This window comes from Muscardinus avellanarius (assembly GCF_963383645.1).
Source record: "Muscardinus avellanarius genome assembly, chromosome: 15".
Classification (NCBI taxonomy): domain Eukaryota; kingdom Metazoa; phylum Chordata; class Mammalia; order Rodentia; family Gliridae; genus Muscardinus; species Muscardinus avellanarius.
In genome coordinates, this window is record NC_137801.1 from 21,550,538 (window position 1) to 21,620,735 (window position 70,198).

Here is a 70,198-nt window from a genome sequence, read left to right on the forward strand (position 1 = left end):
GGCTCAGAGGCCCTGGGATCGGGAAGGGACACACTGTCTCCACAGTGACCGGTGACAGGAAGGCAGCAGGGCAGAGCCCAGCCAAGCAGGACACAGCTTTGTGCGCGCTCTCTTGCGCACGCGCGCTCTCTCCTCCTCCTCCTCCTCCTCCTCCTCCTCCTCCTCCTCCTCCTCCTCCTTCTTCTTCTTCTTCTTCTTTTTTCTTTTCTTTCTCTCTCTCTCTCTCTCTCTCTCTCTCTCTCTCTCTCTCTCTCTCTCGTCCCAAAACCAGGGAGCATTCTACTACCCCTCCATTCTATTCTATTCTATTCTACTCTACTCTATTTTTTTATACTGGGGATGGAACCCTTCTACCTCTGGGCTGCACTCCCAGACCTATTTTATATTTTTTATTTGAAAACAGGGTCTCTTAAGCCAGAGAGGCTGGCTTCGAACCTGTGCGATCCTCCTGTCTCCACCTCCCAAGTGTGGGAATTACAAGCGTGTGCCACCACGCCCGGTGCTACCCCTCCAATATGTGTGTGTGTGTGTGTGTGTGTGTGTGTGTGTGTGTGTAGGTAGATAGATATTTTTTATTTCTGTGGTACAGAGGGTGGAACCTAGGGGTTTTTGTACCTCCGGGCTATACTCCCAGACCTATTTTATACTTTCTTTGAAAACAGGGTCTCACTAAGTTGCTGAAAGCCTCACCAAGTAGCTGAGGCTGGCTTTGAACCTGTGCGATCCTCCTGTTTCAGCCTCCCAAGCGCTATGATTATAAGCGTGCGCCACCATGCCCAGCTGATATAGATATATTATTTTAATTTTGAAATAAGGTCTTGCTAAGTTACCACTTGCTGGCCTCAACCCTGAGATCCTCCTATCTCAGCCTCCCAAGTACTGGGATTATAGGCATGTGCCACTGTGCCCAGCTAAGGGCACTACACTTCTCTCCCTTCTTCCTTTTCTTTTTGTGTGGAACTTGGTATTAAACCCAAGGGCATTCTACCTCTGAGCTCCATCTCTGAGCTACACCCCCTGCCCTATTTTTTATTCTTTTATTCACTGAGTTGCAGAGGGCCTCACTAAGTAGCTAGACTGTCCTTGAACCATGATCCACCGGTCTCAGCCTCCCGAATGCTGCGATTACAAGTGTGCGCCACCACGCCAGGCCCCAGCCTATTTTTTATTCTTTATTTTGAAACAGGGTCTCACTGAGTTGCAAAGGGCCTCACTAAGTAGCTGAGGCTGTTCGAGAACCTGGATCCTCCTGTCTCAGCCTCCCAAATGCTGGGATTACAAGCGTGTGCCACCACAGCCTATATTAATATATATATATATATATATATATATATATATATATATATATATATATATATGGTGTGTGTGTGTGTGATACTGGGGATGGAACCCAGGGGTCTTCTGCCTCTGGGCTACAGCCTCAACCTATTTTATATTTTATTTGGAAACAGGGTTTCATTAATTTACTGAGAGCCTCACTAAGTGGCTGAGGCTGGCTTTGAATCTGTGCGATCCTCCTGTCTCAGCCTTCTAAGCACTGGGATTACAATCATGAGCCACCACACCTGGCTATTTTATAAAATATATATAAAATAAATATATATAATATATATAAAATATAATAAATATAAAAATTATATATAATATAATAAATATATATAATATAAGACTCAGAACAGAGCTCAGAACCGGAGAGGAGATACGCCAGCTTCACGGCCTGGATGCGGCAGCAGTGCCATACTGCCGCTGGCAGTGGAAAATTTACCGGACGGCTCCAGACCAGCGCACTGAACCAGCCACCAGGCCCCAGAGAGAATCAGTGGACAGTGAGCTGAGGTGAGCAGCTGCGGAACACCGGGTGTAATCCAGCAGTTTTTTCGGTGCAAGGAGAGTCTAAAGCTCACAGAGGCCGGGCTCAGCACCCCCTCCAGGGACTCAGAGTAGAGCTCAAAACCAGAAAAGAAATACACCAGCCTCACGGCCGAGGGTGTGACAGTGGCGCCATATTGCCTTCAGTGGCGGCAGCGAGTTACTGTTTATTGTCATTTTGTGAAGCAGAGAAACAAAATTTTGGTGTTCATGGTTCCTGACTTCTGACCCCTGCTACTCCACCATCACCCAACCCTCACCACTCGAAAAAGTACTCTTTACCTGTTAACTCCTCTAAACCCATACTACTAAGACTGGACTATACACAATACCCACAATCAATGGGAAGATAACAGAAGAACAGGCCTGAAAACTTTGAAAATATGAGAACCAGGAATAGTGGAGAAATGACAGAAGTCACGAATACTGACCTACAAGAAATGCAAGAAGGAGAGTTCCGAATCTTGATTTACAGTATGATGAAAGGATTTAAAACAAGTCTAGAGGAGATGAAAGATGAGTTGGAAACACTAAGAAATAATCAGAAAGAGATCTGGAATGAAATGAAAGAGTCAGTAAGTGAAATGAAGACAGCAATAGAAATTCTGGGAGATTAGATGAAAAGGAAAACAGAACATCAATGTTAGAAGACAGTACATCCAAAACCGAAAACACGGTCAGCGATATACAGAAATCTTTACAGCAACAAAACCTAAACATCCAGCAAATATGGGATAATATGAAGCGTCCTAATTTACGGATAATAGGCATTGAAGAAGGGATAGAGGTACAGACCAAGGGCATCCGTAATCTCTTCAAAGAAATAATTTCAGAGAATTTTCCAAACATGGAAAGAGACTTGGATCTTCATGTCCAGGAGGCATACAGAACACCATTAGACAGGACCAAAAAAGGACCTCCCCACGCCACATAATAACCAAAATGACCAACATAGAGGCCAAGGAAGGAATCTTAAAAGCAGTGAGAACAAAAGGACAGGTGACATATAGAGGAAAAACAATAAGAATCACCCCAGACTATACAACCCAGGTCATGAATGCTAGGAGAGACTGGTACGACGTGATTCAGACCCTGGAAGAAAATAACTTCCAACCAAAACTACTCTATCCAGCAAAACTACTATTCAAAATCAATGGGGAAACAAAAGTATTTCAGGATAAACAGAATCTTAAAAAATTCATGAATTCAAAGCCAACACTAGAGAAAATTCTTAAAGAAATAAACCATAAAGAAGAAAAAAAGAAGCAGACTTCAGAACCAGAGAAGAGAGGAAGTTCATAAGTGGGCCATTTAAGTAAAGAAGAAAGACCAAACCACCCAATAGTAGACAAAACACAAAATGGCAGAAAACAAAAATCATATTTCAATAATATCTCTTAACGTCAAAGGACTTAACTCACCAATCAAAAGGCATAGTTTAATTTTTTATATTTGTTAGTTATAGCTATGTTTAAAACGTCGAACAACTGTTTTACATGTCATATATATGTGCAATTATGTTCAATTTCAGTGTATTGTAAGAGTTTCACATAGGTTTAGAATTAGGATTACAGTTAGCGTTAGGACTAATATAACATTTAGTTTAATTTCTTAAATGTGTTAGTTACAGCTATGTTTAAAAGCTCAGAAAAGTGTTTTACATGTCATATATATTTGCAATTATGTTTAAAAAATAAAATATATATTAAAATATATAATATATAATAATATATAATATATAATATAATATATAATATAATAAAATATAATTAAAATATATAGCCGGGCGTGGTGGCACATGCTTGTAATCCCCGCGCTTGGGAGGCAGAGACAGGAGGATCGCGAAGGTTCGAAGCCAGCCGCACGCTGGCTTAGGAGACCCTGTTTCCAAATAAAAAATATAAAAATAGGTCTGGGGGTGTAGCCCGGAGGTAGAAGGGCTTCCAGGAACCCCAGTACCACCAAAAAAAAAAAAAAAATATATATATATATATATATATATATATATATATATATATATATATATATTTTTTTTTTTTTTTTTGGGGGGGTGGGTCTGAGGATGATGGAACCCAGGGGCATTTGACCTCCAAGCTATACCCCCTGCCCTATTTTTCATTCTTTATTTTGAAACCGGGTCTCACTAAGTTGCAGAGGGCCTCACTCAGTACCTGAGGCTGTCCGCGAACCGCCATCCTCCGGGTCTCAGCCTCCTGAATGCTGGGATTACAAGTGTGCACCACCACGCCCAGCTTTATTATATTTTGAAACAGGAATTTTCACTAAATTGCTGAAACTGGCCTCGAACTTGCAAATCCTCCTGTGTCAGCCTCCCAAGTACAAATGACTTGTGCCACCATGTTGTTTCAAAATACCTTTTTTTAGCCGGGCGTGGTGGCCACGCTTGTAATCCCCGCACTTGGGAGACTGAGACAGGAGGATCACACGTGTTCGAAGCCAGCCTCAGCTCTTACTGAGGCTCTCAGCAACTTAGTGAGACCCTGTTTCCAAATAAAATATTAAAAAGGTCTGGAAGTATAGCCCAGAGGTAGAAAGCCTCTGGGTTCCACCCCCAGTACCACCAAAAAAAAAAAAAAACCACCTTTTTTTTTCTTTTTTTTTGCAGATCTGGGGATGGAACTCAAAGACATTAGACCTCCGAGCTACACCCCCTGCCCTATTTTTTATTCTTTATTTTGAAACAAGGGCTCACTAAATTATGGAGGGCCTCACTAAGTAGCTGAGGCTGTCCGCGAACTGCAAGCCTCCCAAATGCTGGGATTACAAGCGTGGGCCACCACACCCGGCTTTCAAGAAACCATTTTAAAGGGATAGGCCAGTGAACTGCTACCATAGAATAGGATAAATGCTTTGACAGATGACAAGGTGAGAAGGGAGGGTGTCTCAGGAGCCCTGAGTCTCAGGGGCTGTGAAGGACTTTCCAGGTTGAAGGGAAAGAAAGGACCAAGTGGAGACCCCTTCATCCTAAAGAAGACTGGGAACATAATTCACCTCTTGAGAAGGCTTGCGACAGCCATACATCTCATCTTCCGCCCGGGCAAGCCGGTTGTCCTTCCCAACTGTAAGTGAGTTGGGAAGCCATGACGATGACAAGGATGGCCAATGCCCTATCACTGGAGAAGACAGCGGGCTGTGAGGCCCCGGGGCTCCAGCAACGCTCCGACCTGCGCCTGCGACTCAGGCTTCCCACGAGTGAAATAAGTCTCTGGGCCAACGTAGCCTCCCTACCTATTCCTTCCGGTGGCGCCAAAAATGACACGCAGCGGCTCCGACGCAGAGCGCATGCGCAGTCGGCTGCTGCTGAACCGGCGGTGTGAAGTTTCACACCCGGAGGATGAAGGATGTGTGAGGCCTACCTGGCTTAAGAGAGCAACTGGGAGGTAAAGGACCAGGCTGGGGTAGGCACTCGGCACTGGGCGGGGGTCTTACCTGAGTTTGGTCTGAATTGTTCCTCCTCCAGCAGTTGGATCTTCTTGATTCCTGATCCAACCTGTTCCGGGATTGGGGCCCACGCTGGTCCCTCAAACCCAGCCAAGAGGTTGGACAAGAGTTAGAGCTGTTTACCGAGGAAGAAAATCAGCACAAAATCGAGCTCTTCTATGGCTTAGACCTTTCCTTGCATACACCTCTCTAGGCTGTGGGATGAATGAAGGTCTGGGTAGCTGGAGGATCCTGGGAAATGTAAGGAGATGCCTTCGTTTTAAAGTTTGAATTTGGAGCTGAGCATAGTGGCACATGCCTATAATCCTAGTACTTGGGAGGCTGGGATAGAGGATCGAAGGTTTGAGGACAGCTTCAGCAATTTAGCAAGGCCTTCGGCATCTTAGCCCCTGTTTCTAAATAAATAAATAAATAAATAAATAAATAAATAAAATAAGAATTGGTCCGGGAGCCGGGCATGGTGGTGCATGCTTGAAATCCCAACATTCAGGAGGTGGAGACAGGAGGATTGTGGTTCACAGACAGTCTCAGCTACTTTAGTGAGGCCCTTTGCAACTCAGTGAGACTCTGTTTCAAAATAAAGAATAAAAAATAGGGCTGGGGGTGTAGCTAAGTGGTAGAATGCCCCTGGGTTCCATTCCCAGTACCACAAAAAAAAAAAAAAAAAAAAGGTTGGGGATGGAGGTAGGAGGTAGAACACCCCTGGGGTCAATCCCTAGTACCACAAAATTAAATAAATAAAGTTTGAAATTTTTTTGTGTGTGTATGGGTCTGGGGATGGAACCCAGGGGCATTCAACCTTCAAGCTATACCCCCTGCCCTAGTTTTTATTCTTTATTTTGAAACCGGGTCTCACTCAGTTGGCTGAGGCTGCCCACGAACCAGAATCCTCTGGTGAACCACAATCCTCTGGTCTCAGCCTCCCGAATGCTTGGATTATAAGCATGCGCCACCATGCCCGGCTTTGAATTTCTTTCTGGTTACCTACACTCTCCTGGTAGTCACAGTACCCTCTCACTGCTGTCTTATTCTTGTCTTTTTGGCCCAGAATATGTCTCATGTGGATGAAGCAGCCCGCCGGCTGTCCAGAAGTGGGACAAACCTCTATGCAGTACTGGAGCTTAAGAAGGGTGCTTCTCCTGAAGATGTCAAAAAGGCCTACAGGTTCAGACCCCAGCCTTGTATTGAACCCTGGGATTTCCCCCATTAATCCCTTTTCTTTTTACCTTGGCTTTCTGACTCATTTCTAAAGCCCAAAAACTGGGCACAGTGACACACGCCTGTAATCCCAGTACTTGGGAGGCTGAGACAGGAGGATTGAAAGTTCAAGGCCAGCCCGGGCAACATAGTGAGACCCTGTCTTTTTTTTTTTTTTGGTGGTGGTATTGGGGTTCCTGGAAGCCCTTCTACTTCCGGGCTACACTCCCAGACCTATTTCTTAATATTTTTTTTATTTGGAAACAGGGTCTCTTAAGCCAGAGAGTCTGGCTCCAAACCTGCACGATCCTCCTGTCTCTGCTTCCCAAGCACGGGGGATTACAAGCGTGCGCCACCATGCCCGGCAAGACCCTGTCTTAAAATAAAAATAAAGCTAAGTGTGGTGGTGCACGCTTGTAATCCCAGCATACGGGAGGCTGAGACCCATAGGATCATGGTTCACGGACAACCTCAGCTACTTAGTAAGGCCCTCTGCAACTCAGTGAGACCCGGTTTCAAAATAAAGAATAAAAAATAGGGCAAGGGGTGTAACTCGCAGGTCAAATGCCTCTGGGTTCCATTCCTAGACCCACAAAAAAAAATTATATATATATATACACACACACATACATACATACACACACACAGGGCTTGCTGGGCACGGTGGCACACTCCTGTAATCCCAGTATCTGGGAGGGTAGGCTGAGACAGGAAGATTGAAGGTTCAAGGACAGCCTCAGCAACTGAACGAGGCCCTTAGCAACATAGTGAGATCCTGTTTCAAAATAAAAAAGGTGAGAGGTATAGCTCAGAGGTAGAGTTCCCATGGGTTCAATCCCTTGTATCACATACACACAAAAAAATTTAAATGAATCCCAAGAATCCTTTATTTGGGGGCTAAAGGAGGCCATCCCCCTTTTCAGCACGGCATGGAAAGAAAATTAGACCTTGGTTGCTTGCCGCCACCCTCTGTACCACATCTCACGCGTTGTCTGCATTATCTAGAGACCTACCCCTGCATTCACCCCAACCCCCTCCCCAGCCACCTCCACCCCGCCCCACCCCGCCCCACCTTCCTTTTGGGTATTGCCTGGGTAGGAAACTGGCCTTGAAGTATCATCCAGACAAAAACTCAGGGAACCCTGAGGCAGCAGAAATCTTCAAAGAGATCAACACAGCCCACTCTGTACTGAGTGACCCTAAGAAGCGGAAAATCTACGACCAGCACGGCTCCTTTGGAATCTACCTGTACGATCACTATGGCGAAGAAGGTGTCAGATACTATTATACAGTGAATAGTTGTTGGTTCAAGGTACACAATTCTTCCTAGTCCCTTAAGAATAGGGAAGGAGCGGGTGATGCCGGCCGCTAGGACACGTGCTCTGGGGCCTGTTCTCTGGGTGCGAGGATGCCAGGAGGGGCGCTGGAGCGGAAGCACAGCAGAACTGCTGGAACTCGCCTCTCTCCTGCCCCTCAGACGCTCGTCATCCTCTGTACGCTGCTCACCTGTTGCTGCTTTTGCTGCTGCTGCTGTTTTTGCTGTGGGGCACTTAAACCACCACCTGAGGACATCAATAGGAGACACCAACAGGATGTCCAGACTCGGCCTCCGAGATCCGGTGAGTGCCATTGACGGGCTGAGGTCAGATTGGGATTAGGAATGATAAAAAAGTTGGAAATACGAAAGACCTGTGAGGACCACAGGTTAACCGCCAAATGTGGCAGTTTCGAGTCTGGCATTGGGGAAAAGTAAAGAAAGCAAAGGCAAGGGGTCAAGATGGTCTCTGCTTTGAGCCCAAGGAGATTCTATCTCTGAGCTAAACAAGGTCTTGCTAAATTGCTAAGACTGGCCTTGAACCTGTGTCCTCCTGTATCAGCTTACTAAGTACTAAGATTTACAGGGGTGCATGCACCACAGCACACCCAGCTTGACAATTGCAATGAACTGACAGTTTGTTTTTCTTTCTTTGATGCTAGGGATGGAACCTAGGGCACATGCCAAGCAGGTGCCCTACACACTGAGCTACATGCCCAGCCCCTAAATTGACAGTTTAAATGTAGTGTTGGCCTTTTCTGACTATTAAGGAATGGAGTGGGAGAAGAGACAGGAGTTGAATGCAGTTTATTGCATCTGCTCAAAGGAATGATGAGCTGGGGATATAGCTCAGTAGTGGAGTGTTGCTTAGCTAGCGCAAGGTAAAAAGAAAAATTAAGCCGGGCTTGGTGGCACACCCTTGTAATCTCAGCATGTGGGAGGCTGAGACAGGAGGATCGCAGTTCACGGACAGCCTCAGCTATATAGTGGGGCCCTTTGCAATTCAGTGAGATCCTGTTTCCAAATCAAATATAAAATAGGTCTGGGAGTATAGCCCGGAGGTAGAAAGCCCCTGGGTTCCATCCCCAGTACCACAAAAATAAATAAATAAAATAGAACCAGGGTATAGCACGGAGGTAGAATGCCCCTGGGTTCCATCCCCAGTACTGCAAAAAAATTTTTTTAATAAATAAATAAATAAATAGAAAAGTCAGCCTCCTGAGATATGCCCACCACAAATGGCTAAAGCTTTAAGATGGTGGCTGAGGTTTACATCAGTGCCACCTTGTGATGGTAGTGGGTAAATGCATGGAAACAGTTTTATCTGTAGACTAAAGATTTGTTACTAAATATTTATATATGTAAACGTGTACAATTCCATCACAGGAGCAAGAACTGTTTATAGAAGAGATGATGATAGCGACGATTACTAGTAAAATATGAAGAAGAGTGAGGTATGCAAACAGAGGGGGCAGCGATTAAAGGACCAGGGAAGCTTCCCGGCTAGCCAGACGCGTCCCTGGCGGGTGGTTGTCCTTCCAGCAGGGACTCCAGCTCTTATGTCCTTACATAGAGGGGGACAGCATGACTCTTTCTGTTTAATAAGGAGCCAGCTTCTTCTGCCTTAGGTGCTGGCCCAGTGAGGGTGCCTGCTGCTGCTGCCCAGCCCGCTGGGCGTGTTGAAGAAAGGTCAAGCAGTCCTGTCCTGACAGCGACCCCGGTCTGACTCCTCTTCTTATAAGAATCCTCACTTCAGAAGCATTGATTATGTCCATTCCAGTAAGGACTCTGTCTCTGCCCTTGCTGGTACCGCTTTCCTGGTCCATGAGGGGGTCTCCCAGCTACTCTTCTTTTTAGCCCCAGTCCCACTCTTAATCTGTCAGAAAGCAGCCATCCCATCCCTACCTGGATGAGGTGTCAGGCAGCGATGGCAGAATTTTCCTGTGGATTCTTTTTCCTGTGCCTACCTTGGCATTTGACCCCAAGTCAGGTCAGTCTGAGCCACTTGCAATATCTCCACTAAGATCCCGATCAACCAAGACCCTGATAACTGAGCAGGGTGGATCCTCCTTTGTTGCAGCTCTGCACTGAGGACTCCTGGCATCAGCCTCATTCCAAAGCCAACACACTTTTCCAAGGCCGGTCTTGCCTTCTACTGGCGCCCATGCCACGGGCATTGCAGCTGCAGCCGTGCCACCAAGAACCAGTTTGGGAGGCGCACGAGTGCACGGGAGCTTGGGGAAGCCCTTCCATCTTGGATTCTCCCTGGACTCCCTCGCGCAGCACAGTACACTTTAGTAGCCTGGTGCGATGGGTTGACTGCAGCTCCTCCGCACCGCCATCCTTTACCGCATCTTCTCGGGCTGATCACTGTGTGTTTCATTCCCAGAGCAGGGCATGAAGCGTGTGCCGGGGGAAGATTGCGCTTGTACCTTCCCCACCTCGCCTCTTGGTGCTTCCTGTGTGGCATCCTCTCCACACCATTTTATCACTTGTCCACGCAGGGTCAGGGCCCAGGGATTCCGCAGACTTCTCTCTCCTCACTGAGAGAAAGGCTAAGGGAATGTCAGTAAATAAAAGAGCTTTGTCCAGTCTCAGTACATGTGTTGGGCCCCAAACAAACAAGTTGTGCCTGGGATAGAGAAAAAGACACAAGATCTCAGATGAGTGTTTATATCTGGGAGGAACCCGGCATGGAGAGGAGAGTCGCAGACGCCTCTGAGGCTGGAGTCAAAGCCTCCCAGAGCCTGGTTATTGTGATTTTGTTGAAGCTCGAAGATTTTCCTGGAGACTGATTCCCTGGTGCCCAAAATAGATCCCTAGCATTCAGTGCCTTTCTTCCCAGCTCAGCTTCCCCCCAATTTCCATACAATTTTAAAGTACTTGGAGTGGCCCCAGTGACGAGTGTGGACTGAATGGCACCTTCCTTAGGGGCATGCTCACAGACGGGTCCTCAGACTGCTTTCCTGGGGTGATAGAAGACAGGGCTGGGTAGGAGCAAGCTCAGGTCTGAAGTGTGGGACGAGAGGCAGTCCCTCTAGTCTCTAGCCCTTCTTCTGAATCACACGGTCTTGATGAGGAGGGCCAGGGTCACTGGCTAAGCCTGTGGAGGAGGAGACTGTCACCGACTGTAGGTCTGGCCAGCTCTTTCCTCCCACCACGAGACGTGTGTGATACCTCTCCACAGGCTGCTTTAGAGACGGTGTTACTGTCTACAAGAAGGGGCCAGGCCATAGCTCAAGGAAGCCTTCCGAGGTCTGGGCTCAGGGAAGCCTTCCGAGGGAGCCAGGGTCAGCCCCACACTTTTGCTGGCCCACCTTTCACCCCTGACACTCGCCCCTGCTGTTGCTCAAGGGAGTCACCTACTCCTGAGTGAGTCAGGGTCACTCAGTCGATGACAGCTGTGGCTCGCCTTACATGAGCTAAATTGGGAGTCGGAATGTCACACAGATGCCCCTTGTCTCCCCGCCCCACCCCCTCGGTAATATTAATCTCCTCTCTGGAGAGTACGGGACAAGCAGTGCTGTCCACAGAGGGAACCAGAAAGTGGCCCGGGGAATAGAAGAATTTCACAGAGAGGGAGAGATAAAGTTCCATGTGCCTGGTGAGGGTACCAAGCAAAAATAGAGACGTAGAAGGGTCTGGAGACAGCAGGACAAGACTAATTGTTAGCAGGAGGGACAGGAGACGGAGCCGCTATTTCAAGAGGGCGCAACAGAAGGGAAACTAGAGTCCGCAGACGTCTGAGGTGAGCGAGGGAGGGTCCAGAGGCGGTGAGAGAGGCTGGGACCAGGGCATAGCCAGGCAGGCACGAGCCGAGCGCCGAGGGGATGAACTTCACCGTGGGCTTCAAGCCGCTGCTTGGGGATGCGCAGAGCATGGACAGCCTGGAGAAGCAGCTCATCTGCCCCATCTGCCTGGAGATGTTCTCCAAGCCCGTGGTGATCCTGCCCTGCCAGCACAACTTGTGCCGCAAGTGCGCCAACGACATCTTCCAGGTGGGCCGGGCAGGGCCAGGCGGGACCACTGCAAGGTGGGGGACCCCAGCGAGTGACAGGCAGGGGGAGCATGATGGCTGAGGTGCAGGAGAGCCAGGTCCTAGGATCCCCAAGTAAGCATGAGTCAGCAGCTGCCCCGGCTAGTGTGCGCAGCAGCTGAAGGCTGGGCCCCTCAGGGACCAAGGACCTGCGGGAAGTGGGAGGGGTGACCCCACACCAGGCTCTGTCGCATTCAGCTAAGAGTGTCAGACTTTGAGATCCTTATGGAAACTCTGGAAAAGAGATCAGTGAAATACTGAAACATTTAAAAATAATAACCCCAGTGAGAAAGCACATAATGAAAATAGAACTCTGTGGTGGGGGGTACTGGGGGTGAAACCCGGGGGCTTTTCTACCTCCGGGCCATACTGCCAGACCTATTTTATACTTTATTTGGAAACAGGGTCTCACTAAGTTGCTGAGAGCTTCACTGAGTAGCTGAGGCTGGCTTCAAACCTGTGCGATCCTCCTGTCTCAGCCTCCCAAGCGCGGGGATTACAAGCGTGCGCCACCACGCCCGGCGAAAATAGAACTATTTATAAAGCCCAAGGCATCTGCTTTGGAAGACAAAATTTGAAATAGTCGGCAGAGGACTGAGAATTCTCCCCAACTTCAGTTCACACCTGTGACCCCTCCACACTGTGCAGAAAAGAGCCCTCAGGCAAACACCTATGAGGACACCTAGCAATCAGAGGGCAGGGAAGAAATTTTCCCAGAAAGCGCAGCCAGTTTTGGTTTATCTGTGGTCATGGGGCAAAGCATTGCTAAGCCAGGCACAGATAGCATTGTAGCCTCTTATTCCAAAATGAAAGCAGCATAGACCTGAATGGTTTGCAAACAAGGCCTTGAACCTGCAGTCCTCCTATCTCAGCCTCTCATTTGCTGGGATTACAAGCGTGCACCACCATACCTGGCAGCATACGTAATTTTTAACTTAACCAGGAAAACCTATCTTTCTTCTTTCCTTCCTTCCTTCCTTCCTTTCTTTCTTTCTTTCTTTCTTCTGTCTGTCTTTCTGTCTTTCTGTCTTTCTTTATTGTGGTATTGGGAGTTGAACTCAGGGGCAGTCTACCTTCAAGCTACACCCCCAGCACCCCAGCCACTTATTTATTTTGATACTGGGGATTAAACCTAGGGAAATTCTATCTCCAGCTACACCCCAGCTTTTTTAAATTTTTTATGTTGAAACAGGTTCTCACTAAGTTTTGAAGTATCAAATCTACAACCCTCCTGTCTCAGCCCCCAAGTACTGGGATTACGGCATGCGCTGCCATGTCTGGCTGAGAATACTTTTGGGTTCTTTGGGGGCAGTATGTTTAGAAAAGAATGGTCTAGCTAAGCCAGGCCGTTTTACAATGTGCCCTTGACCCAGCCCTTTGCTAGTCTTCTGTTTGCCCGAATGCCGGGTTCCCTGAAGTCTCCCCCATCTCCTTTTATTCTGAGTGTCCAAACCTGCCACTGCTTAGCTCCAGAGCCCTGGATTCCCTCTCCGGAGGCCTGGAATGAAGATTATTTTCTTTCTTTCTTTCTTTCTTTCTTTCTTTCTTTCTTTCTTTCTTCCTTCCTTCCTTCCTTCCTTCCTTTTTTTTTTTTTGTGGTACTGGGGGTGGAACCAGGGGATTTCTACCTCTAGGCTATACTCCCAGACCTATTTTATACTTTATTTGGAAAACAGGGTCTCACTAAATTGCTGAGAGCTTCACTCAGTGGCTGTGCGATCCTCCTGGCTCAGCCTCCCAAGCGCTGGGATTATAAGTGTGCACTACCACGCCCAGCTTGGAATGAGCATTATGCCAGCTCATCCCAGGCTTCAAGTCTTGTACAAGAGTCTAATACCTTGCCCACCTCAGTATGTACGTATGTATATATGTACGTATGTATGTATGTATTTGTAGTGCCGGAGTTTGAACCCAGGGGCCTTTCTACCTTCAAGCTACAGCCTCAGCCCTATTTTTTATTCTTTATTTTGAAACAGGGTCTCACTGAGTTGCAAAGAGCTTCACTAAGCAGCTGAGGCTGGTGGTGAACCCAGATCCTCCTGTCTCAGCCTCCCAAATGTTGGGATGACAAGCATGAGGCATTGATTTTTTAATTCTTTATTTTGTAACAGGGTCTCAGTAAGTTGCAGAGGGGCTCACTAAGTAACTGAGGCTGGCCACGAACCTGGTCCCTCCTGTCTAGCCTCCCAAATGCTAGGATTACAAGTGTGTGCCACCACACTGGGCTCCACCTTGGTATTTTTTTTTGGGGGGTGGGGGGTGTAAGTGACTCTGAACATTGACTGAGATGCCTAGGAGGGAAAAGCAGAAAGAGTTTGCCACCTTCTCTCATGAATTTATAGTGAAACATCCTCTCATTAGAACTGAAATATGTGTGTCTAAGGGAAGTTTGGAAAGCAAAGGTAACATGCCCTATAAAAACTGGCCAGAGCCGGGCATGGTGGCGCGTGCTTGTAATCCCAGTACTTGGGAGGCTGAGCCAGGAGGATCGCAGGTACAAGGCCAGCCTCAGTAATTTAGTGAAGTGAGGCCTTCAGCAACTTAGTGAAGTTATTTTTGTTGTTGTTTTGAAACAAAAAATAAAACAGGGTTGGTGGCGGGGTAACTCAGAGGTAGAATGCCCCTGGGTTATATCCTCAGTACCCAAAACAAACCAGCAAACAAACTCTCAGGTGCAGACGACTTGGGAGGTAGCATGATTCCCAGGACTCTGCATGCCTGAGGTATGCATCTTTTAAAGTTCAGAGCGCTCCTGGGCCGTCCAAGAGAGTAGTGTGAACGGCTCCTTTCTTACTGCTTTATTTGGGAGAACCTGGGGGAGGCTGACCCAGTTACCCAGCTGCGAGCCTGCCTCTACATCTCAGCACATCTCCGTCCGAAAGATGAGCATATTTAGTTTTTTCACACGTTGCCTCCACATTTTGACAACTCTCGGCATAATCAGATTGTTTTCTAAGTATGGCGACGGGAATAGGACTTTCGGTTCCTCTAGCTTCTAAACGACTTAAGAAGAAAAACCTTTAGAACACTGCCTAGAAAGTTAACAGTTATGAAAGTGACACCAGTATGCCGTGCTTACATTTTTACATGTACTTTTTTTTCAAGCACTATAGAAGTTTATATCATGAAAGATGAATCTGCCACTCACCTCAGACGGCCCGTTCCCTTCACAGACGGAAGCAACAGTCACCAAAGTTTCCTGGGAATCCTTCCAGGCAGTGTCCATGTTATAAACATACGTTAGAATCCGTGCCTTTGCTCACTTTCTCCTGCTTGTGATGGGCCTGTATACGCACACTCAGCCATATGTCTTTTTGCAAATTGCTGTAGTGTTCCATCGTTAGAGCTGGACCTCTGTCTTTCTTATTCATCCTCTGAAATGTTGAGATGCTTTGCAGTGTTTGCTGTGAAGAGACAACAAACAAGAATTTTGGGGGAGTCGTGATTCAGATTAACTAGACATCCAGGAAGCAAACTGTGAAGAGGGAAGGATTAAGAGTTTGGGAGCAGCCGGGCGTGGTGGCGCACGCTTGTAATCCCCGCCCTTGGGAGGCCGAGACAGGAGGATCACACAGGTTCGAAGCCAGCCTCAGCTACTTAGTGAGGCTCTCAGCAACTTAGTGAGACCCTGCTTCCAAATAAAGTATAAAATAGGTCTGGGAGTATAGCCTGGAGGTAGAAAGCCTCTGGGTTCCACCTCCAGTACCACAAAAAAAAAAAAAAAAAAGAGTTTGGGAGGAGATCAGCCATAGTCCTTCCTCACCCAAGCCAATATTTCCATTCTTGCACATTACTCTCAAGCCCTGGTCCGGGTGCATATTTTTACATAGTTGCCATTATAATCTAACTGCATCTCTTTAGAACCATAACACGTTTCTTTCTCCCTCTCTCCAAACTGAAACAGAAAACAGTAAAATATGACATTAACCCTCTCTAATTTCTCCCTCCTTCTCTCCCCACACTCGCGCCCACTCAGCTACCAAGAATTTTGACTTGAGCAAAGCTGTTGGAAATTCGACACAAACATCTTCCCATGTGTTTCTGTATTTGTAAACTCTATTCACGTCCGAACTACTTTAGAGCTAGCCCTCGGTTTATTTTCGTACCTGCCCCCACTGCGCCGTGGGCACTTGTTTGAGTTGCAACCTGTTGTAGCTCAGCTCACGGCCAGAAGGTCTCGGAAGAAAGTGGCTCGGGAGCAGCTTTTCTGGGGGAAATTCAGCCAGGGAGGGACTCACGCAGCGGGACAGTAAGAAAGAGGCGTCTTCCCCAACGGAAGGCTCGGGTTTCATGCCACCCCAATCTGGCTCTTTACTGGTTAGTGGTTAGGACCTGGCGTCACCAGGTGCAGACCTCCAGTGCAGATCCCACCACCTGCCTCCTCCTCCATGGCTTGCACCTGCTGCCCAGGGACCAGGACTTCTCTGGCCCTGCCTTGGGCAGGTCTCCCTTACGAGGAAATGGTGCACTGACCTCATAGCAGGTTCTGGATCCTGCGTGCGTGCGTGCGTGCATGTGTGCGTGTGTGCGTGTGTGTGTGTGTGTGTGTGTGTGTGTGTGTGTGTGTGATGCTGGGAAGTGAACCCAGAGCCTCATGCTTGCCATGGAGCTGCACCCCCAACACTGTTCCATTTCATTTTATTCTTTTGTGTGTGGGGGGGGGGATTAGGGGTGAAATCCAGGAGCTTTCTACCTCCGGGTTACACTCTCAGACCTATTTTATATTTTATTTGGAAACAGGATCTCACTAAGTTGCTGAGAGCCTCACTAAGTAGCTGAGGCTGGCTTCGAACCTGTGCGATCCTCCTGTCTCAGCCTCCCAAGCGCGGGGATTACAAGCGTGCACCACCACGCCCAGATCATTTTATTCTTTATAGAGAAGAAAGAACAATTGTTCACGCCCTCACTAAGTTGCAGAGGGCACTTGCTTGCTCGTGTACTCGCCTCTCTCTCTTCTTTGCTTTTGTTTTCTGGTTTTTTTTTTTTTTTATGGTACTGGGTTCCTGGAAGCCCTTCTACCTCCGGGCTACACTCCCAGACCTATTTATTTTTATTTGGAAACAAGGTCTCCTAAGCCAGAGCGTGCGGCTGGCTTCGAACCTGTGGGATCCTCCTGTCTCTGCCTCCCAAGCGCGGGGATTACAAGTGTGCACCACCACGCCCAGCTTTTGTTTTCTGTTTTTTTGTTTTTGTTTTGATGTGGTACTGGAGACTGAACTCACGGACAGTCTATCTCTGAGCTACACCCCCAACCTGATTTTATTTATTTATTTATTTATTTATTTTATTTTATTTTATTTTTTTTTTTGCAGCCCTAAGGATTGAACCCAGAGACATTCTACCTCCAAGGTATACCCCCAGTCCTATTTTTTATTCTTTATTTTGAAACAGGGTCTAAGTTGTAAAGAGCCTCACTAAGTAGCTGAATCTGGCCACGAACCTGAGATCCTCCTTTTTCAGCCTCCCAAGTACTGACTGGCATTACAAGCATGCACCACCATGCCTGGCTCCAATTTTATTTTTTATGTTGAAACCGTTTCACAGTTGTCGAGGCTGGTCTTGAACCTGTGATCCTCTTGTCTCAGCCTCCCAAGTACTGGGATTACAAGTGTATGCCACCACACCCAGCTTATGGAGGGGTTCTCTAAATAATAATTTATTTTTAAGGTCTAGATTAGGATTACTAACATTTCTTTAGTGTTTATGCACTGATTTATAATTTACAGAATACCTTAACAGACATGATTCCATTTGAACTAGAACAAGATTGTACAGGGAGAACACAGCAAATAAGTTACAGTGATGCAGGCAAAAGGATAGGGTAGGGACATAAACCTAGGTGCTCTGTTCTGTTTCCTAGAGTGAGAGAATTTCCTCCACAGGTCACATCATTGGTACGTGAAATTTTACTTTGTGAGGCTGACTCCCTCATATAAGCATAAGATTTAAAGAAAGAACAAGACATATATACAGTAGAGCCAATAAATTATTTCTTTAGTCTTGAAATAGAAAGCTAAACAGAAACAGAAGATAAGACTTTGCTAACTGGATTTATTTATTTATTTATTTATTTATTTATTTATTTATTTATTGGTGGTACTGCGGGTGGAACCCAGAGGCTTTCTACCTCCGGGCTATACTCCCAGCCGTATTTTATATTTTATTTGGGAACAGGGTCTCGCTAAGTTGCTGAGAGCCTCACCACGTAGCCGAGGATGGCTTCAAACCTGCGCGATCCTCCTGTCTCAGCCTCCCGAGCGCGGGGATTACAAGTATGTGCCACCACGCCTGGCACTAACTGGATATTAATCCACAGAGAAAATTTTAACCCATGGTAGAGACTGCCAGCTATGAAGATGTATTAAGGAGGTTGCCATTTATGACCTAGAGTCTAAAAGTTCTGTCGTGATGAGAAAATTTAGGGATTTACAATTAAGGCAGAAAATAATTTTCTTTCTCTGTCTCTCTCTTTTTCTTTCTTTTCTTTTTTTCTTTTTTGTGGTACTGGGGATGGAACCCGGGGCCATTCTACCTCCGAGCTACACCCTCAGCCCTATCACTATTTTTTATTATTTATTTTATTTATTTATTTATTTATTTATTTATTTATTTATTTATTGGTGGTACTGGGTATGGAACCCAGGGGCCTTCTACCTCCGGGCTACACTCCCAGACCTATTTTATATTTTATTTGGAAACAGGGTCTCTTAAACTAGCTGAGGCTGGCTTCGAACCTGTGCGATCCTCCTGTCTCTGCCCCCCAAACTCAGGGATTACAAGCATGCACCACCACGCCTGGCTTTATTATTTATTTTGAAACAAGGTCTCACTGAGTCTCAGAGGGCCTCACTAAGTAGCTGAGGCTGTCCCTGAACTGTGATCCTCCTGTCTCAGCCTCCCGAATGTTGGGATTACAAGGGTGCGCCACCACGCCCGGCAGAGGATAATGAGACAGTGTATCTGTGGTGTTAACAGTGAATGCAGAAAGTGGATCTATTAGGAGAAGCATGTCTAAAAAGATTCCTAGAGAGATGATAAATAAAAAGCCTGGGAAACGCTGAGATAGTATCAAAATATATTTAATATTTTATTGTGTTGAGAAACACATTAAATAATGATATCTAGTGGTGGCTTAATAACTTACAAGTAGCAGTAAGTGTGGGTTTTTCCCCTTAGTACCAGGGATATCAGCTAGGAGCAGTTTACCTCTCAGCTACACCCTCAGCCCCGTTTTATTTTTAAACAGGGTCTCATGAGGTTGCTGAGGGCCTCACTAAGCTGCTGAGGCTGGCTCCGAACCCGTGATCCTCCTGTATCAGCCTCCCAAGTACTGGGATTACAGGCGTGCCCCTCCATGCCCAGCTCGGGGTAAACTGTTTTTTGAGCTTCAGCAACAAGAGTGATGAGATAGGAACTCATCTGTGATTTCTGTTGGTGACAGTCACAGATGCAGCTGAAACAACTATGTTTGTTGCCTGCATTCATCATTGAGGGAAATGGCCAATTTCTCCTGGAGGTTAGTGAAAACGAAGATGTAATTCTTTTCTCATGCAAGTTCACAGACAGACTCCCTGAATTCTATTCATGGATCCTTGGAAGTCGTCCTGCACTGGAGGCACCCGCAAATTCCTAAGCATCCAGGCTTCTGGCTTCAGAGTCATCACTGACTCCTCCTCTCCCTACACCCTACATCCGGGTGCTGAGCCGCCCTACTGACCCAACTCTGACCCCCAGCCCAGCTTTCCAGGGCTGCTGCTTCCCCGGGGGAGCCTGCCCCCCACTGACTGTGGACTGCTTCCTAGCCAATTCTTGCCTTTACCCCCCCCCCCGCCTACACACACCTATCTATCCACATTACCTCAGTTAGATTAATACTTAGCCGGGCGTGGTGGTGCACACTTGTAATCCCAGCATTTGGGAGGCTGAGACAGGAGGATCGTGGTTCACGGACAGCCTCAGCTAGTTAGTGAGGCCCTCTGCAACTCAGTGAGACCCTGTTTCAAAATAAAGAATAAAAAAAATTGAGCTGGGGGTGTAGCTGGGAGGGAGAATGCCTCTGGGTTCTATCCCCAGTACCCCCCCACACACACACACAGATTAATACTTAATTCTTTTTCCTTTTATCTCCCAACTTAGAAACCCAGCCTACAAAATCAAGTCCAGACCCTCACCCTGGGCTTCAAGGCCTTCCATGGCAAAACCGACTTTGCCAGCTTCTACCTCCGGGAAAATTGAACTTCCGCCTGTCTCCTGATACTCTTCCCAACCTACTGTATCCTGCTACCTGCCCACCCTGACTTCACGTCTCTCTCAAGCGACATCTTCTTAACTGTACCTCCTTCAAGTAAAGTCATTAGTCTCCTAAAAAGTGTTTTCTCACCGGGCATGGTGGCGCAGGCTTGTAATCCCTGCCCTTGGGAGGCAGAGACAGGAGGATCGCGCAGGTTCGAAGCCAGCCTCTCTGGTTTAAGAGACCCTGTTTCCAAATAAAAAATATAAAATAGGTCTGGGAGCCAGGCATAGTGGCGCACACTTGTAATCCCAGCATTCGGGAGGCTGAGACCTGAGGATTGCGGTTCGTGGACAGCCTCAGCTACTTAGTGAGGCCCTCTGCAACTCAGTGAGACCCAGTTTCAAAATAAAGAATAAAAAATAAGGCAGGAGGTGTAGCTCGGAGGTCGAATGCCCCTGGGTTCCATCCCCAGACCCGCAAAATAAATAAATAAATAAATAAATAAATAAATAAATAAATAAGTCTGGGAGTGTAGCCCGGAGGTAGAAAGGTTCCATCCCCAGTACCACCACCAAAAAAAAAAAGTGTTTTCTCTGGTTGACTCTTCTTTATAGTGGCACTCTAGCGCCCCCTTTTGTTCATGGCAGGTCTGAGCATTGTGTTTTATTGGTGGTTCTAGGGATTGAACCCAGGGGCATTCTACCTCTGAGCTACACCCCCAGTCCTATTTTTATTTGAAAACAGGTCTTGATAAGTTATTGAGACCCTTGTTACATTTCTAAGGCTGGTTTTGAACCTGTGATCTTGCTTTCTCAGCCTCCCAAGTACTGGATTACAGGTGTGGGTCACCATGCCTGGCAATTTTTTTTTTTAAGTTTTGTTGTTGTTGTTTTACCAAACCCCTTGTAGAAAATTTGGAAATTATTTTGGGATCCACGCCTGGTCACGCATGCTTGTACTTGGGAGGCTGAGACAGAAGCGTTGCAGGTTCACAACCAGCTTCAGATACTTGGGCCCTCCGCAACTTAGTGAGACTCTGTTTCAAAATAAAGAATAAAAAAATAGGGCTAGGGGAAGCTAGGCTTGGTGGTGCACACTTGTAATCCCAGTACTTGGGAGGCTGAGACAGAAGGATTGAGTGGGTTCAAAGCCAGCCTCAGCTACTTAGTGAGGCCCTTTGCAACTCAATGAGACCGTGTTTCCAAATAAAATATAAAATAAGTCTGGGAGTATAGACCGGAGGTAGAAAGCCTCAGGGTTCCATCCCCAGCACCACCACCACCACACACACACACACACACACACACACACACACGAATGTCCCTGCGGCTAATCCCCAGTTCTCGCTCGCAGGCACACGCACAAGAGAGAGACAGACAGACAGAGAAAGATAGAGACAGAGAAAAAGAAGGAAGCCAGGCACAGTGGTGCATATTTATAATCCCAGTGCTTGGGAGGCTGAGACACAAGAATCAGTGTTCCAGGTTCAAGGCCAGCCTACTTAGCAAGACCTTCAAAAACTCAGTGAGACCTTGTTTCACAATTTTTAAAAAAAGAGTTGGAGCCGGGCGTGGTGGGACATGCTTGTAATCCTAGCATTCGGGAGGCTGAGACCGGAGGATCGCGGTTCGTGGCCAGCCTCGGCTACTTAGTGAGGCCCTCTGCAAATCAGTGAGATCCTGTTTCAAAATAAAGAATATTTTTAAAAAAGGGTTAGGGTTTTAGCTTGGAGGTAGAATTTCTCTGGGTTCAATTACCAGTACTAAATAAATAAATAGGTAATATTTTAAAAGAGAGGGAGAAGAACAAGACCCACAACTCTACCACTCAATAAGCATGGTGGCACACACTTGTATTCTCAGTATTTGGGAGGCTGAGACAGGTGGATCCAGGTTTGAGGCCAGCCTCAGCTACTTAGTGAGGCCCTCCGCCACTTAGAGACCCTGTTTCAAAATAAAGAATAAGGCCGGGTGTGGTGCGCACACTTGCAATGCCAGCACTTGGGAGGCTGAGACAGGAGGATCCACGGGTTTGAAGCCAACCTCAGCTACTGAGTGAGGCTCTCAGCGACTTAGTGAAACCCTGTTTCCAAATAAAGTATAAAATAGATCTGGGAGTATAGCCTGGAGGTAGAAAGCTCCTGGGTTCCACCCCCAGTAGCACACACACACACAAAAAAATTTCATTTTCATACACTCTGTAGTCTATGCAGAAAAAAATTAGGAGATCTGACATTCTACCTCCAAGCTATACCCAGCCCTATTTTTTATCCTTTATTTTGAGAAAGCTGCAGAGGGCCTCATTAAGTTAGCTGCAAACATATGATCCTCCTGTCTCAGCCTCCCAAGTACTGGGATTACAAGGGAGTGCCACCACGCCTGACTCTTGTACTGGAGATTAAACTCAGGGGCCCAGGGGCATTCTGAGCTACATCCCAAGTCTTATTTTATTCTTTCTTTCTTTCTTTCTTTCTTTCTTTCTTTCTTTCTTTCTTTCTTGTAATGGGGATTAAACCCAGGGGGTGAGCTACACTTTCTGCTCTATTTTATTTTGAAACAGTCTCACTAAATTGCTGAGGCTGACCTTGAACCTTGAGCCTGAGATCCTCCTTTCTCTGCCACCCAAGTAACTTTTTTTTTTTTTTTTTTGCAATACTAGGGATGGAACCCAGGGGCATTCTACCTTTGAGCTACACCCCCAGCCCTAGTTTTTATTCTTTTTTTTTTTTTTTTTTTTGGTGGTACTGGGGGTGGAACCCAGAGGCTTTCTACCTCTGGGCTATACTCCCAGACCTTTTTTTTATTATTTTATTTGGAAACAGGGTCTCACTAAGTTGCTGAGAGCCTCACTAAGTAGCTGAGGCTGGCTTCGAACCTGTGCGATCTTCCTGTCACGGCCTCCCAAGCGCGGGGATTACAAGCGTGTACCACCACACCCAGCTTTATTCTTTATTTTTTTAAAAAAGCAAGGTCTCGCTTGGCGTGGTGGCGCACGCTTGTAATCCCCGTGCTTTGGAGGATCGCGCTGTTTCGGAGCCAGCCTCGATGGCTTAAGAGACCCTGTTTCCAAATTTAAAAAATACATAAAATAGGTCTGGGAGTGTAGCCGGGAGGTAGAAGGGCTTCCAGGAACCCCAGTACCACCAAAAAAAAAAAAAAAAAAAAAAAAAAAAAAAAAAAGCAAGGTCTCACTGAGTTGCAAAGGGCCTCACTAGAACAGCAATCCTCCTGTCTCAGCCTCCCAAATGCTCGGAATTACTAGCGTGCACCACCATGCCCAGCTCTCTATTTTGTTTTGAAACAGGATCTTCCCTTAGTTACCACACACTGCTGGCCTCAAATCTATCTCAGCCTCCCAAGGATGGGAATTAGAGAGGTGTGCCACTGTGCCCGGCTCACTCTCTGTGTCTTAATTCCACATTTCTGGGAGGGATTATTCAATAGATCCTGCCTTGGTGAGGTGACGGCCACCTCAGCTCTGAGTCAGTCTTTTGGCCGGAGCAGGGCAAGGGCCTCTTTCAGGATGGGAAGGTGCAGGTCTCTAGGAGGAAGTGGGGCGCAAGTGTGTCTGGTTAGCCTCTTCCCAGCCTCCCTAGGACTATGCCCTTCCCGCTGGTGTGGGTGCTTAGCGCAGGGGGGCATCTTGTTCCTATGTTCAACCCAGAGCCAGCCACTACCTGGCATACTCAACATCTTATGCAACATGAACAAGCCAGTTTAGTTTTTTTTTTTTTTTTTTTTTTTTTTGCAGGTCTGGGGATGGAACCCAGGGGCATTTAACCTCCGAGCTACACCCCCTGCCTTATTTTTTATTCTTTATTTTGAAACCGGGTCTCACTGAGTTGCAGAGGGCCTCACTAAGTAGCTGAGGCTGTCCACGAACCGCAATCCTCAGGTCTCAGCCTCCCGAATGCTGGGATTACAAGCGTGCGCCACCACGCCCAGCTTCCAGCTTAGTTCTTAACTTTACACTGGTTGAATGCTTGACAAATTTACCTAAAAAACGGCTCACCAGGAAGCCAAGGCGTGGTGGTGCACGCTTATAATCCACACTTGGAAGGCTGAGACAAGAGGATCACAGGTTTGCGGCCAGCCTCAGCAAGTAGTAAGAACCTGTTTCAAAATAAAAATAAAATAGTTGGGCGTGGTGGTGCACACTTGTAATCCCCGAGCTTGGGAGGTGGAGATAGGATCGCACTGGTTCGAAGCCAGCCTCGCTGTTTTAAGAGTCCCTGCTTCCCAAAAAAAAAAAAAAAAAAAAAAAAAAAAATATATATATATATATATATATATATATATATATATATATATATAAAATAGGTCTGGGAGTGTAGCCTGGAGGCCGGAGGTAGAAAGGTATCCAGGAACCCCAGTACCACTAAAATAAATAAAATAAAATAAAATAGGTCTGGGGGGGTGTATCTCAGAGGTAGAATGCCCCTGAGTTCAATCCCCAGTGCCAAAAAAAAAAAGGCACCAGGCACCTCGCAAGAACCCAGGACTCCTGACTCCCAGTGGCTGAAGCCATTTCTCAGAACAACCTGGCTGGAGTTCCTCTGCCCCTTTGTTGAGTGCTTGCTCTGCCTGCACCACTGCAGAGAATCTCCCCTAGATGTGGCCCGAGAGGGCCGCAGCCTGGGAAACACTGGCTGCACCACTCAGAGTCCAATTCCACCTCAGCCTCCTGCCAGCTCTGAGCTGGGGCTCTGTGGTGAGATTCATCACCCACGGATGGAGACTGGGCAGTGAAGCAAAGGCAGACAAGCTCCTGGGCCACTTGTCCTGAGCTGGTCCCCAGGAGGCCAGGGAGCAAAGGCTACTGCCTACCGCAATCTCCCACCCCACCCCAGCTCCCCCGCCTACTGGGCCTGCGCTCTCCTGCAGGCCTCCAACCCTCTCTGGCAGTCCCGGGGCTCCTCGGCTGTGTCTTCGGGAGGCCGTTTCCGCTGCCCGTCTTGCAGACACGAGGTTGTCCTAGACCGACATGGTGTCTACGGGCTGCAGCGAAACCTGCTGGTGGAGAACATCATCGACATTTACAAGCAGGAGTCCTCCCGGTGAGCGGAGCCAGGCCTGGGGCTCAGCCAAGGAAGCCATGGGGCCAGGCGGGAGGGACAGAAACAAGCCACCTGCCTCTTCAGTCTAGGGATGAGAATACTGGACCTGCAGGGGAAGAGGCCACCCAGGGAAGGTGGTCTGACTCCCTGGCCAGCGCTCCACCTTCACCCTCTCCTCCTGCGGTGGGCTGGCCGTCCACCAGTGAGGTCCTTGACCTTGCCAGCCCTGCGTGACAGCCTTCTCCCTGGGATGCCCCCTTTTCGGGGATCCAGGCCACTTTACCTCCTACCTCTCTCTCTCCCCCAACTTAAGAGCCATGTGGGAGTCGCTAAGCCACCAGCCACAGGAGAAGGCTGAGGGGAGGTGAGGCTTGGGGCCCCTTCCCGCGGGGCGGGGCTGCCTCCTGAGCCACCTGCCGCTCCCTCCCCTCCAGGCCGCTGCACTCCAAGGCGGAGCAGCACCTTATGTGCGAGGAGCACGAGGAGGAGAAGATCAACATCTACTGCCTGAGCTGCGAGGTGCCCACCTGCTCTCTCTGCAAGGTTTTCGGGGCCCACAAGGACTGCGAGGTGGCCCCGCTGCCCACCATTTACAAACGCCAGAAGGTATTCAGCAGTGGGGAGTGGGGCTTAGGGCAGGGTAAGCCTTTCATTCCCCTGATTATGAAGTCCAGCAGATGGGAGCTGAAGCCCATGCTTTGTGCTCCACTCAGCACATGACCTTTTTTTTTTTTTTTTTTTTTTGCAGTACTAGGGATGGAAACCAGGGGCATGCGACCTCCGAGCTACAACCCCCGCCTTATTTATTTATTTATTTTATTTTATTTATTTATTGGTGGTACTGGGGTTCCTGGAAGCTCTTCTACCTCCAGGCTACACTCCCACACCTATTTTATATTTTTTTTATTTGGAAACAGGGTCTCTTAGCCAGCAAGGCTGGCTCCGAACCAGCACGATCCTCCTGTCTCCACCTCCCAAGCTCGGGAATTACAAGCGTGTGCCACCATGCCCGGCTTAATTCTTTATTTTTGAAACAGGGTCTCAATAACTTGTGGAAGGCCTCACTAAGTAGCTGAGGCTGGCCACGAACCGTGATCCTCCCGTCTCAGCCGCCCGAATGCTGGGATTACACACGTGCACCACCATGTCTGGCAATAGATTTCTTTAAAGACAAAATTACTGAACATGACAAGAAGACTAGAAACAAACACCCCCCAAAAGAAAAAGAAAAAACAGAATGTAGCTCTGGGTGAGAAGGTTGAGGATAAGAAAGCCTACCATAGCCTTACTGGGCTTTCAGATGATACAATGAAGGGAGGGAGGGAGAGAGAAGGGGGGAGGGGGAGGGGGAGGGAGGGGGAGGGAGGGAGGGGAGGAGGAGGGGAGGGGAGGAGGAGGGGAGGGGAGGAGGAGGGGAGGAGAGGGAGAGGGAGGGAGAGAGAGAGAGAGGAGGCAAAATTATCTGAATGGAGCTGGGTGTGGTGGGGCACACTTGTAATCCCAGCATTCAGGAGGCTGAGACAGTAGTAGCCTCAGCTACTACCTAGTGAGCCCTGCAACTCAGCAAGACCCTGTTTTAAAATAAAGAATAAGAACCAGGCACTGTGGCACACACTTGTAATCCCAGCATTCGGGAGGCTGAGACAGGAGGTTTACGGTTCGCGGACAGCCTCAGCTACTTAGTGAGGCCCTCCGTAATTTAGTGAGACCTTGTTTCAAAATAAAGAATAAAAAATAGGGCAGGGGATGTAGCTCGGAGGTCGAATGCCCCTGGGTTCCATCCCCAGACCTGAAAAAAATTTTATCTGAACGAATATCACTAAGAATTTTCGAGAGTTCATGAAGGACATGAGTCTATAGATGAAGCATCTCTCCCGGTGTCTGGCACATGGAGGGTCTTGGAGAATGTCTATTCCTTTCTCATTTGTGGTGGGAACCTCTCTCTAATTCCTTCCAGAATCCACAGAATAAGTTTCCATCCTTTTTTTTGGGGGGGGGGTCTGGGGATTGAACCCAGAGACATTTTACCTCCAAGCTATGCCCCCCGCCCTTTTTACATTTTATTTCAAAACAATGCTTATTATGTTACTGAGGGCCTCCCTAAATTACTGAGGCTGGCTTTGAACCTCTGATCTTCCTGCCTTGGCCTCCCAAGTGCTGAGATTTCAGGTGTGCACCACCGTGCACACCTGGCTCCATACTTTTTTTATTTTTTTGTGTGTGGTACTGGGGATGGAACCCAGGACCATCCTACCTCCGAGCTACATCCCCAGTCCTATTTTTTATTCTTTATTTTAAAACAGGGTCTCATTGAGTTGCAAAGGGCCTCACTAAGTAGCTGAGGCTGTCCTCAACTGTGATCCTCCTTTCTCAGCCTCCCAAATGCTGGGATTACAGGCATGCGCCACCACGCCCGGCTGGCTCCATACTTCTTGAATGGCTCCAAGGCTTCTAGATCTCAGTAGCCTTGGCTGGGTGAGAGGGGTGCCGCTGCAGGCCAGGTCCGCCAGCCCTAAGAGCTGGCCTGTGTGTGTGGCAGAGTGAGCTCAGCGACGGCATCGCGATGCTGGTGGCAGGCAACGACCGTGTGCAAGCTGTGATCACACAGATGGAGGAGGTGTGCCAGACCATCGAGGTGAGCCTTGGCGGGGACGGAGACTGGCGGCCAGGAGACCCTGACTGAGCTCCAGAGAGAACTGCTCCTCTCTGGCCTCTGGTCAAACTGGTCAGAACGTTTCTGGGTTCTTGGAAGTGGTAGGGTGTGCTTGGCTACTGGGTTTGAACCCCAACTCTGGGACTCACTAACTCTGTGGCTTTGGACCAGTGACTTAGCTTCCCTGTTCTTTGGCTTTGCTTTTTAACTTCATGAAATAGCAATGATGATAATGACCTAGTAGAATTAAACAGAATGATGCGAATCAAAACCAAGGCCAAGGAGGTAGTAGATGGCAAGCACCCAGTGAAGGTACTTTGACATGTCGTTGGACTCTGCCGTGCCTCTAACCTGGGCGTGACCCTGGCCAGGTCACTTTCCTTCTTGATATGGAGTGGGACAGTATCCTGCTCTCTCTTGTATGGGGGTCCCAGCCACGCCTTCCCTCTAGCTCCCTCCGGGTCTTTCAGGACAACAGCCGCAGGCAGAAGCAGTTGTTAAACCAGAGGTTTGAGACCCTGTGCGCTGTGCTGGAGGAGCGCAAGGGCGAGCTGCTGCAAACGCTGGCCCGTGAGCAGGAGGAGAAGCTGCAGCGAGTCCGAGGCCTCATCCGCCAGTACGGAGACCACCTGGAGGCCTCCTCTAAGCTGGTGGAGAACGCCATTCAGTCCATGGAAGAGCCGCAGATGGCGCTCTACCTGCAGGTGGGCCCCGAGGGGAGAGCTGCAGTCCCGCTGTAGCTGAAGTCAGGGAGCCCCAGGTTAAGTCCTCTCTTGCACCTACTCCCCCCCCCCCGTCCTGAACCCCCTCCGCAGGACTGGTGAGAAGCCGCAGCGGGGCTTTGCTGGGGCTGGCCTGCGCTCACACGCACCCCCTTTTCTTCCCTGCAGCAGGCCAAGGAGCTGATCCATAAGTGAGTAGGCAGCGGGGAGGGGAGGCGGGGCCGGGGCCGCCCTGGCTCAGAGATGGGCTGGGGCTCCCGGGGCCTCGCCCGCTGAGCCGCTGTGGCCACCGCAGAGTCGAGGCCATGTCGAAGGTGGAGTTGGCGGGTCGGCCGGAGCCCGGCTACGAGAGCATGGAGCAGTTCTCCGTGAGCGTGGAGCACGTGGCTGAAATGCTGAGGACCATCGACTTCCAGCCGGGTGAGGCACCGGGGAGGGCGGGGCTGAGCGTCACGGGCCCGTGTGCGGGTGAGGTGGGCACGGCCGCCGGGGGCTCCGCCTCACCCGGCTTCCTTGGACCCAGGCGCCTCCGGGGAGGACGAGGATGAGGAGTTGGCGCTGGACGCGGACGAGGGCAGCGCAGGGCCAGAGGAGGAGCGGCTGGACGGGCCAGAAGGTGAGAGGGGCCGAGGGCTGGGGCGGGCCCTGGCCGGCACTCTCGAGTCTCATCCAGGGTCTGCCCTCTGCGCATCGCGGAGCTTGCAGCCCCCTCTCCTTTTAGGTGCCACCCCATCCCGGAGCCATGAAGCAGCGCCCCCTAGCGCGCGTAAAGTACACGTGCATCTCCACCATCCTTCCTCCCGGGCCCTGGAGACCAGGCTGGGTCGAAGTAGTGGCGAAGCCCCAGGGGCTGGGGAAAGGCATGAGCTGGGCTTCGGGATGTTCCGTTCCTTTTTGGAGCAACCGCCCACCAAACTTTCTTTCCCTGGCACAGGCCCGCACTGACCCGACCCGTGGTCAAGAGCCCGCGCGCCCAGGACCACGCCAGGGCGTGGAGGATCTGCGCAGAGACCACCGCCACCAGCCCGGTGCCCGCCCCAGGGAAGGGCCTCAATAAATGCCTTATTTGTCCCTGCATCTCCTTTCGCTGCCCACTCTCCTAGTCTTGGCTTCCGAGGCGACCTGGTCACCATCCCGCCCTTCCCTGGGGTGAACCCCTACCGGCACCTCTTTGATGCCAAGCGCAGACTTGTGAGCCCTGTGCTCTGGGAAGAGGGTGAAGGCGGTGTGGCGGTGCGGGGACCTCTGAGTTCCCAGATTTGGAAGTGGGGAGCCGAGAGAGCCCCAGAGAACTGGCCTGACCTGTCCGCCCTCAGCAAATGGCCTCTCCTGCCGGCTGGGGAGACCCCGCTCCACCCCCGGCGCCCTGCTGAGCTTGCCGGTGCCCCCACGACAGAAGCCAAAGGCTCTTCAGCGCTTTTATTAAAAACAACCACGCAGAGCGCGCTCGGAGGTCTCTGGGCGGCTCGCAGGCGCGGCTGGACCAGTTCGGGCCGCGCCCCTTCCAGCCCCGGGGGGCAGGGCCGCGGTTCTGGGCTCACTTGCCCACCGAGTCGAATATGATGCGGTTCTGCTCGGCGCGCTCCCGTTGGCTCTGCGTCCGGGCCAGCTCCAGCAGGGTCCGCAGCAGGTGGAACGTGAGGTCGATGGACAGCGGAGGGTCGTCCCGTCGCGGCCGCTCGCCCGCAGTGCCCGGCGCCCACCGGGCGGGCCCCGCGCGGCGCGGGAAGCGCTCCGCCAGCAGCAAGAGGAGGGCGCGGGCCCCGCCGCCCTGGCCGCGCGCCGCCGGGCTCCAGCGAAGACTCGGGTCCGGGACCCCCGGCGCCTCCGCCCGGCTCCACTGGCTGCTCCCGGGGCGCAGCGCCGCCAGGAGCAGCAGCGCCGCCAGCAGCGCCGCCTGCCGCATGGTGCCGCCGGCCCTGGGCGGGAGCGCAGGGTGAGGCCGCCCGGGCCAGCCCGCGCCCCCCGCCCGCCCTGCCCGCCCGCCGCCCGCCCTCCCCAGCGGAGGGAACCGGCCGAGCCACTCACAGGTTGTCGGAGAGCGGAGCTCCGGGCTCTGTCCTGGGGCGGGCTGCGGGAGCCTTGGGGAGCACGGGGTCTGTCCCGGGACGCCAGCCTTATATAGCGCCAGGCCGGCTCCGGCTGACGTCAGCGAAGGACATGCACTGGCCGGAGCAGCAGCGACCGTGGCAGCTTCGAGCCCGGAGCCGGGAGCGGCGCACGCGGCACAGCAAACTTCGTGTCCCTGGAGCTGTGCAGGAAGCAGCGTGGGGCGCGGGAGCGAGAGGCCGGCTGGGCCACGAAGATTGCTCTTGGACCCACACGAGCACTTCTCCCCGCTTACAACAGCCAGCCCGAGTAGGTCTGGTCCGGGGAGGAAGGCCGCGGAGCTGTCCAAGGTGCTGACCCTGCGCTCCCCGCCCGCACCAGCGAGAGGCTCAGGGAACGCTGGGCTCCTCAGACCCAGAACCTGGCCCGGTTATCAGGTGGGCAGAGTGAGGCAAGCCGGAGAGCGCCAACACTGCCTATAGCCAAAGCTGGCACTCGCCAACACTGCGGATAGCCAAAGCATCCCGAAGTCCTGGCCTTGTCATAGCCCCCAGAATCTAAGTCCCACAGCTCTCTGACACAGGTATCGAGTTTAGCAAAAGGCAGATTTTCTCCTGGAATCCTAACAGCAGTATTAGTATGTGTTTGACCCTCTAGTTAATATCACGAGGTAGGAAGTAAGGAAACAGGTTTAAGTTCCTACTCTGTCACCAACTCGGGGTGTGACAGGTCACCTCACTTCTATGGACCTTCCTCAGTATCTACTTATGAAAGGAGGCTGAGCTTGGAGGGCAGAGGCTTCCTTCTAGCTATAGACACTTTTTGTAGTTTTCTGTTGGTTCTTAGTCATGATCTCTGCAGGTTCCAGATTATCTAGCTAGTAACAAATTTACTGAGGCATCATTAAAAGTTTGTGTGTGGTGGCACATGCTTGTAATCCCAGTACTCCAGAAACAGGAGGATCGCAAGTTCAAAGCCAACCTTGACAATTTATCGAGGCCCTCTGCAGCTTAGTGAGATCCTGTTTCCAAATAAGAAATAAAACCGGGCTGGGGGTTTAGCTCAGAGGTAAATGACTCTGGGTTCAATCCCCAGTGCCACACACACACAAAAAGTCTGTGGGGTTTCAAAGAGCACTAGGCTGGAATAACAGACATGTCTATGAAGAGTAAGGATGGGTGACATTTGTTGGGATACGGATATAAAGTTGGCAAGGCATAGGGTTCGACAAATATTGATGGAGTACCTAATGTTAATGTGGCGGGGATAAGATTAGTCACGGGCAGACCGCACGCACCATGGCAGCCCCATGAAGCCATAAGGGAGCTAATCTCTCACCTGGACAGAGTAGCTGTTGTAACACCATAGTGTCCCACGTTTTTCCTGTTTGTGGTGATGCTAGTGGAAACAAACCTGCTACATGGGCTTTGTCTAAAAGTATAGTACGGACAATTGTGTACATAAAACTTGATGGTGACGATAAATAACAATATGACTAGTTTATGTATTTACTATATTTTAAAATCACTATTTTATTTTACTTATTTTTGGCACTGGGGATTCTACCCCCAAGCTATACCCCTAGTGAACCCAAGGCATTTTATACCTGAACTATACCCCAGCTCTTTTATTTATTATTTTTTAGGTATTAGAGATTGAACTCAGGGGCATTCTACCTCTGAGTTACACCCCCCCAGCCTTTTATTTTGAAACAGGGTCCACGTTTCGGAGGGCCTCACTAAGTTGCTGAGGCTGGCTGTGCACCTGTGATCCTCCTGTCCCAGCCTCCCAAGTACTGGATTACAAGTGTGTGCCACCATGCTTGGCTCTATTTTTTAAAATTTTGAAAGAGGGTCCTGCAAATTTGCTGAAGGTCTTGTTAAGACGCTGAGGCTCTCCTCAAACCTGAAATACTCCTGTCACAGCTTCACAAGTACTGAGATTACAGGCATGCACTACTGTGCCTGACTTTCTTTCTTTCTTTCTTTTTTTTTTTGCGGGTCTGGGGATGGAACCCAGGGGCATTCGATCTCTGAGCTACACCCCCTGCCCTATTTTTTATTTATTTATTTACTTATTTATTGGTGGTACTAGGGGTGGAACCCAGAGGCTTTCTACCTCCGGGCTACACTCCCAGACCTATTTTATATTTTTATTAGGAAACAGGGTCTCACTAAGTTGCTGAGAGCCTCACTAAGTAGCTGAGGATGGCTTCGAACCTGCACGATCCTCCTGTCTCAGCCTCTCAAGCGTGGGGATTACAAGCGTGCGGATTACAAGCGTGCGCCACCACGCCCAGTTTCTGTGCCTGACTTTAAATCATCATCATTATTATAATTTGCAGTACTGGGGATGGAACCCAGGGGGATTCTACCTCCGAGCTACACCCCCAGCCCTATTTTTTATTCTTTATCTTAAAACAGGGTCTCACCGAGTTGCAAAGGACCTCACTAAGTAGCTGAGGCTGTCCTTGAACCGCAATCCTCCTGTCTCGGCCTCCCAAATGCTGGGATTACAAGTGTGCGTGCATCTTAAATCATTATTTTAGAACATGCTCCAAATATATATATATATATATATATATATATATATATATATATATATATATATATATAGTATGGGGTGTTACACTAGTAGCAGCCTCACATACATAACTCAGGGTTACAGAGTCTCTTGTTTGCATCAAAAAGCCACGTTGAATGACCTATACCATCCAGGTTTGTGTAAGTATCCTCCATGATGTCCACACAACAACAAAATTGCCTAATGACAATTCTCAGATGTATTCTCATTATTCACTAAGCACTGTGTGACTACTGTAAAAGTCTTGGTGATTTCAGAAGCAGTCAGTTTACATTTTAGGGTGAAATATACTATTGTAAAGTGTTAGTCCTAGTAAGTTTCTTTTTCTTTCTTTCTTTCTTTCTTTCCTTTTTTTTTTTTTTTTGGTGGTACTGGGGTTCCTGGAAACCCTTCTACCTCCGGGCTACACTCTTAGACCTATTTTTTATATATATATTTTTGGAAACAGGGTCTCTTAAGCCAGCAAGGCTGGCTTCGAACCTGCGCGATCCTCCTGTCTCTGCCTCCCAAGCGCAGGGATTACAAGCGTGCGCCACAACGCCCAGCATAATCCTAGTAAGTTCTGATCACCAATATCATCCCATGGACAATGACATGCCCATTTTTTTTTTTTTTTTTTTTTTTGCAAGGGGAGGCCTCTAGAAATTGAACCCAGAATCATTTTACTTCTGAGCTACACCCTCAGCCCCCTTTCAAAATTTTGTTTTGTTTTGAAACAGGGTCTTGCTAGGATGCGGAGCCTAAGTTGCTGAGGCTGGTCTTGAATCTTCAATCCTTCTGTCTCAGCCTCCCAAGTACTGGGATTACAGGCAGGTGCCACCACACGCTAGGCTCCTGATATGCCCATTTTGAGGAGACAGTCTGATCAACCTGGGGTCATGGCGCAGTGACGCAGGTACAAACAATGGGGCAGGGCAGCCTTAGAGCTGATGTGCCTTCCAGGACAGGTAGGAGTTCCAGACAACAGCAACACACTGGACAACAGCCAACCTAGAAAGAGGAAAGCCATCGTGAAGGAGAGGAAGAGCAGAGAGCAAGTGGGGGAAAGCATCGGGACAGGAAAGCGTAAACACAGTGGAAAAGGAAGGTCTACCCTGAGCATTTCTCCACTCAGGTCTCCTGTCTCCAGCTCCTACAGAGGAACTGTGTGGCTCCGCCCACAGGGCAGTTACTTCAGATTCTTGTGCTCTCCCAGAGCTCTGCCTTCCAGTAAGGGTCACAATGATTAAGCACTCCCAGCAGCTCCCTTGCCAGGCACAACTCTGCCATTCACACCCTCTTCAGGCCCCTTCTAAATACACTTATTTGTTCATTTTTTTGCAGCATTGAGGATGGAAACCAGGGGCATTCTACCTCTGAGCTACACCCCTAGCCCTATTTTTTATTCTTTATTTTGAAACAGGGTCTCACTGAGTTGCAAAGGACCTCACTTAGTAGTTGAGGCTGTCCTCAAACCATGATCCTCCTGTCTCAGCCTCCCAAATGCTGGGGTTACAAGCATGCGCCACCAAACCTGGCTTTTATTTGTTCATCTTGTATCAGGTAAGATTTTAAGTTTCAAAAATGTGTTGTCTGGCCAGGCGTGGCGGCGTATACTTGTATCCCAGCATTCAGGAGGCTGAGACTGGAGGATTGTGGTTCACAGACAGCTCAGCTATTTAGTGAGGCACTCCACAACTTTAGTGAGACCCAGTTTCAAAATAAAGAATAAAAAATAGAGCAGGGGGTATAGCTTGAAGATCAAATGTCCTAGGTTCCATCCCCAGACCTGAAAAAAAAAATAAAAAAAGAAGTGCTGTCTGCTATATAAAATAGCACTTTAGTCTGTTTATTTTGTGGTGCTAAGGATTAAACACAGAGCCTTGCCCATACTAGGCAAGCATTCTACCACTAAGCTATATCCTTAGCCTAGCAAAGTAGCACCTTTTTAAATTTTATTCATTTTGCAGTACTGAGGATTGAACCCAGGAGTTCTCTACTGCTGAGCTACATTCCCAGCCCTCTTTGTTTTGAATTAGAGTCTCACTGAGTCACTGTACACTGGTCTCAAACCTGCAGTTCTACTGTCTCAGCCTCCCAAGCACTAAGATTACAGATGCATGCTTCTGTCCTGGCTCCTATTTATTTATTTTTTTGTTTATTTACTTTTATTTATTCGTGGGACTAGGGATAGAACCCATGGATATGAGCTACATCCCAAGCCCTATTTTTTTGTTATTTTTAGGGCCTCACTAAGTAGCTGAGGCTGGTCACAAACCTGCGATCCTCCTGTCTCGGCCTCCCAAGTACTGGGATTACAGGCATACATCACCACAAACTAACCTCATCGGGTTCTTAGCTGGCTTTTAGGTCTGCCTTTCTATCTAAACTGGGCTGCAGCACCCCAGCTAGGCACTGTCCCTGCAGACATGCCATGAAATGTGGAGAGCTCAGGGGAGCTGAGCTCGGGTGAGACGAGAGCTGCAGAAGCAGGATGCTCTTTAGGAAGGTGGCAGAGGCCATGGGGATACTCTGGTAGTTTCTATAAAAAGCCAAAGGTTATGAATAAAATGCTTAAGAGTGTGAAGAGCTCTGGCCAGGGCAGTGTGTTGATAGGGGATCCAAAGGTGGTCAGGGTTGAAATGGTTTCCAGTTGTTGGTAATGTGGATCTTCCTTGAGGGGGAGGGGAGAGACCGTAATACCTGTAATGCAGGGGGACCAGGTAGAAGTTGGCTAGCTGCACCGCAGGCCAGAGCTACAAAGAGAAAAGCAGGAAGTCAGGTGGCTGTCTCCCACGCACGAGCTGCCTGGCCTGGCCCTGCCCCAAGCTCTGGGCAGAGAAGAGGCTGACGTGTGGGTTTCCCTGAGCATGGTGCCCACAGTGGGAAGGAGAGGAACCCCAGCAGAGGAGGACCCCAATCCCACAGCATTTCTGGACTTGAGGAAGGAGGAGCACAGGCAGGAAGGGTCAGCTCTTACGTAGTAGTTGGTTATGAGAGCATCAGGATAATCCTGAGGAGACAGAGAAGGAACAAATTAACACCTGCACCCCTGACGGCCGCTCCCCACGCGAACATCACCACAGACTTCTGCTCCGAGAGCACACGCCTGCCCCCACTCCCCTCTGCCCGCCTCCTTCCCCTGGGCCTGCCAGCCAGAGGCCCACTTACCCGCTGCAGTTTGGCCCAATTATCCTGGACCGACAGCCCATTGAGAGTCCCGACCAGGGGGAGTAAGCAGCCTAGAAAACAGGGGGCGAAGGCCCCCTGGGGAGAAATGCAAGCTCCGTGAGTGCCCCACTGCCCCAGCCAGCCTCCCCTTCCCAACACCCTGCTCCCTTGCTCACCTGATCCAACAACATCTTCTTTAGTGCATCTACTTTGGTAGCGCCAGGGATGAGCCGGTCCAAAACCCTGTACCAGCTTCCTATAACAGGGCCCTGAAAGCAAAGCCCAGGCCGGGCAGCAGGATGCAGTGAGGGGCACTTGGCTTTTATACCACCAAGTTTCTGCCCTGAGTATCAGAAATCAAGTCCCGAGGCAGATGCTAAGAAGAAGAGGGTGGCGAGGTGTGAGAGGCCAAGGAAAAGCACGGCATGGCAAGGACTGAGACCTCCGCCCAGTGCACCGCAGCCCTGCTGAGGGCAGAACTTACCACAAAGCCACAGCCCAGGGATACCATGGTTAGGGTCCGGCCTGTCTGATGTTCCCGCAGACCCCGCCTCTCCACCAGCTGCTGTGAGATAATGTCACCCAGGCCCATCAGGGTCCCTGTGCAGGGTACACAGCTGTCATCAGGACATCTTCAAAAAGTCTGCTGATTGGATGAGGCTCTGGCACTCTGAGTCCCAGGGCTTTCTCATCGGCAAGTGACTAGACCCCTCCTGAGGCCTCAAAGCCCTCTTCTTCCCAAGGATGGTGACATCTGGTGTGTTTCCTGTCAGAAACTGGGATGAAGCTGGGTGTGGTGGTGCACGCTTGTAATTCCAGCATTTGGGAGGCTGAGACAGGAAGATCTCCGGCTCTCTAGGATACTATTTAGATCATGTATAGAATAGAATAGTAAAGAACCCTGCTTCCTTCTCTCCCACCCAATGCAAGCGGCAATGTCCTTCACGTTGATGTTGGTGTCTCTATTTGTGGAAAACAACAAGGAACCTTATTTCTTCCTCCTCCTCCTGCTTCTTCTTTTTGTGGTACTAGATTAGAACCCAGGGGCATTCTACTTCTGAGATACATCCCCAGCCCTAATTTTTATTCTTTATTTTGAAACAGGGTCTCACTGAGTTGCAAAGGGCTTCACTAAGTAGCTGAGGCTGTCCGCAAACCATCCTCCTGTCTCAGCCTCCCAAATGCACCACCACACCCGGTTAAGAACCTTCTTTTTCAAAACATGAGTGCCTAAATGGTGTTAGGTGGGAAGAGGACTGGCTGAGCTGGCAAGAATACCCACAGGAAGAGTCTTGGCCACCTATTAGCACAATCAGTCAAACCTAGACTCTCCATTTTGTGCCCTGAGTGTGGTGGCGATAAGGATTGCAGTCATTTCCCCAGGCCTCTGCCCTGGCTCTCCTGCCCCAACCCCTTGGTGGCAGACACTCAGCTCCAAAGAGCCCTACTCAGACACCCACAGACAGAAACCAAGACAGTCGTCACTATTTACAGAGCCCCAGTCAGCTTCAGTGGTGTGACGGTTTCTGGTAAACACATTTACTGGGCTGCCTGGGAGTGATCGGCTGATCCTCAGCTCGCCCAGCTAGCTCACCGAGTGATGAGAGCCCCCTCCAGCCCCGTCACCACTGTCCCTCTGCCCTCAATTAGCACTGGGCAAACACATCCTTCAACCCTGTTCCTTGGCCTGGAGCTGGCGCTGACGTCCATACTGGCTGCGCACTCCTGGCTTTGCTCTTCCCCCACACCCTCGCACAGCCTGCCTCTGAGCACAGTCAGAGGCAGCTGAGGAAAGCGAGAGCTGGCGCTGAGGATCCATAGGTGACCTGAGCAGCTCTGCCCCCCATCCCTCACCAAGGCAACCCTGCCTGCTTCCCCCTGAAACTCCCAAGGTTCTCCCAGAATACTGCTGGACAGTGCCCCTCCGAGGGCAAGGAAAGTTCTACGTGCTTTGGTTCTCTTATACCCCAACACATCTAACGAGGCCCTGGCAGGTGCTCAGGACATAAACAAAGGGAAAATGTCAAATGCATGGCCCCAAACAACAGGACTGCTCCGGAAAGGGCATGAAAACGTACAGTTTATTCTGAAAAGCCTAACAGGGCCACGGGAACTGAGGGCTTGGCCCTCGACTCCAAGAGGTTATTAGCACTCACTTTGCAGGATCCCCCAACGTGGAGTCATCGACTGTATTTTCAAAGAGAGGAGAAAGCTGCTGCAGTCATGCTTAAGTGAGGAGCGACCCTGAGAAAGCTGAAGCCGAAGGCACTCTTTTTCCTTTATTTTATTTTTTAGTAGTGGGAAATGAACCCAGATACCCAAGCTACATCCCCAGCCCTTTTTATTTTTTTTTTATCTTGAAACAGAGTATCGCTAAGTTTCTGAGGACCTCACTAAATTGCTGAGGCTGGTCTTGAACCTAAAATCTTCCTGTTTCAGGCTCCCAAATACTCAAATTACAGATGTGTGCCACCACACAGTTGAACACATTTTTTTTTTTTTTTTCTGGTACCGGGGATGAAACCCAGGGGCATTCTACCTCTGAGCTATACCCCCAGCCCCATTTTTTCTTTATTTTGAAACAGGGTCTCACTGAGTTGCAAAGGGCCTAAGTAACTGAGGCTGTCCGTGAACTGCAATCCTCCTGTCTCAGCCTCCGGAATGCTGGGATTACAAGCGTGTGCCACCACGCCTGGCTAAACACACTTCTTAAATGAGGGGACTAACAGTCTGACAGCTTACTTTGGCCTAATGATTATTGTCATTTTTCCCCCCCTGTAGGACTAAGGATTGAACTCAGGGGTATTCTGCCTCAGATATACCCCAATCCAATTTTATTTTTTATTTTGAAACAGGGTCTCGCTAAATTGTTGAGGCTGATCATGAACCTATGAGCCTCCTGTCTTAGCCTCTCAAGCCCTGGGATTCCAAGTGTGTGCCACCACAGGACTCAGCTCAGATGGCTACTATTTACAAAGGACTCACATTTAATCATCACAAAAAGTCTGGGAGATAGGTGGTCAAATGTCCAACTAATGATAAGGAGAGAGTCTGAAAGATGAGGTGTCTACTAATATGAAGTGGGGTTGGGACTAACCTGGGCCGGGAAGCAAGGAGGCTTGGGCATTCCAGCACAGGCTGAGGCAGCCTAAGAGGCCAAAGGCAGCCAGAGGCCCCTGTAGTCCTCCTCTGCAGGGGGCTCTATCCCAGCAAGGCCTCACGGGCCCACACATCAGACACTTCCTGAAGGAAGGTACTTCCTATCTCTAGCCCCCAGAATTCCATCACCTCTGTTCCTTGCTACTTGAGGGGAGGGCAGGCAACAATATTCCTGGGCAAGAAACAAAAAAGAGGTGTGTTTCCACTCTTTGTGACTTGTTACCAGTCACACAAGCTGAATGAATACCCAACTCCCTGATCTCACTGTCTTGAGTATTGCTGCTATTGAAAAAGATGGATTTGCCAGGCGTGGTAGAGCATGCTTGTAATCCCAGTAGTGGGAAGGGTGAGATGGGAGGATCACAGGTTTGCTGCCAGCCTCAGCTACTTAATTAGGTCCTTTACGACTTAGAGAGGCCCTGTTTCAAAGTAGAGAATAAAAAATAAGGCTGGGAGTATGGCTTGGAGGTAGAATGTCCCTGGGTTTAATCCCCAGCACTGGTGTGTGCATGGGGGGGGGATGAATTCTAAGCTCCAAACTGCCCATGGAGCCTGAGGGACAGGGTAGCAATGGGAGTGAGTAGGTGGTGAGGAGCTCGTTAGCCCTGGCCAGGTCTGTTCATTTCAGGCAGAATAGCACCCAGTTCATTTTCTGCCCCACAGATGATGAGGGCCCCCAGACCTACAGCAATTCCAGGATGTTCTAAAGCTGTGGCCCAAGCAAGAGCAAGGCCTACATTTCTGGCTTAAGTGACCTTTTGAACTGGAAGGACTCAGACGTTCAGATTCCTCATCCCACCTTCTTCACTCCAGAGCCCAGAGACCCACACTACCCCAGCCTCTGGGAGACCTCCTGGACATATGTGGTTGGTCTCCACTGTCTAGTGCATTGGCTCCCTCTCCTTGGGCTTGGGGAGGTCCTGGAGGGCAGCAGGCACATGATGCCCGGATCCTGCTAGGGAAGGGCAAGGGGCTGCTGGGCAGTGATGCCCCAGTGCCAGGCTGGGCACAGAGCCCAGAGGGCAGACGCTGGCGTGGGTGTGACATCATGCCCCTGGGTAGGTGCCAGTTCTCATGCCGTCACTCCCCATCAGATCAAGAGGAGGGGGGAGAGGAGCCTGCCTCTGGGCACTTGGGACCATCCCCTGCCCACTAATGGAAAAACCCCAACTCCCACACCTCCTTCTAAGACATAAGTGGGGCATATACTCCCTACCTCCTCTCTTTTGTTCCTCCGCTGGCTTTTGTGTGGAGTCTTAAGTACAAGAAAATGAAGTGTTAACAGAACGTGAGAGGCAGAGGGACGGGAAGTGGCTTCTTGGAACGAGAAGTGTGCCCTTGAGTATAGGAGCTGGGTCGGCAGGTAGAGACAGTTCCTGGCCTGAGGCCAGCAGAGCTGAGAAGCCTCCCAGCATTAACTACCTGCCTGGCAGGGGCAGAGGCTTGATCTGGCCCACGGCCCGGCGAAGCTGAAGCCCAGCGCCCTGGAGCACATCCCCTGGGACAGGGCTGAGCGCTCACAGGTGGTCTTTACTCCTAGATGATGAGACAAAATGAATGGTTCTGCAGCTTGTCAGATGTCTAAGCTCAGACCAGCGAGGCCTGTGCTCAGAATCCCGAGGTCCCCATAGTCTCATGCACAGGGCAGTACATGTCAGTCCCCACTCCTGCCTCAGTTTCCTTTTCTGTAGTATCAGGGGCTGGACTGGATGGTCCTTACAGCGTGTGGAGCTCTCACATCCTGGCTTGGTTCATAATCCAGGGAGCCAGCTGCTCCCGCAGTAAGACTAGACACAGAGAGGGTGGCCTAAGATGGACGGAGGTGGGCCCTGGGCTTGATGGAGACTGGAAGGGCCTTCAAGAGAGGAAGAGATGAGGCTGACTCAGACTCTGCAGAACACGCAGCCAACCTCTCTCCGGGTTGCCCTGTCCCTGACTGGCTTGGCCAAAATTGGTGAATTAGGCACTTCCGTTGATCTATTTCAGGTCTTGATTCACCTATCTCTTGTTCCAGCCATCACTGCCTCGCTCCAGGCCCATGCCAGCTCTGGGGCCTCGCTGCTGATGACACTGGCAACTATGCTTACACACCCTGGCAGTGGAGGGGAGCTAATATCCCCTGGGGCGAAACTCTGATCAATGGGAAACTGCAGTTGGTGGATAAAGGTCTCTTCTTTTCTCCAGAAATGGCTATTCATCCAGACAGTCCTAAGAAGCATTTCTAAGAGGTTCTCAGCCAACTCCAAAGGACTGAGCCACCAGCGACCCTTAACAGTGACCAATTTGATAATGGATCCTTATAATGATTCTCCTTCTTTCCTTCCTTGGGATTACTTCCTACTCCCTAACAAAGTACCTGCCTAACTGCCTAACAAAGTACCTGCAATATAAGCTTTATGCTCTGCTCTTTGGAAAACCAAGACTAAGACAGTTATTCATGCTCATATTTATAGCAAGTGGAACAAATCCAACAAAAACACCAGTATAAAAAGAATAGCTTAGCCGGGCGTGGTGGCGCACGCTTGTAATCCCAGCATTTGGGAGGCTGAGACCGGAGGATCGTGGTTTGTGGACAGCCTCAGCTACTTAGTGAGGCCCTCCATAACTTAGTGAGACCCTGTTTCAAAATAAATAATAATAGCCGGGCGTGGTGGCGCACGCTTGTAATCCCAGCATTCGGGAGGCTGAGACCTGGAGGATTGCGGTTCGCGGACAGCCTCAGCTACTTAGTGAGGCCCTCTGCAACTCAGTGAGACCCGGTTTCAAAATAAAGAATTAAAAAAATAGGGCAGGGGGTGTAGCCCGGAGGTCAAATGCCCCTGGGTTCCATCCCCAGACCCGCAAAAAAAAAAATAAATTAAAAAAAAATAATAATAATAATGATGATGCCGGGTGTGGTGGCGTACGCTTGTAATCCCTGCGCTTGGGAGGCGGAGACAGGAGGATTACGAAGGTTTGAAGCCAGCTTCTCTGGCTTAAGAGACCCTGTTTCCAAATAAAAAAATAGGTTTGGGAGTGTAGCCCGGAGGTAGAAGGGCTTCCAGGAACCCCAGTTACCACCAAACAAAACAAAACAGGGCAGGGGGTCTGGCTTGGAGGTGGAATGCCCCTGGGTTTCATCCCCAGATCCGGGGGGAAAAAAAGTACAGCTTGTTGCACCTTGAGTGCCAATAACCATAGAAACTAGAAATGGCCAGCTCCTTAAGCCTTTAAATTTATTGTGCTTTTTTTCTTTTAATTTCCAAAACTTTTTCACAGAGAAACCCCTACACTCACCTTATAAGGTTAGATAACTTAATTCAAGTTCTAAATGAGGAATCCGAGGCCCAAAGGGGTTTATTAATTTGTGCTGATTAAGGCTACTAAGTGCTACAGCTCTGAGATTCAAATCTTGGTCTTTTAACTCCAATTCTGAAAGCTCTGTTTTCCAGTGTGATGAGTTATCCCCTGGGACCTCAGGAACTGATTGTGCTGAGGTCCAAAAATGGCTCAGTGAGCTAAACTGACTTCCCACCTTTATCTGTACTTTGGTCCAAATACACTGGGCAGCAGAGCGGGAAAAGTTTGGGAAAAGTGCTAGAGGCTACAGGTCATTGCAGCGCTGAGCTGGGGTCAGTCTAGCCTCAGAAGATCAATTTGCGGAGCCAAAGGACACTGGCACTGAAAGCCCCGACTCTCACTCAGCTGCATTTCTGCTCTTGGGCATCCTTGGAATGTCAGTTTCTGTCCTTGTCAGCCGCAGACCCCCTGGGTAGGGAAACACAAGGACTATCCTTCCCTTCCCTGCCTCTTCTTGATGACCACGAGGGAAACCTTCTGTCTGGCAGTTATGGTCCCTGAGGGAATCAGGCTGGGCAAAGGGCCCGGCGTGTCAGTTCCCATCACAGCCACACAGTCCAGCATGAGTCACCACACACGCAGCCAGGTGAGTCATGCAGGCTGATGGACACTCTGAGGACAGGACCGGAGGTATTTGGGCCCAGGAGGCCAGAGAGGGGCCCAGAGGGGGCAAAAAGGTCCATCTCCTGATCAGTCACACAGTGAAGTTTCAGCACGGATGTAGGGCTATTTTGGTAACAGAATACTGTTCCAAACCAGGCTTTCAGTAACCCCTACCTCTTCCAGCAGTCTTCTTGGAAGTCCAGAGACCTCATGAGAACACTGTTTCCTTCCTCTAAACATAGGGAAGAACCCAACTAACTTGGGCTTACCTATTTGCACTGCCCTGATGGTCAAGAGGCCTTCTGATCCTTCCACTTATAAAAACCTTGTCTTGAAAAGCAAGCAATTAAAGTGACCAATCAGAGGGGAGGGGATGGGGGAAGATGGAATCTCTTTAAAACTCATGAGGTGCGTAAACAATTATATCAAAGATAATCACCAATTAAGCATGGGATCGAGGGAGGGATAGGGAATGGGATGGGGATTGGATGAGGGCTTATTCGATGATAAGTGCTTGTACATCCTCTCAAGTCTTGTATTCCAAAGTGATCTATCATTAAAAAAATTAAAAAATAAAAAACTTGTCTCCATGCCATCTCCTCATGTTAGCTAACTTACAAAATGAAGATGGTAATAAATGCTGGTAAGTTCCTGAGTTACCTTTGTGAGCTTGCTACTTAATCACTGGATTTGGAATAAAAAAAAAGTCCTTGGTTAGTATATTGTTTTGGGATACACATATATGTAACAAACTGAAGAAAGGAAAACAATGAGGTAAACAAAACTCAGGAAAGTGGTAAATCTCTTGGAGTATGTGAATTAGGGAGGGATGCTGAAGGGGTTCCAAAGCTGCTGGGTACTGATATAGGAGTGGTCAGTTTCAGTACTATATAAACTGCAAATACATGTCTCTATTCGTGTGTGTGTGTGTGTGTGTGTGTGTGTGTGTGTGTGTGAATAGAGGCATTCTACCTCCAAGCTACACCTCCAACCCTATCTTATTTTTGAAACAGGGTCTCTCTAGGTTGATGAGTCTATTTGCTGAGCTGTCCTTGAACCTGCATTTTTCCTGTCTCGGCTTCCCAAGTGCTGGGATTATAAATATGTGCCACCATGCCCAGCTTACATGTCTCTCTTCTTTTGAATATTTCACAATAAGAAATGCTAGGAAAAATGAACTAGAGTCTTGATTTCAGCATTTATTAGGTATGCGCTCTAATATGGACTCAAGTAATTCTAACTCACAGACCTTTGTGGGCTCCTCTGACACAATGTATATGAAAGTGCTTTGCATACTATAAAATGTTAGAGGAATGTTTGTTAGTTTCCCAAGTTTGGGTCTCTTGGGCCATTGCCTTTATCATAAACTCAAGGATAGACTGCTCATTTTTTGAGGGCTTCAACTTCTACTTGACAGCGAGGCTAACTATGCATACTCCTTAAAAATTTTTGGGGGGGACTCAATCTCCAAAACTGGGCAGTATGGGGTGAGATAGCCAGCACTTCCAAGATGCAGGAAACAGGGGCGGTGCACCTCTGCCTCTCAAATCGGCCTGTTCTATTCCCACTCTGGTCCCAGAGGGACACTCACCAGCAGTCAGGACCTGGACTTTCCACGGGTGAGCAGCCAGGGCCCGCTGGTATGCCCGCCAGAGTGCCATGCCTCCTGTCAAGCCAAGAGGAGAGGGTCATCCCACTGCCCTCCCCATAATGTAAAAGATGCCTGGCATTCCCCCGTGCCCACTCTCTCCACTTATACGTCGGAAAGGACGCAGGCCTCAGGAGAGATGCTTCCGGGACAGTTTCCTGTCACAGGGTCGCCTTAGTCAACTGCGGAAGAGGCAGGCTAAGGCAGAGATGGTCTCCCGGTGGCAACTTTGTCTTCTTACCCCCAGAGCTAAAACACGGCCGCCTGGGGGCTCCCGTCAGGCTGGGACGGGAAAACCGGTTTGCGGTCTTCCACCCAGACCCAGGGTCTCCAGGTTCCGACTTAGTTGGCTTAGCCGCATCCTTTCTGAGTGCAACTCTACACCAGCAATAGAGCCCGCCACTACCCGGGGCTGGAACGGCCACATGTCCTGTGGGCACTGGTGGCGCGCGGCGCCCGTGTCCACAGCCACCCGCCACTCACCTGAACTGCGGCTCTGCGCCGGGCGGCCTCCCACGTGACCCGGCCGGGGACTTCCGCCGCAGACCCCGCCCCTTCCGCCCGGCGCGGTCGGGGTGTAAACCCGGATTGCCGCGGAGAGCGGCGGTTTCTCCACCCTAGCAGCCCCCTCCCCGTGGCCCGCGCCAAGGGTTGGTGTGGGCCCCGTCAGCCATTCTGCCCACCGGGTCCGATCTCTGCTCTCTCCCTAGACCCCTCCCAACCCCTGTTCCTACCTGCCCAGCCTCCCCGGAGCTGGACAAGATCCAGACCTCCAGGATCCAGGCTGAAAACTGTTAAGCACGTGTTGTCTCCAGGTTCTGCATAGCCTCTTGTGAGCTTCTGAGTGGATGAAACTGGGTCCTGACCAAATTTGTCTTCATAGCTAGTTGTCTTCTGACCACAATGTCCCCCTTTAGAAACGCTGCATTGAGATGACTTCCACGGGAAGCATTGGAATCACAAGCTCAGGAAGGAGTTGGGGTATTGGCTTCATAACTAATGTGCAGCCTTGGTCATCACTAGACTTAAACCTGTCATCTGTAAACTGACAGGGTGGCAGTTGTTTAATTTGGGATCCTCAGTTCTTGGAATTGTTTGTGGAAGAGTATTACTACAGATTACTCCTAAAATGTTTTGTTTTGGCAGTACCGGGGTGGACGCCAGAGGCTTTCTACCTCCAGGCTATACTCCCAGACCTAGTTTATATTTTATTTGGAAACAGAGTCTAAGTTGATGAGAGCCTAAGTAGCTGAGACTGGCTTCCAACCTATACAATCCTCCTGTCTCAGCCTCCCAAGTGCGGGGATTACAAGTGTGCGCCACCACACCTGGCTAAAATGTTTTTAAAGAGCCATTTTTAACAATGGGTACCACGACTGAGAGTAGGCGATTTTTTTTTCCAGTACTGGGGATAGAACTTAGGGGCATTCTACCTCCGAGGTACAACCTCAGCCCTATTTTTAATTTATTTTGAAACAAGGTCTGAGTTGCAAAGGGTTCAAGTAGTGGAGGCTGGCAGAGCACCGTGATCCTCCTGCCTCAGACTTTCAAATACTGGGATGTGCAGGTACTACTGCGCCCAGCTTCAGAGTAGGTGATCTCTTCATCCCCTTCCAGCTTCAACATGCTAACGATTCTGTGAGTATAGTACAATATCCTTTCTAGGGGGTGGCTTTTTCTACAATACCCAGTACCCTGACCTTTGCTTATCTCCAGGGAGCTCGCACTTCAGGAGGCAGACTTGCAGCAGCTCTCCACCTGCCTACCTTCAGGCTCAGTTCACTCAATTTCTGTAAAGTAGGGAGAACTCTTGTCACACTTAGTTAACTAAGAGATCCCTACACGCAAAACACCATGCCAGAGGAGTGAACGTCGACTAGTAAACTTGAGATTCAATGTGGCAGATTGGGAAGTCATACTCTCCAGTCAGACTGTGAGCTTAAATCTCAGCATTAACATGATCTTAATCAGTATGCTTAACGTGTGTGTGTGCACGCGCGCGCACTCTGCAGTACTGGGGATTGAACCCAGGGACATTCTACCTCTGAGCTACATCCCTAGCCAAATTTGTGTATTCCTTATTTTGACACCGGTCTAAGTTGTGGAGAGCCTAAGTAGCTGAGGCTAGCCACAAACCTGTGATCCTGCTATCTCAGCCTCCCAAATATTGGGATTACAAATAAACACCACCACGCCCAGCAGAATCTAATTGTTAAGTACAATAGCAATTCCTAGCCGGGCGTGCTGGCACACACTTGTAATCCCAGCATTTGGGAGGCTGAGACAGGAGGATTGCAGTTCACAGGCAGCCTCAGCTACTTAGGCCCTCTGCAACTCAGTGAGACCCTGTTTCAAAATAAAGAATAAAAAATAGGGCTGGGAATTTAGCTCAGAGGTAGAATGCCCCTGGGTTCCATCCCCAGTACTGGGGAAAACAAATAGCAATACCCATCTATCTTATTGGACTAAGTAGTGTATGCAAAGTCCCCAAAATAGAACAATGCTTAGAACAGCCTTGTTCATCCCTTTCCCTGCCTTCTTGGGAACACACGGGAAAAATTATTTTTACTGGAGAAATCTGGAAATTTCCTTGGTGAAGGTATCATTTAAGCTAGGTTTTGTTCACTTTCATGGCACTAGGAACTGAACTCAGGGCCTTGCACATTGCTAATCCCATAATCTACCCCTGACCTTGAAGGATGAATAGGATGTAGGTGGAGATGGTAGAAAAGGTCAGTCCTGGAGAAGGCAGTAGTGTGAGCAAAGGCAAAGGCAGGAAAGTGTAACAAAAAATGTATGTATATTGGGAGGAAGGGTTAGAGGTAAGTGGCCTGGGCAGATAGGGTAAGAAAAAGTGCAAGAGCTGAAAGCAACATCCTGATTTTCTTTTGGAGGTTAAGATTAGGCTTGAGACTCAACAGCAGGAACAGAAGTGGTTGATACTGCCCTACAGCCTCAACTGTGTGAACCCTCAGGTGCCAACTTTTCTAATGGAGAGGCTGCTGTGCAATTCCCCACGGTTGCTCTATAGACTGATTTTCTGCAGTGGAAAGCATTTCCCCATCAGCTCAGAAAGCAAAACTGGTACCTAAGCTGGACTATAATAGGGCAGTACATGCTTGGACCCTCAACCTTGCTATGGGTTGTAGTGCCAAGTAGCCAAGTTTCCTCCAAGTCCGCTTCCTCTTCTGTACAGGAAGGGGACACAACTACTCACCTCCCTCCTTTTTCTTTTAGTGGTGATAATGGGGATTATAGGGTCTCACTAGGTTGCTGAGGCTGGTCTTGAACCTGTGATCCTCCTCTCATCTTCCCAAGTACTGGGGTTACAAGTATGTGCTATTACACCTGACTCCAGAATATCTTTAAGAAAGGAATTTGCAGCTGGGCGTAGTGGCGCACGCTTGTAATCCCAGCATTTGGGAGGCTGAGACCAGAGGATCGTGGTTCACGGACAGCCTCAGCTACTTAGTGAGGCCCTCTGCAACTTAGTGAGACCCTGTTTCAAAATAAAGAATAAGCTGGGCGTGGTGGCGCACGCTTATAATCCCCGCGCTTGGGAGGCTGAGACAGGAGGATCGCATAGGTTCGAAGCCAGCCTCAGCTACTTAGTGAGGCTCGCAGCAACTTAGTGAGACCCTGTTTCTAATAAAATAAAATAAGAAATAGGTCTGGGAGTATAGCCCAGAGGAAGAAAGCCTCTGGGTTCCACCCCCAGTGCCACCAAAAACAAAAAAATAAAAAGAAAGAAATAAAGAATAAGCCTGGCATGGTGGTGCACACTTGTAATCCCCACGCTTGGGAAGCTGAGACAGGAGGATCACGCAGGTTCAAAGCCAGCCTCAGCCAGTTTAACAGACCCTGTTTCCAAATAAAATATAAGATAGGTCTGGGATTGTAGCCTGGAGGTAGAAGGCCCCTATGTTCCATCCCCAGTACCACCACCACCACCAAAAAAAAAAAAAAAAAAAAAAAAAAAGAATAAAAAACAGGGCAGAGGTCAAATGCCCCTGGGATCCATCCCCTGACCTGCCAAACAAACAAACAAACGAATTTGCCAGGTGTGGTGGCACACACTTGTAATCTCAGATCTCAGTACTGGGTTGGCTGGGACAGTAGGATCCCAGGTTTGAGAACAGCTTTAACAAACAGTGAGCCGGGCGTGGTGGCACACACTTTTAATCCCAGCATTTGGGAGGCTGAGACAGGAGGATTGCAGTTTGCGGACAGCCTCAGCTACTTAGGCCCTCTGCATGTTAGTGAGACCCTGTTTCAAAATAAAGAATAGAAAATAGGGCAAGGCATGTAGCTCGGAGGTCAAATGCCCCTGGGTTCAATCCCCAGACCCGCAAAAATAAATAAATAAATAAATAAAATAGTGACACTCTCATTATAGAATGCTCTGGGATCAATCTTCTAGTGAGGCCCACTGCAACTTATTGAGACCTTATTTCAAAATAAAGAATAAAAAATCAGGCTGGAGGGTGTAGCTCGGAGGTAGAATGCCCCTGGGCTCCGTCCCTCCTACCACAAAACAAATAAGAAAGGAAATCTCTAGATTCTTTAGGTCATCTAGCTACTTCCCTCCAAACCCCAGCCTATACTCCTGTGCATTCTGAGGCAATGATCAGTTTCACCTTGCTGGGGTCTGCTTGTGCTTAGGAGGCAGTATTATCATCACTGAGTCTGCAGCATCCCACAAGAGGACTCTATCAAGACAAGAATAAACTCCTATACTTGGATTCTAAATACTTCCTATACAGAGTTAGAATAAACATGTTTAATAAGTCAACAATGTGACCATATCATAAAGGATCAAAAATCATGACGTGTAAAAGAATGGTTGAAATAACTGAAGATATTTAATCTAGAGGAAAAAAGACTTACGAAACACATGATAGCTATCGTTAAATACTTAAAAGGGCAATCACAGGGAAGAATGACTAAATTTCCTAACACCCATGAGTAAAATTAAGAGGTATACTCTGACTTTTTATATAAAGGGAGAATTTAAAAACATGACTGTCAAGGAGTGTTCAAGTAGGGTCAAATGACCAGTGATTGGGAATATTTCATAAGCAGGAGCAAGTAAGAGCTAAGCCACTGTTCTATTGGTAGGGTGTTTGTGGTGTTCCTCAGCTAAAGTAGTACTATAGGCAGCTTCAGTCCAATAAGTTATTGTCACTCCTCTTGGGCCTGTGTGTTGGTTACTCTACAGTATGGGAAGGCAGTAACACTGATGCTGGAGTAGTCAGACAGGAGCCTTCACGTGGATGCTCTGATTCTCCAAACACCCACTCACAAGTGGTCGCAAAAACACCCAGTACCTTTACTTAGCGTTACCCACTTCACAACATGCTCAATATGAGCAATTTGACCCCCAAGCCTAGATCAGGCCTGAGTGTTTCTTGTGAGCCATAGTTTTAGGCTGAGGAGCCTTTGTGGAGGGAGCACCCCCTTGCCCGCAGGGGGCTGTGACCATAGAAGTCTGTGAAAGGAGAGGAATCTAAGGAGTCCTGGGGAGGCAGGTCTAAAGGTCCAATCCTGGTACCATCACTGTCCAGGAAGGCCCCAGTTCCTACAGCTCTGTGCACAGGGGCCATTTGTTCTTGGCAGACTTCATTCCAAGGGTCCTGTGTGGACTAAGACTAGGGATTGGACAGAAGGCGATGGCTGGCTGGAGGGAAGCTGGGCCCTTTAGCTGGGGAAGATGGTTGAAACATAGCATTGAAGTGTGCTCGGCTTTCAATCTGCATACGGTGGCCCAGTGGGGAGGTGAGTCCACGGATAAAATGGATCCGAACCAGCCCTGACTGCCCCCCAGATACCAGCCATCCATAGGAGTCCAGGTTTGGGCTGAAACGTACCTATGAAAATAGAAAACAAGAAAGAGGCTCATAGGTGGTGCTTCAGGGCAACTCTTAGCTACAGAAGCAAAAAAAAGGTCACAATCTGAGAAGACAGGATCATAATGGGGTAACACAAGTATAAATGAGGAGCCAAGCTGGACATGGTGGCACACACTTATAATCCCAGCATTTGGGAAGCTGAGACAGAAGGATTGCAGTTTGTGGACAGTCTCAGCTACTACTTAGTGAGGCATTTTGCAACTCAGTGAAGACCCTGTTTCAAAATAAAGAATAAAAAATAGGGATGGGGTTATAGCTCGGAGGTAGAGTGCCCCTGGGTTCCATCCCCAGTACCGTAAAAACAAGCAAACAAAACAAATGAGGAACCGGGTATGGTGGCACATGTTTGTAATCCCAGCATTCGGGAGACTGTGACCGGAGGATCATGGACAGCCTCAGCTACTTAGTGAGGCCTTCTGCAACTCTCAAATGCCTCTGGGTTCCATCTCCAGACCCCCCCCCCAAAAAAAAAGGAGCCAATGAATGAGGTGGGTCTCTGCTTCAGAGGAGGCTGCCAAAGCTGCTTTCCCTCCTACTGAACCCCAGTTTAAAATTACAAATGCCACTGTGGACTGAACCCAGGAGCCTTCTACCTCCAAGCTACACACCTAGCTCTTTTATTTTTTGTTTGGAAACAGGGTCTCACTAGGTTGTTGAGGCTGGTCTTGAATCTGTGATTACATTATAGGCATGTATACCTATAATGTAAATGTATTACATTATAGGCATGTGCCACTACCCCCCCTCCCCCAACCAACTTCTCATGATATTTCTCACAGGTCCAGAACTGGAGGAGAGTGAGTGTGGAGAAGACAAGACAAGGTACTTACCTTATGAACAGCCTCGAGCTGCAGCCTGTCCAGGCAGAGCTGAGAATGTCCTTCTCCCTCCTGCATGCGCATCATTGGTTCTCTACGGAGCAGATTGTGGAAGGAACCCTGGGGAACAGAAGTAGAATAGAAGAGAGAAAACAGGGACCTCCTTAGTTTTGCATCTTTGTGCTGAACTCCTTGGGATTCTTAAGCTACACAAAGGGGTTTTATCTTTTCTGATGCTACACCCATTTTCTTAGCCTCTACTTACCAAATCTGTGTCTTGAAAGAGCAGGTAGTGATGGTTGACAGTTTCAGCATAAGTTCGAGCCTTGGGAGGATTGGGGACCCCAGACACAGCAGAAGAGTGGTCTTGATCTTCAGGACTATCCTGGTATGGTATCAGATCTGCTTTATATATAGGCTAGAAAAAAGACCATATAAAAAAGAGGTTTTATAGTGCTAAAGACAGCCAGGAACAGTGGCAGATACCTGTAAGCTCAACTACTCAAGGAGAGTGAGGCATGAGGATTGTAAATTTGAAGCCCTCCTGGGCAACTGAATATCAAAATTTAAAGCCTTTCTTTTTTGTGTGTGTCACTGGGGATTAAACTCCCAGCCTGATTTTATTTCTTATTTGGAAACAGGGTCTCAGTAAGTTGTGGAGGGCCTTATTAAGTAGCACCGGTTCGAAGCCAGCTTCAGCTACTTAGTGAGGATCTCAGCAACTTAATGAGACCTCGTTTCCAAATTAAAAAAATTAAAAAATAAGACAGGGGGTGTAGCTTGGAGGTCGAATGTCCCTGGGTTCCATCCCCAGACTTGCCAAAAAACCAAAACCAAAAACAAACAAAAAAAGCCAAGCATGGTGGCACACATTAGTAATCCCTGTACATGGGAGGCTGAGGCAGGGAGGATCGAAGGTTCAAAGCCAGCCTTGACTACTTAGTGAGAGAGACTGTTTCCAAATAAGAAATAAAATTAGGCTAGGGGTTTAGCTCAGAGGTAGAATCCTCCTGAATTCAATCTCCAGTACAATGAACAAAATTAAATTCATTCATTCATTCATTAATAAAATAAATACAATGGTTTGGAAAATAGCTCAGTGGTATAATGCTTACCTAGCATTCTTAAGGCCTTGGGTTCAATCCCTACTAAAAACAAAACAAAACAACCCACCCAAAACTGAAGACAGTAAAAGAAGAAGAAGAAGTAAAAAAAAAACTGGTCTGGGGCAGGGAACCCCCCCCACCCCCCCAGAACTGGGGAGTAAATCCATTTAACCTCTAAGCTGCACCTCCGGCCCTATTTTTTTTATTCTTTATTTTGAAACATGGTCTCACTAAGTTGCAGAGAACCTCATTAAGTAGCTGAGGCTGGCCTCAAACCTGCAATCTTCCTGTCTCAGCCTCCCAAGTACTGAGATTACAAGCACGTGTTACCACACCTGGCTGCAGTAGAGAAGTCTTAACAATGGGAGAAAGCAGTATGTATAAATATTTGCTCAGCTGCAATAGGTAAGGAAGATACATAACTCTGTGTCAAGACTTTGAGGAACAGCATCAGTACTACAGATAAGACACTACTAGGCCGGGCGTGGTGGCGCACACTTGTGATCCCAGCATTCCATTCAGGAGGCTGAGACAGAAGGACTGCGGTTCGCAGACAGCCTCAGCTACTTAGTGAGACTCTTTGCAACTCAGTGAGACCCTGTTTCAAAATAAAGAATAAAAAAATAGGGCAGGGGGTGTAGCTCAGAGGTCGAATGTCCCTGGGTTCCATCCACAGACCCGCAAAAAAAAAAAAAAAAAAAAAAAAAAGACACTACTAATCTGTATACTATCAAGAGATTAGTATACAACAGATGGTGTTGCCATTAGATATTCATATACGTACAAATCTTCGCTCTGCAGGTCGCTTGACGTTTATTGGGTTTGATGCCATATCAGGCAGTATAGCTGCAATAAGTTCTCCAGATATATCTCCTGCGGCTATTGTGCCAAGCCAGTCGGATCCCGAAAGCCCCTAGTAAGAAGAGACAAGTGTCATTCATTCATGTCTGTCAATTGATAATAATTAGCCTGAGGATGGGGAGAGACATAACAAAAATGATGTCAATGATGACAGTTATCTATCATACACCTGTCTTTTGTGAACCCAGGGCATTCCACCTCCAAGCTGCACCTCCAGCCCTATATTTTTTATTCTTTATTTTGAAACAGGGTCTCCTACCCCAAACTACCATCTTTCTGAATGTCACTAGTAAGTAAGTTGACTATTGTCCTGTGTAATGAAGACTGCAGAAGACAGAAGGACTCACCCAGACAGTGCCTTTTCGAGGAGCAGTGAAGTAGGCCTTGAAGCCAAGGTAACCAGCATCAATATAATGAATTCCACACAGTCCATAACTGAATGAGAAAGAGAAAATATCATCTTCCTTTTCCTAAGATTAGATTCATTTACTTCCCCCAATTCCTTCCAGAATTCAAACTACCTCATGACCCAACTCATTCTCTCTCTTCCCACAGTCTGGCATGCATTGCACCCCAACCCTTAGGGATATCCCCAGAGCTTTTCCTATGTCCATCTTGCCGTACGAGGCATAGCAGTTGTCCTGGGCCACAGTGACACCATTGTAGGGGAGCAGCCAGGCTAGTTCTGTACTCAGGAAGCGCTTGATAGAGTTTATTGGTTCATAAGGTCGTCGAAGATCCCAGAATTTGATTTTCCGGTCGCTTCCCGCAGAGACCAGGAAATGACTGAAAAGATGGGAGATCAAATCTGAACAAACCTGAAAGAGCCACCCTGTCCCAGTCTTCACCTTCTACAAACCCAAGATATACCTGTTGGCTTTGCACCACTGTAGTGTACGCACTGCCTGGTCATGGGCCAGGAAACAGTGGAAGGGGTAGAGCTTTAAGGAGCCATCAGAGAGTCGTATCCGCTGCAGGGGTGAGTTAGTGGGAAGGTTCCAGAACACTACCATGCCTGAAGTAGAGACAATGTGTCGGCATTAAAGGCAGGTTTTTTTGGTGATACTGGGGGTGGAACCCAGAGGTTTTCTACTTCTGGGCTATACTCCCAGACTCATTTTTTTATACTTTATTTGGAAACAGGGTCTCACTAAGTTGCCGAGAGCCTCACTAAGTAGCTGAGGCTGGCTTTGAACCTGTGTGATGCTCCTGTTTCAGTGCGGGGATTACAAGTGTGCGCCACCACGCCCGGCTAAAGGCAGGTTTTATTTTTGTTTTGTTTTTGTGGTCCTGGGGATGGAACCTAGGGGCATTCTACCTCTGAGCTACACTCCTTACCCTAGTTTTTATTCAATATTTTGAAACGGGGTCTCACTAAGTTGCAGAGGGCCTAAGTAGCTGAAGCTATCCATGAACCACAATTCTCCTGTCTCAGCCTCCTGAATGCTGGGGATTACAAGTGTGTGTCACTAGCCTGGCTTAAAGGCAGGTTTTTGTTCCCTTGTTCTGATTTCTCTTTCTGTTCCCTTGTTCTGATTTCTCTTTCTGGTCTCCTAGGACCTTTGTCTTCTACCATAATTCCAAACTACTATGATAGAATGTGGGAATCATGATTAGCTACTCAACATTTCCTCTATGGTTTAAAAATAAAATTTGACAATTTAGTCCAACTCTCATCAATAAAAAAGTAACAGAAGCCGGAAGTGGTGGCGCAAGCTTGTAATCCCAGAACTTGGGAGGCTGAAACAGGAGGATCTCAGTACGTGGGCAGCCTCTGCTACTCAAAGAGGTCCTCTTGCAACCCACTGAAACCCTGTTTCAAAATAAAGAATAAAAAATAGGGCTGCGGGTGGCAGAATGCCCCTGGGTTCCATCCCCAGTACTGGGGGTAAAAAAAAAAAAAAAAAAAGTAACAGAGCAGCCTAGGATCTGTAGTTAAAAAAGATACCGGTGGCACACCCCTGTAATCCTAGTACTTGGGAGGCTAAGACAGGAGAAACACAGGTTTGAAGCCAGCCTCATCAACTTAGCAAGGTTCTCAGCAACTTAGTGAGATCCTGCTTCCAAATAAAATAAATAGGACTGGTGGTGGGGGTGTAACTTGGAGCTAGACTGGCCTTGGTTCAATCTCCACAGCACCAAAAAAAAGAAAAAAATATAGGCAGAATGTACTTAGTAGCCTCTATTCCCTACTGAATCAGAGTAGAATTTTTATTTATTTAGTTACGTATTTTTTGCGGGTCTGGGGATGGAATCCAGAGTCATTCGACCTTTGAGCTACAACCCCTGCCCAATATTTTATTTTGTATTTTGAGACAGGGTCTCACTGAGTTGCAGAGGGCCTCACTAAGTAGCTGAGGCTGTCTGCAAACCTTGACCCTCCGGTCTCAGCCTCCCAAATGCTGGGATTACAAGCGTGCACCACCACACCTGGCCTCAAAGTAAAACAGGATTACCCTGACAAGGCTGATGAAGAACTAAAAAGTACAACCTGGACTTAAAAAAAAAAAAAGAATTAAAAAACAATAAAAAAATCTTTTAGCTGGGCATGGTGGTACACAGTTGTAATCCCAGGATTTGGGAGGCTGAGATAGGAGGACTGCTGTTCACCAACAGCCTCAGCTACTTAGTGAGGCCCTCTGTAACTCAATGAAATCCTGTTTCAAAATAAAGAATAAAAAATAGGGCTGGAGGTGTAGCACAAAGGTAGAATGTCCCAGGGGTTCTATCCCTGGTACCACCAAACAAACAAACAAACAAACAAACAAACAAACAAACAAACAAAAAACAAAAAAACCCAAAACACCCTCTAAAAAATAACTGGGAAGCCGGGCTTGGTGGCACACACTTGTAATCCCTGTGCTTGGGAGGCTGAGACAGGAGGATCACACAGCCTCAGCTACTCAGTGAGGCTCTCAGCAACTTAGTGAGACCCTGTTTCCAAATAAAATATAAAATGGGTCTGGGAGTATAGCCCGGAGGTAGAAAGCTCCTGAGTTCCACCCCCAATACCACCAAAAACCAAACCAAACCAAACAAAACAAAAAAAAACCTGGGAGGCTGAGACAGGAGGATCGCACAGGTTCGAAACCAGCCTCAGCTACTGAGTGAGGCTCTCAGCAACTTAGTGAGACCCTGTTTCCAAATAAACTATAAAATTGGTCTGGGAGTATAGCCCAGAGGTAGAAAAGTCCCTGGAACCCAGGGGCATTTGACCTCCGAGTTACACCCTCTGCCCTATATTTTATTCTTTAATTTTGAAACAGGGTCTAAGTCGTGGAGGGCCTAAGTAGCTGAGGTTGTCCGCAAACTGCGATCCTCTGGTCTCACCCTCCCAAATGCTGGGATTACAAGTGTGTGCTACCATGCCCAATGCTATAGTCTTTTTAATATGTATAAAAAACCATATGAAATTATGTGCTGGGATGGAACCCAGGGGCAAACTATCTCCGAGCAACACTCCCAGGTCTATTTTCAAATTTATTTTGAAACAGAATCTCACTGAGTTGCAAAGGGCCTAAGTAGCTGAGGCTAGCTGTGAACCACTATCCTCCCATCTCAGCCTCCCATCTCAGCCTCCCAAATGCTGGGATTACAAGTGTGTGCCACCACGCCTGGCTTTACTGAAAAAAAAATTTTTTTTTGGCAGTACTAGGGGTGGAACCCTGGGGCACTCTACCTTCGAGCTATACCCCCAGCCCTATTTTTTATTCTTTATTTTGAAATAGGATCTCAGAGTTGCGAAGGGCATAAGTAGAAGCTGAGGCGGTCCACAAACCACGATCCTCCTGTCTCAGTCTTCCAAATGCTGGGATTACAAGCCTGAGCCACCACTCCTGGCAAACGTTTTTAATTATAAAATTATATTGACCTTTTGCCGGGTATGGTGGCCCACGCTTGGGAGGAAGAGACAGGAGGATCGTGCAGGTTCAAAGCCATCCTTGCTGGCTTAAGAGACCCTGTTTCCAAATAAAAAATAAAAAATGGGTCTGCAAGTATAGCCCAGAGGTAGAAGTCTTCCATCCCTAGTACCACCAAAAAAAAAAAAAAAAAATATATATATATATATATATATATATATATATATATACTTTCTTTATTCTTTGTATTTTTTTTTTACAATGCTTGAATATTTATAACTATATTTATGAAACACCCAGCTCTGAACCAAAAAAGAAAACAACCAAAAGTAAGCATATGTTAAAAGCTCCTATGTTTGACTTTGTTCTTTACCATTATAGTACCCAGCAGCCAGGTGGTGGTGGGGCCTGGTAGGCATCCAGGCCAGGCTAAGGCACTGACCACACTCAGAGGGGTCTGAAGCTTGCATGGATCCCACCTGAAGGGTCGCCACACATTGTACCTGGAGGGACAAATAGATAGGACTAGGGTTAGGGGTACAATGGCTCAAATCAGTGTTGAACCCAGCAGGAGAGGGCACTTTTCAGAAGCAGGAGGCTCACTCTGGAATTAACTAGGTGAGACTAAGAAGACGGAGCCTCAGGTAAGGTAAAGTTTCTCACTCACCTTATAGATGGCAGGCTTCATTGCATCTGTGGGAGAAGAAAAGCAATAGCTGATGCTTTAGATCCAGAGGGCAAAGTTCCTAATCAGACCTTGCTCTGAGTTCAGGACCCCACCCTTTGTACAACAATTTCCCCTCATCCTTATTGAGAAATCCTTTATCCTTCCACCCCCAATGCCCCATCTTCTTTCCTTCCGCTGTACCAGACATTACTCTTCCTGCCATCAGAACGCTAATCCTTCCACTCTGCTCTCTTCTCATCCTCTTGCCATTTCCAGACTTGCTCATCTGGTTATACCTCCTTCTTCCTGAATGATCCACTTGCTCTCTCCTTTGGGTCATTCAAAGATAAATATGCCCGACTGTCTCCTCTTCAACAGACAAAAATCTTTCCTTTGCCTCTGTTCACTCAAGCCACCACCCTGTTATTTGTTCCCCTTCACAGCCAAACCGCCTGCCCGAGGTCTATTCTTACGGTCTTCATTTTCTCACTTCCGGTTCCTCCTCAAGCTACTCTCCCATCAAGCCACCAAATAAGGGACTTCCCAGGGCTCAAACCTCAATCTACTCTTCTTTAAAGACTTAGCATTGTTGAAAAACAAATAAGAGCTGCCTTTGCCTGCCTCTGCCCCCGCGTGTTCCATTTTAGCCCTAATCCACTATCCTCACAGCCAAGAGATGGTGAGTGTCTGTGGGAAGGGCAAGAGGGACTGGGATCAGAACTGCAGGGGAGATAATTCCCATCTACTTTTTATGTAACTAGTTAAGGGGTGCAGCAAGAGGGGAAGACCTGAAGGCAAAGAAGAGGGGCAGATAAAACATAACTGTGCTTAAAGATTACAGCTATGAGCCTGCAAAGAAAAAGAGAGCATGCTCAAGCCCAACAAAGTGAAGTCACAACAGGGGCTGGAAATGACTAAGACTTTGTACTAGAGACTGAGCCTGGAAGGGCTGGAGGGAAACCGACAGGCCCTGCTAAAGTCCGGCCACTGCTACTGCAGCCCCATCTTGCTGTGCTCCTCACCTGGAGGCTGCTGAGCCAGCAGGGCCTCAGGATGCGGCAGACTGAACAGCAGCACCTTCCCATCTGAGCAGGCAAGAGCCAAGAGACCCAACCGGGGCAGGAGAGGATCCTAGAAAGTAAGACCAGATCCGTGCTGAGGCTTGCTGCCTTCAGGCACCTCTCAGAAAACCTCTAGGTTCTGATCCCTGAAAATACATGGGATCTTGGAAAACCAGCATCCACCATACTCCAACCTTCCTTCTTCCCAAACTGAGAACTCCCAGAGCCTTTCTTTCCTGGTTCTAAGTCCCAGAACCATGCCATAGTCAACTAGAAAGTACCTTCCGAAGGGTGCCTGGAAGTTCCCATGCTCCACTGGGGCAGAACTTGAGGTCCCAGATACAGCCATTGTCACAAGCAATCCCATAGACAAAGTGGGCCCTGTTGCCAGGACTGGAGAGAGAAAGCATGCAGGGAAAGTGGATGAATATAAAGGATGAGCCTAGGGCTGCTGGAGCACCGCTCCCTCGTCTCAGCCCAATCCAAGCCCTTCCTCCATCCTTCCCTCCCACTTCCCCACCCATGGCAGTGTCCCAGCCCCACCTCACCAGCTTTCCTGCTGCAAAGTCCCAAGGCCCCAGAGCTGCAGCAGTCCAGGCCCTGAGTGAAGCTGACTCAGTGGGTGTGTCTCATTCATGTCAGGACTGGAGAAAAGGGCCACATACTGTGACGCTCCTGATCCCTCTGGCACTGGGCACCAGTCCAGAGCCCAGAGTGGTCCCCCCGTGAAGAAAGACACATCCCAGCGCTCTGGGTGTGCTGTGATTGAGCTAAATCTAGAGAAAAAGCAAAGATGGGATGAAGAGGTTAAGTAAAAGAACAGAATGGGAGCTCTACTTGGAGTATGACCTGGCTTAACCAAAGGCCTGAAAATCAAGAACGGACTACAGGTAAGAGCAGTGCTCAGCACCAGGGGTGCCCGCTCCTTGCCTCTCCAGTCTTTCTAGCTCCAGCTCATCTTCAAAGATGAGAGACTGTCCACTGAGTTCCTGCAGATGAATACATGTGACCTTAGAAACTGGTCTGATTCTGAGCCTCCCTACTTTCCCTGTCTGGCCAGCAACACTGAATACTACAGATCAGACAGGGCTGATCAGCTCTAGCTAGGGCTTCTATCCTTGGGTCCAACCAGAGCAGCACCAGAGGAAGAACAACTAATCTATCATCCTTTTCAAAGTTTATTTTTCAGCTGGGCATTACAAGTGGTGATGCACACTTGCAATCCCAGTACTTGGGAGGCTGAGACAGGAGGATCACAGGTTAGTGGCCAGCTTCACCTACTTAGTAAGGCCCTGTTTCAAAATAAAGAATAAAAAATTGGGGATGTAGCTCAGAGAGAATGCCCCTACCTTCAGTTCCCAGTAAGGGGGAAAAAAAAAATCAATCTGTTTCTGTCCCCAAGCATCAGAAAAGTTGCTGAGCTGTGACTTTCACCTGTTTATTCGATAGAGTGTGCCATCCTCAGGAAGCCCTTCACGTTGTACAGAAAACAGTGGAGATTTCTCCTCCTGGGGCAGGTAGGGTGCCGCCTCCCTGGGGGAAGAAAAAGGAAACAGGCTGAATTTGGAAACATTTCACCATCCAAGAATTCCCACCATATACCTAGACTCCTTTATCACTCTTCACCTCCAGTGTTGTACACAACCCTCGTAGGCTTCAGTGACATTGCTTTGACTTACAGTTCAGATAACAACTGCCACATCCAGGCTAAGGGAATCCATTCAGCAAACTCCCACAATGAATGCGTCTGTTCTCGCCTGGAGAGAGAGAAGCATTATCAGTGGTGGAGGACAGAGATTCTGCAGCTGCACTTCCAATACTTTTTTCAAGGGCAGAAATGACCTGTGGTATGTGCTGTCTGATATGCTAGTTGCTAGGAGCAAGTGGCCACTGAGCACTTGAAATACAGCCAGTGCAATTTAGAAATAAAACATCTTGCTGGGCATGGTGGCGCAAGCTTGTAATCCCAGCACTTGGGAGTTTGAGACAGGAGGACTGCATAGGTTCGAAGCCAGCCTCAGCTATTTAGTGAGGCTCTCAGCAACTTAGTGAGACCCTGTTTCCAAATAAAGTATAACACAGGTCTGGGAGTATAACCCAGAGGTAGAAAAGCCCCCAGGTTTCACCCCTAGTACCAAAAAAAAAAAAAAAAAAAAAAAAAATCCCATTTTGTTCTATGCTGGAGATCAAACCCGGTGTCATATGAATGCTAGGCAAGCACTCTGACACTAAGCTATACCCTAGCCGGTCTTGCCTTTGGAACAGTGCCTTTTGATAATCAATGTCATCACTGTGCTCTGTCCATGAGTACCTCCTCTTTTGAGATTGTCTTTGCACTCCTCTGCCACCCCTCCTCTCCCTCTCATTCCCCCAAACTTCTGTCCCAAAGTCTTACAGGTCCTTGGTGAGATGAAGGCACTTCCAAACAGGAGCCATGACGTAATTGGGTAAGCCATTGGGAGCCAATCCCCGGCAGTGTGGCTTCTGCTTCTGAAAATCAAATTGCAGAAAACATAAGGAAGAGAATTTTTAGACTCAAGTCATTCCCAGAAGGCTGCTTTCTTTTCCAGTTCCTACTTCCCATCCCTGCCCCAGCAGCAAGTTAAATCTGTGTTTCAATCACTGAAAGGTCTTCTCTATCTCTGCTCCTACTTTCGTCAAAGCTGTAAATTCCCTCTCTACTGTCTGTTCATCTTTGGCGTCTCCCATGGCATTTTACTCAGGACTCACGTATACTTCTTGAAACTCCTGCCCCAAGGGATAGTTCCTCTGCCTTTCTTTTTTGGTAGTACTGGGAATTGAACCCAGGAGCATTGTACCTGAGCTACATCTGCAACCCGATTGTTTTTTACTTTGAAACAGGGTTTCACTAAGTTGCTGAGGTTGGTCTCATACCTGTGATCCACCTATCTCAGCCTTCCAAGTAATGAGATTACAGGTGTGCACCACTGTACCCAGCTTCACGCCTCTAATATTTCTTTGCACATTCTCCCTCCTCTCATAGGTCTGGCTAGTGAGGGCATTCTTTCAGGGTCAGACTACCACTTTTATCTTTGATTATCAATTTTACCTATCAATAAATATAAACTGGGCTCAGATCCAACTTTTCTGTAAAGTTCTAGACCTCAATAACTGTAGTACTGAACCATATTAAAGTCTGAGGCAAAAGAAAAAAAAATCTAGTAAACAGTTAAAACAACAAAAACCTCAACACAGTTTCTATCTTTATTTAAAATTTTGATCTGGGAGTGGTGGCGCAGACTTCACAGATTTCAGTACTTGAGAGGCTGAGATAGGAGGATAGCAAGTTCTAGGCCAGCCTCAACAACTTAGAAAGACCCTGTTTTAAAATAAAAAATAGGGCTGAGGGTGTACATCTGACATAGAATGCCCCTGAATTCAATCTCCAGCACCACCAAAATAAATAAATAAAAATATGATTCTAAACCTGTTGCATTAATTTTAATTTTTTTTTCGGAACTGGGGGTTGAAATCAGGAGCATTCTACCTCTGACTTACATCTTCAGCCTTATTTGTATTCTTTATTTATTTTTTTAATTTTTTGGGGGTACTGGGGATGGAACCCTTCTACCTCCAGGCTACATTCCCAGACCTATTTTATTTTTTTACTTGGAAACAGGGTCTCTTAAGCCAGCGAGGCTGGCTTAGAACCTGTGTGATCCTCCTGTCTCCACCACCAAGCGCAGGGATTACAAGTGTGCGCCACCATGCCCAGCTGTATTTTTTATTTTGAAATGGGTCTTACTAAGTTAGGGAAGGTCTAAGTAGCTGAGGCTGGCTGTAAACCTGTGATCTTCCTATCTCAGCCTCCCAAGTACTGGGATTACAATTGTGCACCACCACACCCAGCATTAATTTTAATTTTTAAAATATTGCACCAAATTATTTTTTTCTTTGCTTATTGAGGGCCTCAGTGCTTCCTTAAATGTTACTTGAGGTGAGCCTGGTGGCACAGGCCTGTAGTCCCACTACTTGGGAAGCTGAGACTGGAGGATTGCAGGTTCGAGGATAGCCTCAGCAAGCAGTGAAGAAGACCCAGGAACCTAATGAAACTGTTTCAAAACAAAAATCACACACACACACACATAAACAGGGCTAGTGGTGTCACTCAGATGTAGAATGCTCCTTGGCTCAAACCCCAGTAACCCCCAACACACACACACACACACACACACACACACACACACACACACACACACACGAAGATGCAGTTGAGGCAAGGAAAGTTCTAGTCCCATATACACAAATCGGCAACCAGACATTTCCAGTGGATGGTCCATGACCCAGAGGCACCTCTAATTTGACATGTCAGAAAGAACTCTCTCCCCTGATGCTACCATATCGCAGAAAACTCATCGAAAGCTTCTTCCTTTCCTTTATCTCCCAAGTCCTGATTTTCCTCACATACCTCTTAAATCTGCACCCAAGCCCCTTACCATATCTCAGCTGGATGACTAGAAACTGTCTCCTGTCAATTGCAGTTTAACTTATTTTCTTAACCAGGCATACTATTTTCCTACTTAAAAATCTTGTTGGCCAGGCGTGGTGGCGCACGCTTATAATCCCCGCGCTTGGGAGGCAGAGAGAGGAGGATCGTGCTGGTTTGAAGCCAGCCGTGCTGGCTTAAGAGACCCTTATAAAATAGGTCTGGGAGTGTAGCCCGGAGGTAGAAGGGCTTCCAGAAACCCCAGTACTACCAAAAAAAAAAAAAAAAAATCTTGTTGTAAGCCGGGCATGGGGGCGCATGCTTGTAATCCCAGTGCTTGGGAGGCTGAGACAGAAAGATCTCACAGGTTTGAAGCCAGCCTCAGCCACTGAATGAGGCTCTCAGCAACTTAGTGAGACTCTGTTTCCAAATAACATATAAAATAGGTCTGGGAGTATAGCCTGGAGGTAGAAAAGCCCCTGGGTTCCACCCCCAGCACCAAAACCAAAAACAAACAAACAAACAAAAACAAAACAAAAAAACACACCTTTTTGTAAATCAGGGACAGTGGCACAGGCCTATAATACAAGTATTGGGGAGGCTGAGACAGGTGGATTGCAGGTTCAAAGCCAACCCCAGCAGCTTAGCGAGACTCTGGATAACTTTGTGAGACCCTGTCCAAATAAAAAAATAAAATAGCAAAGCATGGTGGTGCATGCTTATAATCCCAGTAATTGGGAGACTGAAACAGGAGGATCCCAGGTTTGCAGCCAGCCTCAGCTACTCAGTGAGGCTCTCCACAATTTAGTGAGACCTTGTTTCAAGATAAAGAATAAAAACTAAGGCTGGGGTTATAGCCAAGAGGTAGAAAGCCCCTGGGTTCAATCTCTAGCACTTCCCCACCTCCCAGAAAACCTGGTGAGCCAGGCATGGTGCTGCACGCTTGTAATCCGAGTACTTGGGAGGCTGAAGGACCTCACAGGTTCGAAACCAGTCTCAGCTACTTAGTGAGGCTCTCAGCAACATAGTGAGACTGTTTCAAAATAAAATATAAAATAGGTTTGGGAGTATAGCCCAGAGATAGAAGATCCCTGGGTTCTATTCCCAATACCATAAAAAAATAAAAAATAAAAATAAATAAACCAGACATGGTGGTGCATGCCTGTAAACTCCAGTACTTGGGAGGTTGAGACAGGAGGACAATAGGTTCAAGGACAGCTTTAGCAACTTAGTGAGACTCTCAGAAACCTAACGAGACCTTGTTTGAAAATAAGAAATAATTGAGCCGGGTGTGGTGGTGCACGCTTGTAATCCCTGCACTTGGGAGGCGGAGACAGGAGGATCGCACAGGTTCGAAGCCAGCTGTGCTGGCTTAAGAGACCCTGTTTCCAAAAATTAAAAAAAGCATAAAATAGGTCTGGGAATGTAGCCTGGAGGTAGAAGGGCTTCCAGGAACCCCAGTACCACCAAAAAAAAAAAAGAAAATAAAAAAGAAATAATTGTAATCTCAGCATTCAGGAGGCTGAGACAGGAAGATCGCGGTTCACAGACAGCCTCAGCTACTTAGTGAGGCCCTCCACAACTTAGTGAGACCCTGTTTCGAAATAAAGAATAAAAAATAGTGCTGGGGCCGGGCGTGGTGGCGCACGCTTGTAATCCCCATGCTTGGGAGGCAGAGACAGGAGGATTGCAGAGGTTTGTAGCCAGCCTCGCTGGCTTAAGAGACTCTGTTTTCAAATAAAAATATAAAAATAGGTCTGGGAATGTAGCCCGGAGGTAGAATGGTTTCCAGGAACCCCAGTAACACCATAAAAAAAAAAAAATAGTGCTGGGTGTGTAGCTCGGAGATAGAATGCTTCTGGGTTCCTTCCCCAACACCACACACACACACACACACACACACACAAAAAGAGAGAGAATAAAGCCGGGCGTGGTGGTGCACACACACAGCCTCAGCTACTTAGTGAGGCCCTCTGCAACTCAGTGAGACTCGGTTTCAAAATAAAGAATAAAAAATAGGGCAGGGAGTGTAGCTCGGAGGTAGAATGCCCCTGGGTTCCATCCCCAGATCCGCAAATAAATAAATTAATTAATTAATTAATTAAAAATAAATAAAAAAAAATAAAATTGAAAAATAAAAATAAAAAGGGCTGGGGAGCCAGGCGTGGTGGCGCACACTTGTAATCCCTGTGCTTGGGAGGAGGAAACAGGAGGATCGCGCAGGTTAGAAGCCAGCCGTGCTAGAGTAAGAGACCCTGTTTCCAAAAATAAAATATGTCTGGGAGTTTAGCCTGGAGGTAGAAGGGCTTCCAGGAACCCCAGTACCACCAAAAAAAAAAAAGGGCTGGGGAAGCCCAATGTGGTGGTGCACACTTGTAATCCCAGCACTTCAGAGGCTGAGACAAGAAGATCACAGGTTGGTGGCCTGTCTCAGCTACCTTTGAGTCACTCTGCAACTTAGTGGGGCCCTGTTTCAAAATAAAGAATAAGCCGAGCGTGGACACACACTTGTAATCCCAGTACTTGGAAGGTTGAGACAGAAGGATTGCAAATTTGCAGCCAGCCTCAGCTACTTAGTGAGGCCCTTAGCAACATTAGTGAGACCATGTTTCAAAATAAATAATAATAAAAAAAATGGGGGCTGGGGGTACAGTTTAGACGTAAAATGCCCCTGGATTTCATCCTTAGTACTAAAAAAATAAATAAAGAAAAAAAGAATAAAAATCAGGTTGGGGGACCGGGCGTAGTGGCGCACACTTGTAATTCCTGTGCTTGGGAGGCGGAGACAAGAGGATCACACAAGTTCGAAGCCAGCCTTGCTGGCCTAAGAGACCCTGTCTCCAAATAAAAAATATAAAAGAGTTTTGGGAGTGTACCCTGGAGAAGGGTTCCACCCTCAGTACCAACAAAACAAACAAACAAACAAACAAAACAAAAAATCGGGCTGGGAGGTACAGCTGGGAAGTGGAAATCCAAGTTCAAACCCCAGTACCACACACACACACAGAAAAGGCTGTGGGTGTAGTTCAAAGGTCGAATGTTCCTGCCACACCACACCACATGCGCATGTGCACACGGCAAACTTTATGCTGTGCATGTGGTGTGTGTGCTTACTTTTGGTGGGTACTGGGGATTGAACTCAGAGGCATTTTACCTCCTCATCCTGATTTTATTTGGAAATGGGGTTTCCCTAGGTTGAAGAGTGTCACACTACTTCCTGAGGCTGTCCTTGAACCTGCAATCCTTCTGTCTCACCCTCCCAATAAAGGGATTATAGACGTGTACCACACTCAGCCATGCTATATATATTTACAATTAAAAAACAAAACCAACCATTGTGGCTTTTACCAATATGCCAAAATTACTTTCTTTTCCTGGTGTAGGCACTCATTACAGGCAAATACTGTGCAGCAAGGCTCCCTTGTTCTCATTTCTTTTTCCTTACAGAGAATATTCAATTACAAACAAACAATCTTATTTATTTCACTCTTACCCTTATAACTTTTCTAATATCTCAGCTGTGTCCTCACCCCTTTTTTACTTGCTTTGGTCAGCACAATTACCATGCCAACTAGGTACCCAAAAGTCACTATCCTTTCAGGTATCTAACTGACTCCCTAAAAAATCCCATTTGTCCATTCACTTTCTTGTGCATTCAAGTTACCCCTGCAGTGGGTCCTCGTGGGGTGCTTCGGGGCGCTACAGGCTCAGGTTCTGATGAGTTCTCACTTGGGACCTCGCTTTCTTCCCCATTTTCAGCCTCAACCTGGAGAACAAAGTCTTCGTCCTGTGCAGCAACATTTTCTTCTCCGCCTGGACAGGCCGCCGGCTGCTCGCTCCTCTTCGGTTTGGTGGGGCTGCTCACCTTGGGGCTCTTAGGACCAGACACTGGAGCAGGGAGGGCTGAAGAGAGCTCTTCAGCCAGTTCCTGAAGATACAGAAGTGCCCTGTGGGATAGGGCAAAGTCAGAGCCATCCTCACAAACATCTAATTTAGAGCCTACTTTTGGAGACCTGGTTCTTATCTCACTGGATCCTCCCAGTAACCCTATGAAGTAGCTATGAATTTCCCCTTCCTTGTTGACAGATGAAGAAACAGTAATTAGGAAAGCGAAGAGACTTGGTATAGACAAGTCAGATAGCAAATGCGGAGTGTGAACTCACATCTTCCAAGTCCAGTGGACTTTTTACTCCACCATAGTCAAAGAACTTAAAGAGCAAGGGGAAAGAAAGAAAAGGGCACAAAAATAATGAAGTAAGCTAAATGGTGAAATAGCAAGACCTGAGGGAAGTCTGTGAAAAAACGCGATGGAGTACAAGGAATAGAAAGAAGCCTCTTGGATATATATATATGAAAGTTGCTGTGGTGAGAGCCCATACCCCGAGTCCAGATAGCACCCCTGCTTACCTGATATATCACCGTCTCCCCATCTCTCCAACAGCTGTCCCACCCCCCACCCCTTCAAACCCCCCCCTCCACCAAGCTGTGTCCCACAATCCTTACACTTGGGCAGCCCTTCGGCGGGGTCGTTCCCCAGGAGGGGTCTCAAAGTCCTCAGGGGGCCTCTTTGGAGATGGAGACTCTGGCTGATCTAGGCCTTTTGACAACTTCAGCAGGAGCAGGTCTCCCTTGGACTTTTGACTTCGTTTCTTAGGCATGGGGGTGGACAGAGTGTTGGATTGATCTAAAAGACCAGGAACCAGAGGGGATGATGGAGATTTACGCTGTTGGGGCCTTTTGGGGCCTTTTCGTGTCCTACTACCTCTCTTCCGGGCAGGCTTTGAGGCCCTAGGCTTTGAAATCTTTGACATCTCTGAAGAAAGATCTGTAGAGAAGAATATGGTCTGTGAGATGGGACCAAAGCTCAAACCTTTTTGGAATAGATTATACTGCACCCAGGTTTGTAAGATCCTGTGAGTTCAACCTGCTCTATGTTGTCTTAGGCTAAGCAAGGTGAGACAAAAATATAGAAGAACAAGGTACATACCTTGCTGCTCCAGTGTGGAGAGGCTTTCTGGCTCTGAAGGAAGCATCCTCTCATCAGGAGAATCCTCAAATTCAGGCAAAGGGGTGGGCAATGCCATCTCTATGGAAGACTCCATACCGGCAGTTTCTGAGGAGCCCTCGACATCAAGCTGGTTTAGCATTTCTTGTCCAGGAGAGTCTACCACAATCATGTTTCCCACGGGGTCGGCCTCCCCCAGGGCAACACAGCCGACCCCGTAGGTATCCATCAGCACCTCCCAAAATGGCTGCCCCTGCATATAAAGATACACCAATGAGTGGAAAGCAGAAGCTGTTTGTATAGGCTCAGATTTCTCTCCTCCTTCCTTATTCCAAAACCAAAAACATCCAGGCTCCTTGATCATGCATTGATTCAACAATAATTCCAAGCACCTTCTATATCAGGCATGGGCAATACGACAGTTCAGATGAGGTCTCTGCCCTCACGGAACTTACAATCTAATGAAGCAGACAATAAAATAATAAGCTACTACTGATTAAATGCTTACTCCGTGCCAAAACATTAAGTGCTTTATATATATTTTTAAAGTGTGTGTGTGTCTCAGTTCAATCCTCAGTACCACGAAACAAATGGCTGCAAAGCTAGGAACAGTGTCCCACATCTGAAGTCTTAGCTTTTAAAAGAGGTTGAAACAGAAGTATCGCTGAGTCTAGGAATTTAGGGCCAATCCAGACAGTACAGCATGACCCTGTCTCTAAAAATAAAATAGCTTCCAGAGTCTGTAAAACTGAGACAAAAGCCAGGTTCTGTGGTACATGTCTGTAATCCCAATACTTGAAAGGCTAAAACAGGAGGATCGTAGGTTGGAAGACAAACTAAGTAGTAAGATCCTGTTTCAAAATGAAATAAGGCAGCCGAGTGTGGTGGCGCACGCTTGTAATCCCCGTGCTTGGGAGGCTGAGACAGGAGGATCGCACGGGTTCGAAGCCAGCCTCAGCGACTTAATGAGGCTTTCAGCAACTTAGTGAGACCCTGTTTCCAAATAAAATATATTAAAAAAAAAAAAAAAGGTCTGGGAGTATAGTCTGGAAGTATAAAGCCCCTGGGTTCCACCCCTAGTACCACCAAAAAACAAACAAAAAACAACAAAAAACAAAATGAAATAAGGCTGAGGTTTAGCTCATTGGTAGAATGCCTGTGAGTTCAATCTCTAGTACACACACACGCACACGCATACACACACACACACACACATGAAGTGGTTGCAGAAATAGCTGTTGCTGGAACTTTGTCAAAATGCAAATTCCCTGTACTACTCTAGAGCTATTGACTCAGAAACTCTGAATAGGGCAGCACTCTGAGTTCTAACAAGTGCTTTAGGGGATTCTAATGAAAACTCAATCAAGTTTCCAAATCACTTGTATACATA

General features: G+C 48.1%; 5 protein-coding genes across 9 annotated transcripts; 2 read left to right on the forward strand and 3 right to left on the reverse strand.

Annotated features, from left to right (window-relative positions):
- Positions 1-6,382: 6,382 nt before the first annotated feature.
- Positions 6,383-11,215, forward strand: DNAJC5G (DnaJ heat shock protein family (Hsp40) member C5 gamma; the record flags this gene model as incomplete). The annotated part of the gene is made up of 5 exons (XM_080711339.1): positions 6,383-6,495; positions 7,627-7,840; positions 8,006-8,147; positions 11,031-11,098; positions 11,198-11,215. 5 exons carry the CDS (start codon positions 6,383-6,385, stop codon positions 11,213-11,215), a joined length of 555 nt encoding a protein of 184 aa, XP_080567465.1.
- Positions 11,216-11,673: 458 nt separating this feature from the next.
- Positions 11,674-29,916, forward strand: TRIM54 (tripartite motif containing 54; the record flags this gene model as incomplete). Its single annotated transcript, XM_080711340.1, has 11 exons — positions 11,674-11,841; positions 24,996-25,168; positions 25,603-25,774; positions 27,708-27,803; positions 28,292-28,525; positions 28,712-28,734; positions 28,839-28,963; positions 29,067-29,159; positions 29,265-29,403; positions 29,647-29,776; positions 29,860-29,916. The coding sequence occupies 11 exons, from the start codon at positions 11,674-11,676 to the stop codon at positions 29,914-29,916; spliced, it is 1,410 nt and encodes a 469-aa protein (XP_080567466.1).
- Positions 29,917-30,080: 164 nt separating this feature from the next.
- UCN (urocortin) lies at positions 30,081-30,449 on the reverse strand (the record flags this gene model as incomplete). The annotated part of the gene is made up of 1 exon (XM_080711746.1): positions 30,081-30,449. The coding sequence occupies one exon, from the start codon at positions 30,447-30,449 to the stop codon at positions 30,081-30,083; it is 369 nt and encodes a 122-aa protein (XP_080567872.1).
- Positions 30,450-34,095: 3,646 nt separating this feature from the next.
- On the reverse strand, positions 34,096-45,087 carry MPV17 (mitochondrial inner membrane protein MPV17; the record flags this gene model as incomplete). Its single annotated transcript, XM_080711480.1, has 7 exons — positions 34,096-34,165; positions 35,858-35,910; positions 36,135-36,167; positions 36,326-36,421; positions 36,502-36,594; positions 36,810-36,925; positions 45,018-45,087. 7 exons carry the CDS (start codon positions 45,085-45,087, stop codon positions 34,096-34,098), a joined length of 531 nt encoding a protein of 176 aa, XP_080567606.1.
- Positions 45,088-50,722: 5,635 nt separating this feature from the next.
- GTF3C2 (general transcription factor IIIC subunit 2) lies at positions 50,723-69,067 on the reverse strand (the record flags this gene model as incomplete). 5 transcript variants are annotated; one of them, XM_080711922.1, is made up of 18 exons in its annotated part: positions 50,723-50,941; positions 51,814-51,921; positions 52,067-52,219; positions 53,692-53,820; positions 54,116-54,203; positions 54,393-54,554; positions 54,639-54,783; positions 58,002-58,131; positions 58,296-58,321; positions 59,318-59,426; positions 59,638-59,749; positions 59,905-60,132; positions 60,791-60,889; positions 61,036-61,113; positions 61,752-61,846; positions 67,468-67,750; positions 68,307-68,628; positions 68,791-69,067. In XM_080711922.1, 18 exons carry the CDS (start codon positions 69,065-69,067, stop codon positions 50,723-50,725), a joined length of 2,763 nt encoding a protein of 920 aa, XP_080568048.1. The 5 variants fall into 5 exon arrangements, with proteins under 5 accessions (XP_080568048.1, XP_080568049.1, XP_080568050.1 ...); XM_080711923.1 differs by having other exon boundaries at positions 59,638-59,737; positions 68,791-69,037; XM_080711924.1 differs by lacking the exon at positions 61,036-61,113 and having other exon boundaries at positions 68,791-69,037.
- Between the last annotated feature and the right edge of the window lie 1,131 nt (positions 69,068-70,198).